This window comes from Varanus komodoensis, unplaced genomic scaffold (genome assembly GCF_004798865.1).
Source record: "Varanus komodoensis strain SLA01 unplaced genomic scaffold, ASM479886v1 scaffold61, whole genome shotgun sequence".
NCBI classification, from domain to species: domain Eukaryota; kingdom Metazoa; phylum Chordata; class Lepidosauria; order Squamata; family Varanidae; genus Varanus; species Varanus komodoensis.
The window spans coordinates 1,036,467-1,097,414 of NW_025336236.1; the positions used below are offsets into that span (position 1 = coordinate 1,036,467).

At 41.3% G+C, this 60,948-nt stretch overlaps 1 protein-coding gene and 1 long non-coding RNA gene across 9 annotated transcripts in view; one reads left to right on the plus strand and one right to left on the minus strand.

Annotated features, from left to right (window-relative positions):
* The window catches only part of LOC123033323, a 7,650-nt gene extending 7,264 nt beyond the window's left edge, over nucleotides 1–386 (plus strand). Inside the window, exon 4 of the long non-coding RNA XR_006416604.1 lies at nucleotides 1–386. This exon is cut by the window's left edge and continues 2,380 nt beyond it. This is a non-coding gene — a long non-coding RNA (uncharacterized LOC123033323).
* Nucleotides 387–15,349: 14,963 nt separating this feature from the next.
* On the minus strand, nucleotides 15,350–56,230 carry IRF2 (interferon regulatory factor 2). 8 transcript variants are annotated; one of them, XM_044449905.1, is made up of 10 exons: nucleotides 55,967–56,230; nucleotides 38,700–38,871; nucleotides 29,968–30,062; nucleotides 28,975–29,074; nucleotides 26,855–27,031; nucleotides 25,443–25,489; nucleotides 24,287–24,401; nucleotides 23,132–23,296; nucleotides 19,509–19,555; nucleotides 15,350–16,703 (listed from the first exon to the last, which is right to left on the minus strand). In XM_044449905.1, the coding sequence occupies exons 3-10, from the start codon at nucleotides 30,052–30,054 to the stop codon at nucleotides 16,386–16,388; spliced, it is 1,056 nt and encodes a 351-aa protein (XP_044305840.1). In that variant the 5' UTR covers nucleotides 30,055–30,062; nucleotides 38,700–38,871; nucleotides 55,967–56,230; the 3' UTR covers nucleotides 15,350–16,385. The 8 variants fall into 8 exon arrangements, with proteins under 8 accessions (XP_044305840.1, XP_044305838.1, XP_044305839.1 ...); XM_044449903.1 differs by lacking the exon at nucleotides 38,700–38,871 and adding an exon at nucleotides 55,405–55,743; XM_044449904.1 differs by lacking the exon at nucleotides 38,700–38,871 and having other exon boundaries at nucleotides 55,962–56,230.
* Nucleotides 56,231–60,948: the final 4,718 nt, after the last annotated feature.

A 60,948-nucleotide genomic window follows, 5' to 3' on the forward strand; every position in this document is an offset into this window, starting at 1 on the left:
CTGCTACTGTGCAAAGAATCCAGACAGGGCTTCAGCCCTCCTCCTGGCCAGCAGGGGCAAAAGAGTTAGATTGCTGAAATCTGCCAGTTAAATGCTCTGGAGAGTGAAGGGGGTACCGAGGCAAACCTAGCCTCTGCACTCTGGTCACGTTCAATTAGAATTCCCATAAACCCCTGAGTGTGGAGGGATATGGGCAGCCCCAAGGGACTGTGCCCTTAGTAAATGTGCACAGGTCTCCCTCAAAGGTGATTAAAAGGGGGGAAATGATGCTAATTTTGTGCAAATATTCCCAAAGGTGAAAATGAACATGTATCTTAAAGAAGAATATGAACAAATCTTCCCAAACATGGAAAAAATCTACAAAATAAACTCTGCTTCACAAATGACTATGTTTGTGTTCAACAGTGGAGTGTTGGCATAGACTGCTGAGGTTTTGCCACAAAGGCCCATGGGAAATGTGCTAGGACCTTATGGGATGACTGAAGGAGTCATGACATGTCACAGAGCTCCCAACTGTCTGTGGGTAATAATGTGGGGTAGCAAGTCTATTTTCAGGGTGGTTTATTATGGCTGAACAGCTCCTTCTGTTTTCCACCCACAGTCCAAGCTTTGGCTTGACCTAGAAAGCCTGGTCACAAATCGAACCACATGGCTTGCTGTCCCCTTTCTAGAGACTCATTCTTGAAAGGGAAAGGTGCGGTCCCAAAACCACGAGGCAAAACAAACTTTGCATCAAGAACTAGATTAAGGACATCACTGATTTCATGCAGGCCATAGTGCACTCAGGTAATTCAGAAATGTAAATCATTTGGCATGGACATCCTGTAGGTTACGCCCTTAATAAAAACATTCAACTGCCATAACAGCCAGCTTGCGTATTCCAGGTCTTTCTCTTTTTTGTTTATTTATTAACTACATGGGTTGTGCATGACTTTGATGGCTGACTGACTAGAAAAATGCAGACTGAGAGGTTTTACCATAACAAACTGCCATTCCCAATAGGCTAAAAGACTTGGCTGAACATTTTGATCTAGAGCATAACAGAAGTGAATGTAAAATGCATCTATTATTGATTGATTGAATTTGTTCAAAAGCTGTGTGTTAGCAACATTCTCTATATAATATCATTGCAATATAATCTATTGCAAATGCTTAATATAGTTTTCCCAGGTTTGCTCCCTACTCTTGATGCAATTCATGAGGAGTATTTATATTATATTTTAGTGCATGTGCTGTCGTCATATTCAAAGACTGATGGAAAATTATAACAAAGGACAATGCTCCTTATATTTCAAGACTGAGCCTTTCTGCATGAGGCATTTATCATGCAATCAACATTCCCTATTTGAGCTTGTTAACAGGTTCCTTAGCTGCTGTTATGACCCTCCAGATTTCCTTTTGTGTCTAGCCAGTGCTTTTGGCATCTTTTTTAGAACAGAGAAAATGTAGCATTTATTTGTGAAAGCAAAAGAACGTGCATATGGAAATTCAAACCTAAATTAGGAATGCTAAGAGGGGAACACACTGTCTGACCAAGATAAAATAAAGAGAAGATGGAAAGAATATATGAATGAATTATACGGAAGAGATAACAAGATAACAGACTCTTTGAAGAAGAATCCTATGAGGAAGAGCAATATTAGAAAGTGAAGTGAAAGCTGCTTTGACAACACTTGGGAGGAATAAAACACCTGGAACAGATAGGATACCAACAGGGCTACACTATTCCAAGCTGCAGATACTGAGTCAGTCCAAATTCTAGCAAGAATATGCCAAAAAATAAGAAAAAAACAGTGGCTCACAGAGTGCAGACATGCAATATACATTCCAGTCCGCAAGAAAGGAAATCCAAAGGAGTGCGGCATCCAGAAGACCATTGCATTAATTTCCCATCCAAGCAAAGTGATGCTCAAGGCAGTGCAACAAAGAAGCCATGGCATGTATTTCCAATTAGCTGCTCAGGACATGCTGGCACGCGCAGCAATGCAGAGGTGTTCATTCAGGCCATGCTGGTTCTGTTCACAGTGTCTCTGGTATTTTCAGGCAGCCGTGGCAGGGAAGCAGGGGGCGAATCCGTACACTTCCATCAGTACACTTAATTTATCATACAACTGCATCTAGAAATTGCATGGTTATGTAATTTTGTTATGTTTTATTGCTGCCTCATTCTAGATTGTATTTTATTCTATTTATTATTTTTATTCACTGCCCATAGAACTTTGGGCAGTGAATTGAAACTGGAATTCTTGGGCAGCATTGAAACTGAATGAATGAATGAATAAAATTTCTACTATTAAAACAACAAATCGTAGAAGGCAAACTGCTTTCCAAGGGAATATTTTCATTATGTTTTCCCATTTACAGTCATGTTGGCTTTAGTGTATTTATTATATGGGAAGAAGGCCTTTCTTCCATCATGAAGTGAAAGCAGCATGCTTTCCCCAAGGGCCTCCTCATCCATGCCCTGTCTAAACTTGGATTGGATGCAACCTCAACAAGTTCAGGGTCAAGTGGTGCTCCACTGATACAACTCTCAACCATGTGCTATGACTGAGATGCAGGGCTCAGCCAAACAATCTCGGGCAGTGATCGTGTGCTCCAGCAGGGCTATTATCACTTGGGTAATGAACGTGCAGGTGCTAGCTATGCCAGGGAGAGATAACAGTGCCACACCAGAGGGCATGAATAGTTTTCCTTGCATGCATGGCATTTCTACTTTCTTTCCAGATCAGCAAAGCACTCTGCTAATTGTCGATGGGGAAACAATGCAGAGTTATAACCCAGCAACAAACCATGGGTTCAAACACTGGTTTGTTTCTCCTTCAACAAATCAGACAGCTGGATTCACAAGGCATGGAAACAACCCAGGAAGATGATGTCCCTGAGTTGTTTGGCAATCCAGAAAGAAAACAGAAGTGGAGACATGCAGGAGTTAGTTTGTTAATTTGCTCCGGTGCAGCCATGGCTAACCATGGGCTCTTTAGCCTCTAGTTAACCCCTAGGTACAATCTGGGTCAGTGTGCGTCTACAAAGATGTTTTGCACAGGCAGTGAGCACCACATTTAATAATAATTCCGAGCACAGACGAATACTTGACCTGATTGACTTGCGTCTGTGGTAACAAAGAGCAACTTTGTCTTCTGAGGGTTGTGCAGCCACTAGGTGTCAGCATTGTTTAAGCCTCCTTTCAGGTTCTTAAGCGTAAGAAGCACCACTGTGTGTTTATCCATGGACAAATTGACCAGGATACCCACCTCCCCAATGAGCACTTGTATTTTGCCATTTTGATTCTCTATGCAAAACTTGTATGTTGTGGAATTAAACATCCCCCCCCACAAACAAAAGGATTCTCGCTGTTCTCCCTCCCCTCTCCACCTACCTACAACTTTGAAAAATGGTTATAAGGAGATCATTATTCTATAGGATTCCAAAGAAAGAAGTGGCTATTTCAGAATGCAAAAGAAAAAGAAAGAAAAAAGAAAGAGATGTTTGTATATGGTACAGATATGTGGGGGGAGGGGACTCCTGCAATTAAATTTGCCTCTTAATTATTGAGATAATCTTAGTGCAGGCAACTAGGAATAAGAAAGAAGGGTCACATTTCAGAAGTTTGGTTTCCCGCAAAGGCCACTGACAAGTTTGTGTGTTACGAACTGTAGCAAAGCAATCCTCTGTATGCATAGTTTGTAGTAAGATGGACTGCATTCCGTGAGGTTAATTGCTAAGTCGCTATGAATTCCTTAAATAATCATTGCAACTTACAGATCCAGAGTCTATGGATCAAGAGATGAAGAGACCAAGAGAAACCAAATTTGGATAGATTGAGCACCTTTGCATATATCTGGTTATTTTTCGTTATTTACTATGCATCTGTGTGAGGAGGGGAAAGTTGCTATGCACTGCAAGGAATTCACCTACCTCTCCAAGAGGAATTTCTGCCCAACCTTTGACTTGCTTTATACACACATCTTTGTTGCTGTAAGTCGAGGTGTTTGAAACTTGTTTTTCCAGAAATCATGCAGAATTTGGTAGAGGGTGCAACTATGCATAAAGGATTAAATGACATTAGAAAGAAGCTAAAATAGGTGAAGGGAGAATTTTTACAGCATTCTTTAAAAAATATATTTTAAAGCCTTCAGTATCTCTTAGAGCTGAATCCTACCATGTTCTAACAGACTGAAGTTTGCATGTTTAGGAGTACACCCTGATAGATATGTATTGTTATTCAGATAATGCATTATTTCAGATTCTTTCTTCTCCATATGAAAATGGGCATGGGTTGAACTGATCTTTGTCCTTGAAATGCAGAATGTTGTTCTGAATGTGTGCAGTGATTTGAACAAGGGTTAAGGTGCACCAAAGTTTTCTATGACTTATGATGACCCTGTTAAAGAAAGCTCTCCAAAACATCCTGTTCTTGACTACCCTGCTCAGCTCTTGCAAAATCAAAGCTTTGGCTTCCTTTAAGGAATCAATCCATCTCTTATTTGGTCTTCCTCATCTTCTTCAGCTTTTCCTAGAAGTATTGTCCTCTCTGGTGAGGCTTGCCTTCTCAAGATGTGCCCAAAGTACCACAACTGCAGATTCATCAGCTTTGCTTCCAGTGCAAGTTCTGGCTTAATTTAACCTAAGACAGACTTGTTCTCTTGTTGTCAGTTCAAGATAGTCACTCAGGTCTCCTCTAGCACTCTGTCTCAAGGAAATTTATTTTCTTCATATTGGCTTTCTTCATTGTCCAGCTTTCACATCTATACATAGTAATTGGAAATACAGTCATGTTGATGATCTTGGTCTTGGTCTCCAGCAAAGCATCCTTACACTGGATCATTTCTAGTGCCTTCATTGCTGTTTCTTCCAGTTTCAGATACAGTCTCCTGAATTGATGGCTGAGCCAAGATATACAAACTATGTCACAATTTCAATTTCTTCATTGTTGACATTAAAGTTGTGTAATTCTGCTGTACTCAAGATTGTTGTTTTCGTAACATTCAGCTGCAAACCTCTTCTTTCACTTTCATCAGGACTTTTTTCAATTAGGTGCTGCTTAGCAGTAATATGGTAATCATCTGGCAGTAATATGGTATCATCTGCATATCTTGAATTATTGGTGTGTCTTCTGAGAGTTTTCACTCCTTCTTCCTCTGATCCTAATCCAACTTTCATTATGATAGGTGTTCTTTCATTTTCTCATGAACTACAGTAGAGATGTATTTTCCCCAATTGCCCTGATCCATGTATTATAATATGCAAAAGATGTCAAATTCATACCAACCCGCCTCATAATCTTCATAGGAAGGCAACTTGCTGTGTACTTAGGTACACTGTATGCCTACAAATCCTTTTGAACCATGAGAAAAAGAACTGTGGAAAGAATAATACAAGGAATAATAATATTAATCATCATCATCTACCTGTCCCTTATTTCCCTTAATGTACTTTTTTCATTTTATGTGCAGATCAAGTGATGGGGAAAAGAAATGTCAGCTATGCGTTTCATAAATGAAGTAATACACATGGCCATGCAATGTCCACTAGGTCTAAAAGGATGGGGAGTGGGCATTACAAACCACTAACAAACCTTTCTCTAAACAGTTTGACTGTTCCCCTTTTATCAGCATGACAACCCAATGGGTTAGACTAGGCTGAGCTGGTGACCCAACTCGTCCAATGACCTTCACAGTGATTTACTTCCTTAAGAGTAAGTATATGTGACACTTTTTTAATAAGGAATGCTGGTAAATTAAGCGCATATTTTAAATGCAGATCTGCCTTGCATTCAAAGGACACCCTATCGGCATTTCTGCTGTTTCCTCACCTCCTCAGTGTGCTTGGCTGGCATCCTAGCAACTGCTTTATAAGTGAATGGCTGTTGTCATGGCTGCTGAGAAGAAGGAGAAAGCAACCCACAGGGTGGTGTTTACATGGCAGTGAGAGGATACCTTCTTAAGTTTCACAGGCTCCTTACCTAGTCTTCTCTGTACTGCGATGCAAGCAAATTATGTGGTACAGTAAGAAGAACTTGGAAGCAAGCACATGTACACCCAGTTTTCCAGCCCTGTGAGAGACATCTTAAGATCTTTAGAGCATAAACCTCTGCATTGTCCTACAATTTACATTATGCCACTTACCTACCTGCTTGTTAGGCAGCTTTAAGGAATTTCCTGGGACATACTTTAAACCTGATGGGAAAAACTTCACCTGTCGACACATCTGGGAAAGATGTGGCTTTTAAAACCACAGCAGCTTAACCAGAAGGAAAAAGGAGAAGTGTACAGGAGAATATATCATTTTATGATTCAGGTCTGAGAGATCTGAAGAACCTCCTTGTTCCACCTATTGAGACTGTCTTCAGAGACCTTCCTCTGTGTCCCAGCATCCCCCAAAATTTGCATAGTTGGGACCAGAGAGAACCTTTTCTGTAGCTATGGCACTCTCTGCTGAGTGAAGCTCATAGGATGCCCTTCCTTGATAGGAAAGTTGTTTTATTCGGTGAGTTTTACTGTATTTGGAGTTTGAATATCCTTGTGTTAGATTGTAAGAGATGTTAAATTATTCTTGTCCACTATTTCAAGCTCTTTTGAGGAAAAGTAGGTTATAAAGGTGTTAAACACATCCATGTGGTTGATTTTACCTCTTGGTTTTCTGGCATGCCCTTCTAACGTAAGAGTTATAGCTGGGTGTGTTGAAAACAATCTGCTGTAACCTTTGAACTGTTTCAGTGCAAGTGATTTATTTTCGAACTGGCCTGTTTCCACAATTCAATATTTGAAGAGTTTGCATCATAGTTGCTATTTGTTTGCACAAAGCACCGGAGTTATAAAAGAAATGGGAGGTAAATATTGAAAGTCATGGTCGAGTTTGCTCATTTGTTCTTATACAAAATGCTGCAATCTCTGGCTAGAATTATACATGCTTTCTGTTATGGATACCACCCAAGAGCCACAGAGTTTTTGCTATCAGTGGAGTATGGCAGAATCACTCTAGACCAGCTGCCTCCAACCAGGTGCCCTCCAGATTTATTGGACTACAATTTCTATCCTTTCTAAACCAACACAGCTGGGGGCACCAAGTTGAGTAAGACTGGTTTAGATTTAGTTTAAAACACTACATTGTTCTTACATTGTCTGAAAACTAGCTGCCTTCATAAGCTAAAGTTCTCATTTCAATGTGCCCAGTAGGAAGGATGAGTATGGAGCAAGGGTTCAGACATAACATGAAACCAGTTTTGTTTATTTAAAGCCAGTGAGTTGTCATGGTCAGAATACTAGACTGAGACTTAAGGACATCTAGGTTAAAGTCTCCACTCATGTCATGAAGCTCACTAGATGAGTTTGGACCAGTCACTGATTCCCGGTGTAGCCTGCCCCACCAGGTTGCTGTGAGGATAAAATGGGAAATAAGAAGAAGCTTATGTAAGCCACCCTGACTTCTTTGTAGGAGAAAAAATGAGATTTAAATGCAATAAATAAATGAACAGCCTTCCCCAAACTGGTGCTCTTGAAATGTTTTGGACTCCAGCACCCATAACCTCACCCACCTGGCCAATAGCCAGGAATGTTGGGAGTTTTAGTTCAAACATCCAAAGAGCACCAAGCTGGGAAGCCTTTTTTTCCTTCTATTTTTAGTGGTTTTGTTCAGATGTAACATTAAATCCTCTGAGTGACTCTGTTCAAGCCTGGGGCCCAAACATGAACTCCCGATTTCTGATTTAAAGTATTTTAACAGGTCAGGATCAGAAGCCACATTTTAATGCTGATTCTTTCACCACACTTTAATGTTGGTTCTTTATAGTTGTGAGCCTCCCAGAGGTGCTGTGACACAATCAGGTGGCATATAAATAAATAAATTCAATCAATCAATCAATCAATCAATCAATCAATCTGTTGGTTCTTTCACTAACTAACCAGTTTTTTCCTTGGATATGATGGGGGCAACTTGAAAGGGATTCTTCCAAAGGGGAAGCAGCTTATTCATGCAGCATTCAACTGATTTAGCACAGTATCTGAAGCTACCCCTGCCCATAAACTATGAGTCTGAAATGGATGGTTTGAAGTTGGTTTGTAACAGCTGTCTCATGGTACACTGACAAGGGTCACTGTTCTGCCCCAAGGAGTTCCATAAAAACACAGAGTTGAGAAAAAGACCTTAATCCCATTGTTCCTTTGCAAGTCTATGACAATCCCTTACCTTTTAAAGTGCTAAATTTCAAAAAAATTCAATGAATAGAAGAGGATTGTCGGGAGTGGAATAGCTCTGCACAAGAAGCTAAGTGTAAGGAAGGAGAGGCAAGTAGTAGAAATGAAAGTAAAACCTTTTGAGCAGAATACTTCAAAAGCCTTTGGATCTTTTTGTGTATAGCCTGAGGTTTATTATAGTTTTCTTTGTCTGGAGGAGAAAATCTATAATGGCAGCAGACTGTAAAAGAGACCCAGTTTGGGAATATTTTAATAAGATCTATCTTCAAAAGACTTGGCATCTCAAACATCTCCCCACCCCCACTCACCCAACCCTCAGCACCCAAACCTGGAGACTCGCAAGCCTCCGGTCCAGAAGCAAGACAAAACGGTGCTGATCCAAAGGGTGGGGAGCCACACGTTGCATTTTCTCTAGACCACTGTTTTGGCATTCTAAATTTAGCACTGGGGGTAGAGGCGGGGAGAAGGAGACTGGGACACCCACTGCAATCCGCTCCGTCCTCTTCTTGTGCCCTGCACATTTCCTGCTTTCCCTTTCCAGGTCACTTTCTGTGCCAGCTGCAAGGGGGATGCTCAGACTTTGGGGTGCTTGCTCCGCAGACTCCGATAGCCTTCCAAATGCCTTGAGAGGGTGGCACACAAGATTTACTTTTGTTTGTGCAAATGATACTGGAAATTTTAAACTCATTTTATATGGTCTATATAATCGTTGAAATCCCCATATCTAAAATATTATATGTATTCATTCAACACTTTTGTTGTGTGCGTGTGAATTAATCTAAGTTGTGTAGATTTTGAAGACTAAACTAAAAAGCTACCATTCCTTGGAAATAAGAATACAACTATTTCCCTGTTCCTTCAATGTATTCTGCCATTAGATTTATTTTAATTCATTAATGTGGTCTATTTTTAAGTGCAACTGAAGCTCCAAATATCAGATAAAGAAAATGCGTACATTGAATATTAATCATCCTGAACTAAAGCTTAATGTGTGCACTTAACTCATATGTATGTTTCTCCTTTTACTTTTACTTCAATACTGTTCCTCTGCATGTGACATTTCTCTCTCTATTGAAGTGAATGGAGAATCCTTCATGAGCATCCATAAGGAATTACTGGATTGGGACGCATGAGTGTGTTTTCTCCCTGCATAAGGCAATTGTCTACCTTATTTTTTAAAGAATTGTTCTATAGCTCTGAGATCATTCGGGGGGGGGGGTATACAGTTACCATGGCAAGGCAACCCCCTGAATTGTTACTATGGCAACTTGCAGCAGAGACTAGCTGAGCAAGTTGCGTAAACTGAAAGTGCAAACGTATATTGACAAAGTCGGTTTTTTTCAGATGTGTGCTTGAATTATCTATAAACAGATTATTCTCTTTGGCAAGGTTTTGCAATATAATGCTTGCATATCTTTAATTAGCCATGTTTTGAATTGCACTTGCTTTTTGGTAGTTCAGTGTATATTTTTAAAAACACAGCTCATGTTACAAATGAATCCATGCACATTAATATCTTGTATCAAAAGCTGTTTGCCAAATACAGTTAAAATGTGTTCATTTATTCATAAGACTGCAACTTAAAAGGAAAGAAAAGGCTCACACCTCAGCAACAAGCAATGCAGCCCTGCAGAAATATAGCAGGTGAAGCTTTTCCTATCGCTTCACATTTATGTTGGCAATTTTAATTATTCCAAATTAAGGGAATATTTAAGTGTAAGTGAACATGCTCTCATGGTAGTAATTGTTCCTGAAATTAATGCATTACGTATATACTTAAATTTACAGGGGAAAAAACAATTCCAATAAGCAATTAGCTGCTGGTGACTAAAAACAATTGCGACTGTGGATTGGCACCTAAGAATGTGGGTTTCTTCTAAACTAAGCTTTTATTGTGAATCACCCTGCTTCATTCACAGACTGTTACAGGCTATCCAGATGTTGTCTTCCAATGGTAATGGCCCTGTGATTTACCAGTGTGTCTTTCATTGTTTTTTATCCAAAAGATCTGGTAATGAAGGCAACATGGAATAACTGTACACTGGCTACAGTTATGTTCCAGCATTCAAGAACTGAGAATGGGTTGAGTGTTGAATTGTGGGCTGTCATTCAAACATTATCGTTTTGTTAATGTTCCAAGGATTCCGAGTTATCATTTTGTCAGAACCCAGCCAAGTAAGAAAACTGTGCTGAACAATGCATGCTTCACAAACCAGAAACTATGTATTCTCTTTATTGGTTATTTCTGATTAAAAAAGCTATGGCTTCTTCGTGCAACTGGGTTCAGACAGCACAACAACCCATATGCAAGCCATACTCAACCCGTGTTGGGTTATCACCTTGTCTGAATCCAATGTCTTTTGTTTTTTGGCAGTGCTGGAAGCTGTCACCTCCTTGGCATTTCCCCATATCTGATTCCTAGAAGATCTCAGTGTTCCTAAATTCGGCAAACATGTTTCCACCTCTGATGAAAAATGTGACTGTGTGCTTTTTATTATAGAATCGGTATTGACTAGCATATATACTAATACACTTTTCATTTAGGGCAAGTCAACACATTTGATCTATGAGCTGCAGTTTTACACAAAGCTAGACAGTCCACAGAGTCATAAACCATATAATCTGTGCTGCAATAGGATCTCTTAGCTATTCAAAGATTTCAGTATAATGGTTCTAAAGTTCAAAGGCAATTACAATGTGCTTGTTTTGTAATTCAGTGCCTTATATGAGCTTTTATGTGTAGCTAATGAATAGTGATATTTAAGTTCAAAGTCTACAGATTGCTGGGTACACATTAGTAATTATCATTCTTTTTGCACTTACAGGCCCATAGTAAACGTAAACTGAATATGCAAGAAAAAGAATAGCATTGTTTTGATGCCTAATATATGTGATCATAAACACCCCTGGTGCAGATGAATTTTGATTAGTTGCTGCTTCACACTGCCGTCTATATACTTAATTGCTAACATTCTGTTTTAATATTAGTGTTTCAAATCTTGCTGTACATGGGGACAAAGGCAGGAAGATCAAGGCTATCAACCTTTTTCACTAGTCCTTTCATCTGTACTTTTAACAGCAGCCTAAAACATAGAAATTAGAAGGTGAAGCTTCTGCCACCGTGTATCTCCAAGCCAAGAAAAATAATTTGTTTAACTACTTCGCAACTTGTTGAAATGGGACAGTCTCTTTACATAAAAATATGTGGAGGGGAGGTATTAAAATGCTTCTAATTCAATTTTATTATTTAATTTTAATTATTAAGTATTTTGGGCAAAATTGACACTTAGGAGTTTGACTTAACATAATGAAATTCATGGGCTTTTATGTGGCCATTTGAAGGAGATCACATACCTAACCCACACTGGGAGCAGTGGCAAAATAAATGTGAAACTCAACTTATATTCAATCGAACAGGTCTTGAATTCAAAAGCAGCTGCTGCAGGTGGTTTGGAACATTTCTCTGACTGGTTGCTTCATATTGATCAGGGTCACACGATGCAACAACCCATCTTGGGTACCTAGCCACAATGGGTTGTTGTGTTGTGCCATCCAAACCCAGAACTCTTCTTGGCAACCCATGGCTTGTTCTAATGCTATTCAATCCACAATGGGTTGTCTTGCTGTCTGAATCCAGGAAAGCAATTTTCATCATGGGTTGTGAGGATTCTCTGGCAAGCCAGTCAGCAAGAATAGCAACCCGCCTCATCCATACCACTGCCAGTGACTGCCCCTCCACCCATACCTAAGCAGTGCTTTGGCATATCTGACATTGGGAACAGCAATAACCACACAAGAAGTGTTCCTCAAGGACAGGGAGTTGATATCCTCTCTTTCTGAAGTAGCTGCAGACATGAAAAGCTGGAGGAAATTTAGAAGTGTCCATTCAACAGTTAACATTGAGAGGATTATATTGGGAAAATGCATTGGTAAATTGAGAGATTTGGTGAACCTTTCTTGCTCCCCCCCCCCCCCATTACTAGTGCTTTTCAGTTGATAACTTGGCTGCTGGACCCTGGCAACTGTGTAAATAGCCTAGATGCGGTCTCACTATGTCAGTTTCTGTGTTACCTGCTCCACTTTCCCTTGCTCTTTGTCAGCTGAAATGTACAAAGAAATTGTCCTCATACCAAACAGACATAAATGTACACTTGTGAAAAACTAAAAAATAATTATAATCATAATGAATTATGAATATGGTCACACAGGGGCTGAAAAATTAAGGACTCCAATTGCAATGCTTTTGAGGCTCAGAAGAAGAATGGTGATGCCAATCAAAAAAGGGTAGTGATCGGAGCAGGAAAGGGGACAGGTTCGGCCATGAACACTGCAATATTGCAGCTGAAGCATGGAGGGGAAAAAAGAGGGAGAACATGCCCCATTAAATTTGATTGCTTTTTGGGTATACTGTGGGATGTTCCACAAGCAACCTGCACTGCAGAGCTTTTTTGCAGTTTGAGTTAGCATGATGTATGAACCCACCTGTTGTTTGGATTGTAACAGGCCCACCTTATTGTTATTTGGTGAACATCATAAATCTATCAACCAGCTGAATAGCCATTTCCCTGTTCCTTTGAATCCTCTCTCTCTCTCTCTCTCTCTCTCAGTTTATCTGTTGAGGCCAGATTGTTATTTGCCTTCTCAAATTTGACTGGTGGGGACAGCTGGGAGATCCCAGGAAACCAAGCGGTCTCCTACTTTGTTCCATCACTCTCATTTAGTGAAACTCTCATTTATATTAATTCTTTCTCCAGCAAGTTTTTGATTAGCCCTTGTTTAGATTGTTCTGCTTCTTTCCGGCTCCCTTTTCTATTCCTTGGCTTTGTATTTTTAGTGATTACTTTTTGCAGAATGTATGCATGTTTAGTGAAAGCTTTACTTTACTGCTGTATTTGTGTATTGGCATTATGTTTTATTTTGTGGCTACCTCCATATCAATCCAATAGGAAGGATCCTATAGAAGAATAACTGGCAAGTCTAGTGTGGCAGAAGTTTTAAATTGTTATAAAAGCTTGTTTTATCTTTGTTTTTCCCTCCAAATTTTCCCTGCCCTCACAAATACTTTTCAGGGACCATACTTCCCTAAACTGTTTTAGTTTCTTGTTTGTTTCAAAATAGCAGGTATGGAACAGATGCCCTGTTAATAAAGTTGAAATTGTCCCTGTTGTACGAAGTGTGATATTAGTTTATATTAGTGTGTGTGAACAAGATGGTGTTAATGTGGGTGGCCACTTAAATATTATGGGCCACAGCAGAACAATCTGTTAATAATTTGTGTATTTTAGAAGTGAATTCTCTTCTTGTATTTATTAATATAGGTATATATAGCTATACAGACAGTACTTTTCATTTTGTTTTGTTTTGTTCTAGGAAGGCACATGCACTCCGAGACATGGGAAACAAGTCATCCGGTGGTTCTACACCACTCAAAAGGAATGTGCAAATGTTGCATTCTAAGCAACAGCAGTTTATGGGGCCCAGTCATTTCAGGTGATATAAAAGGGTTAAATGCTGCACTGCACTCTAAAAATGCTCTATTAAATGAGAAAAACAACACATACTTGGAAAAATCTGTTATCAGTAACAGACAGGAGTGTGCCACATACATATTTACTCGTGGTTTCCTAGTTGTGCTCTGGAGCTGTACTATATGATAAACCTCCAAGAAACTTTCAAAATAAGAGAATAATGTTCTCCTGCTCCTTGAAAACATAAAAAAATGCATCAAAGCTTTTGTCAAAGAAAAAGGATCACCAACAGTGCACAAATGTACAGTTATTAAGTTTCTAACTAAAAAAAGATGCACTGCAGCAGTATAAGATGGGAAAGAGAGCTGAACCAGGTCAGGCTGGGCAGAAGTTAACTCTCTGTTTTATACATACAGTGTGTGTTTTTGCCATTTAAATTCTGATTTTATCCCAGTTTAAATACATACTTTTTAAGGTCTTCTGCTATGAAGCTAACCATTCCATAAGCTAGCTATGAAATTACTCTCTCTTCGCTTTATAGGTGTCTTTAAAATGTTGCTGTTTTCTCTGGATATTGAATCTCCCCTGCTGGAGCACCATGGTCATGATCCAAACTGGCACTGCATGTGCTTACACTGGTGTTTGGCCCTGAGATCCTGGAATGAAGCAAAATATTTGGCTGTGTTTGCATGCCAAGATAAGCCAGCGTTGCTGGGAATTCTGGCTAACTGAACCAGCATGCAACTGGTTCACATACTTCTACTTGATTCCTCTTTATTTAATTTCTATACCATCCATGAACTAGGGCAGGCTCTTGTCAACGGGAATGGCTTAGAAACCATGGCATGTGAGTCTGACCTGTTATGAGGGACACCTGAGACCTGGTTCAGATGGTAAACAAACCAAGAGGGGTTCCCTGCTTTGTTTGGTCATTCTCATAGTCCAGCTGTGTCACATGGGAACAATATGCACCAGCAATGCTCTGGCTGGTTCACAGCAAAGCAGAATTCCTAGAAACTCTGGCTTGTCCTTGGCACATGGACAAGCAAATGTAAAGGATGATCACTACTGGTTGTAACAGAAAGATCATGCTTTGTGATCTATGGGGGATGGCTCTATAGGTTGCAACTTCAGTGCTCATAATGCCCCCAACATCCAATAAGAGCAGAAGAAGCAGAATGTATCGCTGCCTCCCTACACGTCCCACTCAGCATATTAGCGACATGGTCATATTTGGAGAAGGAGAGGAGGAGGCTAAGAAAACACAGGATACCTCCCATCTGGGCATCTGCATCCTTCTTCCCTCTCCACCCCTTTTACTCCTCTTCGAGGCTGAGTTGCTAGCATGGTTACTTCTGCCCTGTGTGTTGGGAGGGGTGGGCGCAGAGCACAGACTCAGAGCCCTGAAGCTGGTGCTTTGTTCCTGAGCTTGAATCTGGGAATCCAAAGTATCCTTTGGCCACACACCTTAAGCACTGTGAAACTCCATCAGTTTTAGTGATGAACATGCTTAACTCTCCGGTTGAGATGACTGGGTTTCAAGTATGGTGCACATTGGTTGAATCGTGCCTGTTGTTTTAGAAGAGGGTTTTACTGCTTCCTTCTGCCACCACGTGAGACTCACTCAAGTCTCAATGCCCCTCAATGCATTGCATTTTATCAAATCCCATAAATACAGACAAGGTGTTTGTTTAAAAACTTAACTATATATAATATTTATTATCAATCCACAGGATAGTTTGATTGCTACATAAATTTCATTAAAAGCTATTTCATCTTTACAAATTGTAAAAACAAAGAGAAAAAAGAAAATGTGCCACAAAGATGTAATAGTTGCTGACAACCAAGACACCGAATTGTAAAATTATAAATTTGCTGTAGAAAAGATAAAAAACCTGAAACAATTATATTCACTTTAGAATTTTACTTAGAATAAAATATTCCACTGTATAAAAAAATAAAAAAGCTTACTCTGGCTAGAATTAGAGTATCTTTTTTCCTCTTTAAACTTGGGAATTTGCATAATATATCTGTAATAGATTTTCTTCTATTGTACCACACAGCTTTCAAGCATAGCAGATTAGACACGTATAAGACAAGCACTCTTGAAAACAATCTGTGAAATGTACATGGGAAGAGTTTACCTTCCTATTCAATTCATTTTTCCATAGTCCAAGGCAAGGCCACATTAGCTGGATGAGCCTTGGAAAAAAACAGCATGGGGAGCAGGAGGAAGGGCCTTAAGTGTGCCATTAATTAGAGCGAGATAATGAAGGCCTTTTTTGCAAGTGCTTTTTTTAATAAGGTGCGAAAGCAGACTGCAATATTGCTAGTACTGCGCTATGTACATATTCACAAAAGGTTCAGAAAAAAATCCAGCTAGTTCACATTTTCTCTTCCATTCCAAGGTTTTCAGTTGCGTTACGGCCTCAACTACAAGAAGTGCAGCAACTCCATGGGGGGGCTGTTGGTCCTCTTGGTGAAGGTCTGGAACATGCCAATGTGGGCCTTCTGTCTTGGGCTGTAACCTTGGAATTCCAAACTTGATTCATGTCTACATTCTGATGGCTGGAGTCCTGAGTTTAAAATGCTCCAGTACTGGAGTTAGACACAGTCACAATCTGTTTTATCAAGGCTTTTTCCTTAGCTTTGTTGAATGTACATTAGTTGTGCTCCTCAAAGCCACAACACAAGATCTGTCAAGAACATACCAGCTCACGGCTTAGCTGCTTTTGACCCTCGACTGAGTAATATCTGATGTTTTCTTGATGACACTTGCCCGGTTCTCATGATCTGGCGGCCTGCTGCTGTAACTGGTGGAAGCTGAACAAACAATTTGCTGGAGAGGGAACTCTGAGAAAGAAGGCCACGTGTTGTAAGGCAGAGGGCAGCTTTCTTCCTTGATGGTGACTTGGAGGTCAGGTTTATTAGAAGTCACAAAGCTAGCCATGCCAGGAAGTGGGTAAGGGGGGTTCCTTGTTCCCAAGTTGCTATAGTATTGCTTGCCGCCAATGTTTTCCTTCTGCCACTGAAGCTGACCCTGTAGAGAAGAGACCTTCAGTTTATCAATTCTGCTAACATCACCAATAGGACAGCTTCCAATAAGAGCACTGTCTGCCACTGTAGAAGTCCTCTGTTGCAGAGGAGACACTATGATCAAATGGCTCTCGTCATACTGGTAAAGGGGGAGAAAAGATAAAGGGGACTCCCGATGGTGGCGTTTAGGGCACAGGGTTCCATTTCTCCTTAAGCAGTTGTGCTTCATATTACAATCCATTTCTTTTGCTCCATAGATAATGGCACTTACTGATTCTCCCATTATCTGTGTAGCTTCTCTCCTTTAGATTTTGTTTTGGTCATGCCAGAATGTGGTAACAAGGTTATGTATATACCCTACTGCAAGGCATTTCCCAAACAAGCAGTGGAAGAAAAGTGACACATGTGCCAACCCCTGAGCTTGACCTACACACATTCCAGGGAACATGAATGATATTAAGCATGAACAGAGTCTCCTAATGCGTTCGGCATTCTCAGCTGCCCACCATTCCCAATTGCACATCAGGCATGTCTTCGGCCAAATACACAGAGGTCAGAGAGTGGGGCTGGTGCACAGGTCAGTGTCATGGACAGGATTAGCATGGGGCCAAGAACCTCTGGATCTGGCCTGCCAAAGGTCTGCATGCGGTCCCTGAATAGAACTGATTTTCCCTCCTTGTCCCTGTGCTGCACGTGAAGCGACAAAGGAGAAATTTAGAAGCCTAATTGCAGCACTGGGGAGGCATGCTGGGCTGCTGCCCAACCCTTCCAGCCCCCAGGAAAAATCATCACTCCCCCACTGCCACCAATGATGGCTTCTCAGAAGCTTGACTGTGTGGGGGAGAAGTTGTGTGTGTGTGAATGGAGTCTGGATAATCCTGTTCAGGCTACATGACGCAGTGGGTGGCCAAATGCAGCCCCTGAGGCGTTTGTCCCAAAGAAATTCAGTCTGGAAATGGTCCTCCATTGCTGGGCTTGCAGATGCAATCCATCCCCCACCACGAATTGATTCAGTATAGACATAGTGAGAGAGAACATTCTGGCCAGACCCACTAAGGCAGGACACTTCAAGACGAACTTTGTGAGCACATTCAGGGACAATGCAATCCAACCACTGTTAACTCCTTCTATACCCATATTAGCAAATCTGGGTGTATTCTAACCACATGTCAATCTGGAAAATGTGGAGGCTGTGGAAGTGGGGAGAGAAGTGAAAGGCAGTCTCCTAGATAACCTACATTGTAAGGAGTATGGCTTAACCCTTTCCAAATGAGATCATTCAGAATCAAAAGTGCTTAACTTTGATTGGACTGCATCCTCAATTTATTGACAGGCTGAAACTGCCATTCTTTTGACTGAGTTAAAAAGAAATCACGAACAAAAACTACTGTGAAAAAATGTTTTTTTTTTCCTCCTAACTTTTCTCTCATGAACTGAACAGGCCAAGCAGAAATACTTCTCATCTTACAGGTATCACATGTGTAAGCAGCTTTCCATCATGGTTAGGAGAACTTCCTGCCATTGTGTTCAACCACATATGAACTCAGGAAATCCAAAAGTGGCAGCTTGTGACCAAGATATGACAAGCTGTAACTAATGCATTCCCAGTGTAGCTTTTATACACTTGCACAAATGTTAAGCACAGCTGCTTGTTCATAAAATCTCCCAACAGTATGTTTTAATGTCTCCAGAAAGGCTTCACCTCTAGTTTTCACAGGTCAAAACAGTACCACAAATTCTTACCTGACATATTAGCTTAAATTGCAGCAATATCATAGCTGCTGAAGTGTGAGGGGAAGCAAGCTGAAGTGGAAAATATGCATTGCACCAATGTAGTTTGTGCTGATTATTAGCTACTTCTGGTGCAGTGCTTCTCGCAGTGGCTATTCTGGGTCATAAAAGCAACGTAAAAAGCTACACAAGGAGAAAAGAAAGGGCAGGCGGGCTTGACTTCTTCTGGCCTCGCTGGAGTTGTACAAGATGCCCTGGGCAGCACGGCTCACTCTCGCTGAAGTCAGGGATCAGCACCAGGCCTGAATATTAATACTGGGACAAGTGCCTCCCATGCATTGCCACCAGGGCCTCCTCGGCAGATTCCATCAGCCTGGTCTGTGAACTAGCTAAGCTGGACTTGGGAGCCATTATAATGTGACATAACTGTAGCTGAAAAGATATTCTGTGAGGCCGGAGCTTCACAAGAGCCCACGGTAAGTTCTCAATTTCACTTCTGAAATGGAAAAGCAACCGTTGCCAAAGCTACAGCCAAGTTCCCCAGGGAGTTTCTGAGTATGAATGCTGCCTGCTGTCCTGGAGATGAAACATGAATATGCCTTGTCACGGCTGTATTTTTAGTATCGCTGGATTGGTTCAGCATTGCAAGCTGCAACAAAATGCTTACTCGTCAGCTGAAGCAGAATATGTATTTATTTACTTTATACATGGATCTGCAATGGTTAAGTAGCCCTGACTGGCCCTTATGTCCCCTGAGGAATCTTGGTGCTTGGCATACAATGTGCCACACAATCTATTTGGCCGTAAGGAATGCTGAACATTGCTGCAGGTCTGAAGCCATACAGAAGCAATTTTCAGTAGCAACATTTCAAATATTTAAGGGCACAATCCTGTTCAGGGAAAAGAAATGAGACAGAAAAAAAAAAATGTCCTACAACTCCCAGCATCCCCCAATCTAAGCAAGCAAGCAAAGCAACCAGATAAATAAACAAAGGCATCTACACTTTGAAATAATCAAAGTAATAAACTGAAGCATACTTGTGGGTATCTGCAAAACAGTTTATGGTCCTTTGCTTACCTGTGCATTTTCTTCATCACTTGGGATACTATCTGTTGTTTCACTTTCTGTTGGACACAATGAGATAATGGTATGAAAAATGGAAAATGTAAGACCTTGCTTGTCAGAGTAACCAGGAATCCACTATATAAAGCAACAGGCTGGGTTCAGAAGTAGTCATACGTAAATCTACTGAAATCTGTGAGATGTAAGTTAGTCATGACTAATTTATTTCACATTGATTTCAGTGGGTATACTGCAAGCATGACCAAATGTGGATCCAGCACAATTTTTGTTTATAAGGAGGATGGAGTCTGTTTCCCTGGATCTAGACAGATTCCAAGTCAACATTATGAAGTTTATGTCAAACCAGACTATTCAGTGACCAGGTTTGCACCATCGGCTTCTTTCACTTCCCCAATTGTGCAAACTCAGCCACTGTGAAACTAACTGGACAATGAAATGCCACAAGGCTGCCAGCTGGATATTGTCACACAACTAAAAACTGAGGACCAGATTATACTAAACTTAGAAGCTGCTAGAGAAAAGAGGATGTAGCACTGTTTCAGTTTGAGGGTTAGAATGGGGAAATCGGTCCTATTTGTCAGCCTGCTTCAGGGTCAACGGTCTTTTTTCAATAATGTCAGAAGCACCAGTCATAATCACATGGCGGAGTCTTTGCACATTCCCATGCTGTACCACCAAGCAGAGCTATCAGCACCCACACCCAGGAAGCGATAAAACTCATTCCATTTGGTAAGGTTTATCTAAATTTTCAGGTTCAAGGCGTTATTTTTAACCACATTTTCATTCTGCTACAATGTCCTCTCCCAGAACCAAGCACTGCCATCACAGCACTTCGAGGTTTCTTCGCCACCTGGATTGGGTTTTATGTAGGATACTGCATGCAAGCCCAAGAGGCCAGATCAGCAGCACAGCTGTGAGGCTAGGGTAATAACCTCTTCTTCTAAAGCACTGTCCCCTCTGTTCCCACTCAGCACAAACCAAGTTGTTTTGTTTCCGTACATACAGAAATGTATATTCCAACTTCCTAAAAAAAAACAAACAAAAAACCCCCTACTTGCAGCTTCTCATAACAAGCCACTCATACAAGTATCTTGATCCTACCACCCTGCACTTTACAGCTAAGCTGTACCTGTGGTTTCCAGATGCAAAACAGGGATTCTCACATTCCTGCCATCACAGCCCCAGTACAGTCTGAGGAACCGTCACTGGAGGAGGAAATCAGGAATGTCTAGGTGCATGTACAGAAACCACCAAATTGAATTGTGCAACCATTTTCCTCTCATTACTTTTGGTGCCCTAGACTGAAACCCTTGAAAGTTGCATGGCGCAAAGGCACTTGCATTTAGGAAGACTTCCTCAGGATATGTGCTGTTCAGGGTTCCTCATGCAAGGTACAGAAAATGGCATTAGCTTTAAGCAGGGCTTCTCATGGTCAGTCAACAAAGGCTTCTGTATCCTATACTTTTTTTTTCCAAAGCTGTCAGCTGACGCTCCTTAAGTTTTTCCTCCAGAAAATGTCCCCCACATTCCTCCTCCATGCTTAAAAAGCATCTTGCCATATGGGGTGGGGTGGAGGGACCGGGACAGGTGCAGGAAAGAAAATCTGGATGAATGACTACATGAGATCACTGAAACTGCACCCCATGTATTGGGGACACGTCCTCCCTCCATATTACTTCTGTCCTTTCCAAAATGAATCCATGAATCTTCCTAGCTGATGGAATACACACTGCAAGCTAAGCATCATTGGTTCTTTTCAGGTTCTGGGGAGTTGTGCTGATTTGGGCCTGGGAACCTGACAAGTTTTGGATGGGGTTGGACCTGCTTATTAAGAATTGGTTTAGCAGCCTGCGTGTTCCTGGATCCATCAACTCATCACAGAGGCTAGGAGTGTTATCAGTCGGTTTAGGCTGGTTCATCAGCTTGGGCTGTTGCTGGTAATTTGCCCTAATAACATCAAGATCTAAATATACTTCTTTATATTTCTATTACTATTTCACATACTTCTTGCTTGTGTTCATAAAGCTTATGTGTTGCAGTGATTAGAATTGTTTCAATGTCTGTATCAATTAATGTATTGATTTTATTTATTAATAATTGCTAAAATGCATTTAATTGGACTTTAATGCATATCATTGTGTATTTTAAAGCTTTTGTTTTTCGTGCAAACTGGTCAAGATATTTTAGAATATGGGCTGCATTATATATATCTATTCAATAAACAAACAGAAATAACCTTGAACCAATCCAAAATGCTGCCACCAAAGTTGTGACTGGGGTCACACATACAATGAGTGTGCATCCAAGATAACAGAGATGGGCAACATGCAAAGCCTGAGCTCATCATGGTTCTCTGACCTGCTCTTTAAAGTTTCATTTGCTTGATGCATGTTCCCGAATATGACCATCTTTCCTTTCCCATGAATACAGATAAGTGAGCACTTTCAACTGCAAAAAATCCAAGTGCATACCCAAAACATTCACTTTCTTCATTTAGCAAAGCTTGAAAAATGGGATTTTTTTTGCATAGGTTCACAAGGGCATATACACAAACATTTCCTTTGAAATGTTTCTACATTCTACATAATGTCTCTATGTATAACATTAAGGGTTATACATAGAACTTCTCTGAGTGTTTTGTGAGAAGAAACAAAATTCTTATTTATTCCTAAAGAATACATTGTCTTCACTGCAATCAATGTTTTGGATCCAATTGAAAGTGTTGGTTTGGGCCTTTAAGAACTTAAATCCTCTTTTCCAAACCTGGCATCCACTGGGTATACAAGGACTCCAAGCCCCATTCTCCCTAGTCAGCAGGCTACTCATCAGGCTGTCTGGGATGATGGGAACTGTAATTCCAACAAATCTAGAGGGCACCAGTTTGGAAGTGTTGCCCTGAACCGATTGATACTAGATCATACTAAGAATCGAACCCACCCATATGCACCTATCTAATCAGAAATTAGATAGTAATGCAGAAGATAGGTCTCCATGGGTTTAGACTTCAGCTCCCAGCATTCCTGAGCCTGCTGCCTGGGGCTTCTGGGAGTTGAAGTTCCAAATACTATAGCTTGACCTCTCTCTTCTGCCCATCCCTGACTTAAAATAGCATCAGAGCCACCTCCTTAGGAGGACATGTGGGTTTTCTGTAGAACATTTGGTATGGCCCCAGAAGGACAACAAACAGTGTACCTGGCTGATATTTTGCTATTCGATAATATTGATAAATCCCACAGAAAGGTAGGGATTTTTTTCATAAATAAATACATAAATAAATACACCTAATAATTTCGCTCTTTCCATTTAGACTTTGTCCTGTTTAGGGATTATCTGCCTAATGATTTTTCTATACACAGTCAGATACGCTAGATATATTTGCAAGGAAATAGTCAATGTTAGTTCCCTGTTTCGTTTACCACAGTATGCCACAACAGGGTATGTTCTTTTGTTTCACAGAAAAAAATGCATATGCTAGGAAAAACCTTTCCCCAAAGGCACTCACAGAATCTCTGCCAATTTTCCTAAAAACAGAAAAGAAAAGCACCAACCAAAAGTTCAAACATGGTAGCAACTTAAACTGATTCCTCAAGCTGTTATGCCAGTAGAAGCCTGCTTACCTACGTAGGAAGAAACAGGGGAGATCTGTAGTGGATATAGTTGACTCATACTACTGGGCTGGTCATCACATTCTGTTGTCACCTCTACCACCTGACAAACATCTGGAGGATTGGGAACAATCATATGATCTTCAGGACCAACCTCAAAGTGTGTATCTCCTACAACTTTTGTAAGAACAAGAGAGCATAATGATGATTATATGTGGTTGTATCAATCAAACGCATATATTACAGTCAAGGGGGAAAAAAACTGTCACGGACCATAACATTTCCTAAAACAGAGAGGGAAATAGACCTAACATTGGTGCGTTAATTAGAGGAATCAACATAAACCCCATCTAACTGCAATCAGAAACCAAGGTTTAGAAACCTGGTTAAGAAGGAACCTGGTTAGCATTCACTATGGTGCAGAGCAGCAGTGGACGATTTGTAACCCTCCAGATATTTTGGCCTACAACTCGCATGATCCCTCTGGCTAGGGCTGAGGGGGACTTTATACATCTTTTATTGTTCAACATGAAGCCTATTTAATTTCATTTGCCATTCATAGGACATGGAGTTACTCAGATATCCACATTTCAAATAATGTCATTTTTTTTGGGACACCCTGTATATTAGGCCATTTAACGAACGGAAAAAAATCTATCCAACCTGAAAAAATCCTTCATAAAAGTATTAATTAATGTGGGCATTTTTGTGTATGATTAGAAATCTATCTCTTTTCTTAGTTTAAAAAAAGAAGAGTTTTAGCTACATATGAAGCCATAAATTTTTTCCATCTCATCTCTCTCCTTATAATCTGGTATCTATCCTAGCTGAAGAGTGCTGGCAAAGCTCCTATTTTGACTTTGTCACTTTTATTGGTGACAAAGGGCTGGATCCAGCTATACATATGGATGAAGCATGCCCACTGAAATCATAATTAACTTGTCCCACTGATTTCAGTGAGTCTATCAAGGCCAACGCCACCAAAAGAGCAACTCTGGTGCTCTTCTTTGTGCCTGCTCCAAGTAGCTTTTACAAGGGTTCTTAATTACACCAGAAAATTATCCTTGTTGCTATTCTAATTCTGTCGCATTACTGCCATTATAGTGAAACTGAACTTTGTGAGCCAAAACTACCAGGCAGGAAAAGGAACGTGCTGGAACTACTTACCTACAATGTTTATTGTACTGTCAACTTCAGTTTTTATTGTGGAAGATAAGCAGTAATCGGAAAACCCCTGACTTGTTCCATTACTCAGTTCATAAGATGATTCCTCTGGCTCTTGCTGGAAAGGAAACACCAGGTGTCAGGACTATGCAGGAGAGGAGAGATGTGGACACACACTCTCCTCTCCTCCTGTAGCTCCCCTCTAGCGACGCCCTCCCTCACCATACCCAATCTTCTCAGCCATGCTGGAGTAGCTAGACTAAAGCAAGGGAATGTTTCAAGGTTTCCAAGTTCAGAACTGCAACAGCAACTGTGCTTTTACATAGATCCTGCTTGTATACACAAAAGCAATGTGTGGGATATATAAAGTTCTTTCCAAGAAATGTTAATGCGTGGTTTGTAATGAAAAATTTATATTATGGGTTACAAGGATGAGGTGCTACCTCAAACATTTATTCTTATAAAATATTCATCACAGCTCTCCAAGTTAAGTGAAGTGCACAGAGCAGAGAATGCGTGATACAGGTCGCAGTGTTTCCCAGTCAGTGTGTAAGATTTTTTTTTCTATCTAAACATGCACAGGAGTGTGCCCTGACACTGTTTTCTATTCCTTACGTCTGTGACCATGAGCTTGACAAGGTGTAGGCAAAGCCTGCTGAAATTTTGGAAGTAAGATTTTCAGTCGTCGGTGGGGTCCCTGGTGGACTCAGTGTCTTGCACTGTTCCTTGCTCAGAATTATGCAGGAAAATGGCAAAACATATTATGCAACATAAGATAAATTAAGCAAATTTGTTCCACAGTGCTGCCGATGCTAGGCCACATGCCAAGCCCACAGAGTTATCCTTTACAGAGTTGTCTCAACTCTACACACAATTTCTTTTGGTGCCATATAAGAGTTACAACAGCAGAATGACATCATCAGTGATAATGCAGCAGAGAAATCAGCAGCGGAGAAATGAGCCACCATCTACACCAAGTAGCAAATTGGGACAGGGAAGGATGCAATGATGCCTGGCTACTAGTGGGCTTTATGTTGTGCTAATGGAAACTAGCCTTTGTACAGCATCAATAACACTTAGAATCATAGAATGATAACCCTATGGTAGGATCAAGATATCATAATCAGAAGTTGTCATGTCAACGAAATGAAAAAAATACCTTAATTTGTTTCACTTTGTCTTCTTTGTCTGGTTTGGGTTTCTTTCCTGTAGAAATACAGTGAAAGCTTTTTTGCAACCATTTCCTAATAGACTGTACAGTTTTCCTTGCCTCCAACACACTCTCAAGCCTCTCCAAAGATCAGAAAGCCTCTGAACATAACATTGCTCATAATAGTCAGTTTGGTGGCATTTCAGAAGAACCCAGGCTGAAATTAAGGGATGCTGCACAGCAGCCATGGTTGCAGTTGGCTCTGCAAGGTAACCATCGTGACTGAACTAAACTAGGCATACAGGCTGCAAGCAGCTGTTGCACAAGCCACATGGCCATCACACAGTTCCTTTTTCTCCCTCTTTCTGGGAATGTTTAGCAAAGCATCTTGTGTGATGCTGCATCATTGCACTGTGCTTCTCCTTGACTCTGCCCCACATCACTGACGCAAACAAAACACTGTACACTCGACTCCTGTTCCTCTTGCCCAGCACTGTCAACTGCAACTAGCAGATGTTCTATGGGATCCCAGGCAGAAGTCTTTACACATGCACTGGGTTCAGACAACACAATAATCTTCACTCAGGTTGAGTATGGCTTGAGTGTGGGTTGCCAAACTGTGGCTTGTTGATAAAGCACGAGTTACCATATTGTCTAAACCCGGTTGTGCTAACAGTCTCTGGCTTGAAAATCGCAACAAACAAACAAAACCAAACATGAATAAAACCCATCATTTCGTCTTTGGGTCATGAATTGTAGGTTCTTGCCCAATGGCTTATCTTCTTTGGGTTTCGACAACATGACAACAGTAACTCACAGTTCAATGGGGTTAGAGAAAGGGGTAAGCAACTCTGTTGGGACTGTGGGCACAATTGACAATTTGAGAAATTGTTCCTTGGTTTTCTTACAAAATGGGTGTCATGGGAGATGCCGCAAAGGACAGGTCACCTGCCCAAAGGACTCAGTACAAAGCAGGGGTGGGGTCTGAGTCTTAACATGCCAAACAACTCTTTTGAATCCACAGTTTTCAGCACAACAGATTCCCATTGCCCAACAATCCTCACTTCAGAAGAAAACATGCCGATTTAAAAAATAAGCCAGAGGATAGGACACCTTGCCAAGTGCCAAGAACGCTCTCTGGGGACGCACTGATGTCTGTGAGCCTCGTGTTGTCTACCCAGGACTACAGCCATGTGCAACCGCCTCTTGTCTCAGAGTGGAACTGAAGGCCTGACACAAGCAGTGAGCATTCTGCAGACGTGACACCCCCGCCGCACAGGAAACAGTTGCCTATTCATCTGTATCTAAATGGCCTTTACACAATACGACAAGCATTGCACGACCGCCACGGTTCTGTTTTCCAAGACATCAGTCTGCATTCTCAAGGCACCCGGGAGGCCCACCACGTTCCGTTCAAGTACCTTTCTTAGAAGGCCTCTCGGATAAGGGTAGCATCCGGTATACTCTGAAGGCATTGTTGCCTTTTTTTATGCTCTTGTCTTTGACTTCTTCTATATCAGGTAAGGAGTTCATAGCACATCGGAAATTTGCCTTCCATGTCTTTGGATCTGCTTTATCAACTCCCGGCTGGTACTTTCCTGATAAAGAAGAATAAAAAGCATTTGTTAAACTGGAATTTGACTTTAAGTTGAGGAGAATGGTCTGGCAACAACAGTTCAGCATTGGCTTAATTTCAGTGAGAGGAAGGAAAGGCAGTGAAACGTGCCAGCAAAAGGCAAAAACTTGAAAAGAGGAATGTGGAAGAGTGCTGGTGGGGGGCAGCGGGGGCACCTGGCCACAGCTGAATGATGCTGCTGGCCTAATTGACCAAACATGTTCCTCCATAAAACTGACTAAAACGTCGATGTTACTCATTTACAAAGAAACTTCCAGTTATTTATTTTGGACATTACAAAACAGATTTTTCCCATATGCAAGACTGCCTGGAGAAACTTAAGTATGAACTGGGTCGTGCATTAGGCAAGCAAATAACCAAGATCAAGTGAGGATATCACAGCCCTGGGCCCAAGTTGTGACTCAGAGAAGGACGAGCCAGATGGCTCCAGGGCCACAGTACCACCAGCTGGTGAACAGAACCACAGTCCTGACATTGAGCTTGAGGTTGCTCATCAGAGGTCCGCAGAACCCGAGGCTGATGGGCTGGAGACAATAAGCCTGAGTCAAAATCCTTACTGATGGCTCCTCATGCAGCCGATGCAGCAGAAGAACTGAGTACCTCCCACACTACTATACCTGCCCAATAATGCAGGGGGAATTCCAGGCAGAAAGCTACCAAAGAGTTAATAAGTCAGGGAGTCAGGGAGCAGGCCCTTTAAGACTCACATTCAAGCAAGTGGGGTAGAGCTTGAAAAGAGTGGACTGAAGGAAAAGACACTTTAGGTCTCAGGGCACCTCCAGCTTTTGTTGGCATAACTTGCTTGCAGTATCCAATGATATTTTGACATTAATGGCAATGATGCCATGCAAACATAAAGGGCGTCTGCCCATTAAATCGTACATGCCCAAGCTTCGCCCATGGGTGCCTATTTTACATGAATCAGAACAGAAGAAAGCGGAAATTTCCAGCCCCAATTTCAGCACAATTCTAGCTTTCCCCTGACCAATGCTGAGTGAGCCTTTAGGGCATGTGCTCTGAACATTACCAGCATGCTCAAAACCTCCTGCTTTGTTCCAGCACAGCAAGCATGGCCATGGTTGTCTTTTTGTTCTTTTTCTTCCTTTTTAAGGTAGAAACAAAAAGCATCATATTTTTGCTCTTTAGATTTTCTTTTAAAAATACAATTTTCTGACCTCCCTAGAGGCCAGATGGACTGTGTGAAGTGAGTCAAATTCTAGGATTTAGGGTGCCATATCAGTGATGTCACAACCTAGATCAGGGGGCCTAGGGGAACTTTTTCAACAGGGGGCCAGTTGAAAGGGGGCGGCGACGGGCGCAGGCCAGTGAGGTGGGGGTGCCCGCGGGCATGCATGGGGCAGCGGCGGTTTGCTCACTTGGAGATGTCCAAGCAATTCCACAACCATCTCTGAGCGAGCAAGCTGCCACCTCGCTGCCCTCTGAGGAGGACTGGATAAATGGGCATGGTGGGTCGAATCCAGCCCACAGGCCGTAGTTTGAGGACCCATGACCTAGATTCTTTCATATCAAGCCTTCTTAAAATTAGCTCAAGAGGTTCTAAACGGCGTGGGAATGATGTTCTCAGGAATGTGCTTAACTTTAGACCATGTCTAGCTTTTTAGATCCATGACATCAGCAATGAACACCTTTGTTATGCCTGTGACCCTGTTGTAGTCCCAGGGCCTTGCTATTCATTGAATGAGAAGGCAACGGGATGCATGCGTTGCTCTGTCTCCTCTGAGGGATGATGAAACTGAGGAAGCCCTTTTAGCTGCAGAAGCCCCATGTGCCCACCGCACCACATTTTGGGCATTATTCAGCCTAATTATGTGGGAAAGCAAAACAAATTATTATATTGAAAATAAATTCCACCAAAAAATGCCCAAATGAATGAGCTGCTCTTACCTGTGTGAATGGCCCAGTTCCTAAATAAAGGGGCATCTTTTTCAACATCCCACCCATGGCGTGCAGCATGCATCCAAGGAATCTGAAAAATCTTTTTTTCCTGGAAAAGAGAGCAAAAGAATCACCAACAATGATTAACTTTGCCTTAAATTTTCTTATTTTATAAAAGAGACTGCAGTTGTACCATCTGCATATATTTATACCACTTGCTTACTTTCTGGATCAATTAGTATTTCTCCACAGAAATATCTAGGAGTTCATAGGGGCTGATGTTCTTGAGATTATGCAATATAGTGTAAACTTGAAAATACTTAGGTGTTCCCTTATGGTTCACAAACCTGTTACAAGTTTCCAAAAAGGCATAGCTTATGCTGCAGTATGAATTTAATAAACATTCCAGCTAAGGTATTATTGAATGGGTTGTGATTTCAAGCAAACATTTTGAATTTCAGTGGCCTCTTCTAAACATTTCAAACATCTATGCTGCCTAGAGTGGACCTCTTGGAGGCAGAAATGTGCATGCCTGGAAAATAGGCATATCTTTCTCTGAGCCTTCTGAGCAGGTTGGCCTATAAAAGAATTTAACCATATCTTGGTTATTGGCAACTCATGACATGTAGATATGGGATGAGATTAAGAAACATGACTGGTCAGTTCACTATTTTCCAGAAAGCCATGAATACCAAACGCTATGGTTTGCTACACATGCAGTGCCAAACCAGAGTTTGGTATTGCAGTATGAAACTGGCACTCATTTATTTCCTCCATTCTCCCCTTGGAAACTCATGATGATTCCTTCCTGGTGTACAGCAAACCAAAAGTTACAGCCGAAGCAACAAAAAAAAAAATATCGGTTGACCCTCTCAAGATTGTATACAAGCATTTGATCAGTGTGAACACAAGATTGGTTCGCATAGCATCGAAGCAATAAACATTTTAAAAATTGTCTGTCTCATTTGGTTATGGCTATCTAAAAATACAGACATGGCTTACCTCATTTAGCCACTTCAGGCCTGGTATTTTGTTTGAATTTATTTGTTCCTCTAGCCATGGCCGCATCCGCATTCTTTCCACGGGCATTGTTTCCTCTGCAAGAAGAGGAAGCATGGATACATTATTTTGAACACCAGATAAGTTTCCTTTTTGTAATACACAAAAGAGACATTCATTATTTTTTTAACTAGTAATGTGTAAATGTTAGGGCAAATCATCTGATGGCTTTGGGCAACAGAGGTTCTACTCATTCACAGAATGGGCCCAACAAGAATGTGACCTTACCCACTTGGCTGACTTTCATTCTAGGGAAAGAACTAGGATTGCATAATAAGGTTTGATCACTGTCCATTGGCAGAGCTTTCCAACAGTTTACCTTATAATTCACCTGACGACAGCTCTTAAATGTTTCACCTGAAGAATGCACCCATGTCTAAGGCAAGCACTTTTTCAGTCTCACTGAATTCCCTGGAAGGTATTAAACAGGTGCTCAACTCAGAAAACACTTAGATACTGGTGGTCTGTGCATGTTTACTTGGATAAGTCTCTTTAAATGCAGAGTGACTTAGGAGTAAATGTGTAATCCTATTCATTCTTAAATGAAGACAATCCGCTGGATTCTGTGGAAGTCACTTCTCAGTAAACCTAGACCGTATGAGCTTCTTCTAAACTTTCAACTTTGACTAGATTATACTCATCTTTTTATTTGCTTTATGGAAGACTGTAATCACGCATTAGAGACCATACACTATTAACAGTGGCCTGTGAGTAAATAGTCCCATGCTGTAAATGAACCTGAAATGCAATATGTTAATAAAATGAAGCCAGTGTAATTTTGGATATCATATACTGTGTGTGATCATAAATCAGGAACATCCTCAATGGATGTTGTCATGCTTCAAGAAGGTAGAATGGTATGCTGTGCTGAATACAGAAGTGACTTCAGGCTGGGATCAACAAATACAGGTATGCTTCTGGTAGGTAACATTGCAAGAGCCAGGTCAGTCTCCTGAGGAGAAATCTTTGGCCTAAAGATGCCAAACATAAGCCAACCAATGCAGCATTGTTCTGAAAATAAACTATCCGAAAAGCTATTCTCCAGGTGGTTCCTTATTTGCTTTTTAAAAAAGCTATTGCTTTAAAATGACTTTGCATAAGAGCCTTTGAGGGGGTGGATGGATTGTTTGTCAGAACAAAAGCAGCAGTAAAGCTTGTACAAAACAACTAACAACTTACGCTAACAGTGTCTCATTTTACACCTAATATCTACCTAAATATATTTACTAGACAGCTTTTCATTTCCTGGTGCACACGAAGGTACGGTATGTGCATCATGTAGTTTTATGAACAACACTACAAATGTGACTGTCGACTGTCAGTGGACATGAAGGTTTAGTTGGAAATAGATTTACAGTATTAAAACAGAAAGAGGAGAAGGAAGTAAGGATTCCTAGTTGGTTATGCAGGACATGAGACCTTATATAGACATGGTCAAATTGAATGCCTCATTGGCAGAAGGTAGCAAAAAATTTTTTGTTTCCATAAATCAAATTTCTGGTCTCCATACATCAAAAGAAGACTCAGATCAGAATGGATATTCCCCTAAAAATATGGGGGACTTAAGGAGCTGCAGCTCATCACTGGGAGACTGTTTTCAGTATATTTCTGTGACAAACGTGGACAAGCACCCTTTGAACTTTGTCGATGTACCCCATGAATGCACTGGCATTTAATTATTAATTTTTCAGATACATGGATACCCTATGCATATTTCCGTCTGCACCTCTATGAAGAACTCGCCACCTTACATATATGAACCTGGACAACTAGAATGGCATTATTTGAGCATACCTAGATAATAAACATTTATAACCCCATAGATTTGTTGCTTTAAAAGGGCAAAGAGCAAAATAGATTCTTAGGTCGGGTATTCTCTTGGTTTGCAAATATGAAATTCCACTCTGATAGACCACAAGCTTATCTAAAGACACATGAAAATAGTCCATCACTTGTAGCACTGCATCATACACAGAGTCCTGTCCTGCCTCCACCTCTGCTTTTAAACTGATACTCCCAGTTATGCCTGAACTCAGGTGAACCATTATTACCCTCAACCAAATTTCTCCAATCTGGCACTGCCCAGATGTTTTGGACTTGCATACTTCAGTCAGGAATTCTGGATGCTGTAGTCTAAAATATCTGGGGGGGGCACCATATCAGGGAATATTATTTTAGACTATCGTTTGTTCAAAAAAGGGAAACTATATATAGCTGGGTTTTATGATCCTGATATGCTTTTATTCATCTTTTATTTTTGTGTGCGTCTCTTAATGGACATGTTTTAATTTATGAGTTTTAATTATAACTTTTGTCCTTTTTTCCTAGTTTATTTAGTTATATCCCATCTTTCTTTTCCTGCAAAGAACCCAATCCTCTATTCCACTTTATTTTCAGAACCCTGTGAGGTTGGTTTAGATGAAAACCAGTAACTGGCCCAAAATCACCCAGTGAGCTTCATAATGGAGCAGAGACTAGAACCTAGATAACATGTTTATTTCTAGATATCATTGGATTAAATTTGTTGGAGTAGTTGCACTTTCTATGGGATACATGGTAGTAAATGGGAGACATAAAGCCTTGGATTTCTGAATCTCAGTTTGGGCTTCGTACTTGAGTTAATGTAGATAGCTTCTGAATCAGCCGAAATAGAACTGGGCTATTTTCCAAAGTGCCACATCAGATGTTGTTGTTTAAGTGTTTGGTGTGCATTTAATATTGCAAGTAACCATCAAAACTTTCAGCTGCCTGTGCTAATTGTGGATTCAATGAGAAGTCATGAGGCCTATTCCTTATGTGTGCATAACAAAAATGTGAAAAGGGAAGGTGAGCCAGCCCCAGTGTCTCCGTGCATGTTTCCACTGCTCAATCTTTGTGGTAACTTTGAATGAATCCATGGAAGCGCTCAGTGTCATTGAAAATTCTGGATTTCCAGTGTTCGTCATGGCATGGAAAGTCTCCACAGGTACACAGAAACATAGAAAACAGAGCAAGTCAGAAAGGGTCTCCCGGGCCATCTAGTCTGACCTCCGGCACCAGCTGGCTCCGCTCACGACATGCCCACCATGTGGACGTCCAGCCTATCCTTGAACACCCGCACCGATGGGGCCTCAACCACCTCCCGGGGAAGCCCATTCCACACCCCCGGGGTCCTGACTGTCAGGAAGTGCTTCCTGGCATCCAAATGGAACCTTGGCTCCCTGAGCTTTGCTCCGTTGGAGCGCGTTCTGCCTGAGCTTCTCCCCTTCAGAAAGTCATCCTTCACAACTGAAATGTGTTAAAAAGAAGGCAAGGTTACAGTGCTCCCAACATGTGTTTATTACACACACACACAAGGAACACCTGAGGGTTCAAATGCATATTCAAGGGTCAAAATATTCTTGTATTCCTTGTTCCTTAAAATAGGGCTTCGTACTGCTTTACATTCTGGCCTGGTTCCAGCTAGAGTTCTCTGAATCCTATAATTAGAGTACAGATTCATCTGAGCAATTCTGGCTGCTCACACATAAGGCAAGCTCTAGTGTTATGAAATGAATGCAAATTTGTAGATGAATGCTTCATCAAGAAACAGAGCTTTGCCATTTGATTTCATAATCCATTTTCCCAGGTGTAGATTTTGTGAAATCATTAGAACTATTTTCTTCAGGAAGTTTTTCCATTAGGTAAACTGAAGCTCGTACCACAGCTGTGAGGTTCCCTATTATCTGGCCTCTTTGATACCCATGAACTAGCCAACTGATCATTGTCTTTGGCATGCAAGGGACACGGCCAAGGGCTCAATCAAATGAGAGTCATTCAGGGGGCAGAGAAACAAGTGGATGGCTGGATGGAGAGCTCTTGTGAACAATCCTGACACTGAATCAAAGATAAGAGCTAGCTGGTAAGACAGGTTGGCTGTTGGGTTTTCTATTTATATAGCACAGAGACAGATTGGGTTTCATGTTCTCTCAAGAAATGAAAGATCACAGGAGCGGGTTTAAACCCTGGATAGTCTGCAGTTCTAGGAAAGGCAGAAGTACATAGGTACTTCCTGAGGCTGCTTGGGGTTTTCTTTGTGCTACAAATCTTCCTTGGCGAACAAAATTAAAGGGGCTAATATTGTGTCTGCTTCTTAGAATCAACCCTACTTAGCTTAGTTTTAACCCAGCATGACAGTAGGCAACATCCACAGGTGTGGCAAAGCTGAAGACAATGAGGTTCTTTTGGAGCGAAGTCTAGCATAGTAGTTCAGGGGAGATTTCCCCAAGAAGAAGCTTCTGCTGTTGACCTCAGTGAGATTTCCCGATTAAGAGTGAGGGATGGAGAGGCGGACTCCTTCAGAGACTGCTGCCCTCCACCTCCATCGCCTACTTTTGTCTCCATATCTGTGGAACAGCCTTCAGTATTTTTGAAGCTTCTTCAAAATCTGTACCTGGGAAAAATCGATGTACAAAATTAAATGGCAAGGTGCAGTTTCACAGTGGCAAACTGCAAATTCACCCTTATACCTGAAAATGTTTGACTGTTAAGAGCTGGTGCAAAGGTTACAAAAGGGCTTGATACAATGAACTTTCTTGTTTCCTAGTGGTACACCCCTCTATTCCGGGGAGAGAAATTCAGGCAGAAGACTGTGATGTGTTAACTGTGTATAAGCTGTGTCTTCCATCGCAGCAACAACTTCTGTGATTACCACAGCTGCAAGGATTGCTGCCACAGCTCTACAAGTTCTTAATCTAGCTGTATAAATGGAGATTTCAGGTTATTCTTTCATTACATCATTGCAAATAAATCACTCAATGATTAACTTCCATTTTACACCAATTTGTAAATAAAAATATTAGCAAAGAATATCTATAACCTCATTAAATGCATACCAAATCACCTCCATCAGAAAATAAGATTTGTATTAATCAGGAATATTCGGGTTTCAATATTTATTTATTTATTACATTTATTTACTGCCCCATGGCCCAGAGGACTCTCTGGGTGTTTTACAATAAAATACTATTGTACCAACAGAGCATTAATAAAATAAATAATAAAACAGTAAGTTGCTATAATAATAAGAAGAAGATATAATATTTATTATTAATTTATAATATTTATGTATTTATATATTATTGTTATCTATATTTACAATATAATTACTATTTATATATTTATATTATTATTATTTACAATATAAAACTGAAGGACTCATTTTTTCAATAAAAGGAGTTATTTAATAACAATTCTTCACTCTTACCATGCTACTTTAACCAAGGGACCATATCCCACACCTTAATGGTTACTTCTTGGGGATTATTTCACTTCTATCTATATTGTATTGCCATATGAGTGGCTACAGTAACTAGCATTATTTCTACTTCATCAGTTGAAACAATATATTTAATATATCCAAATTAAATTAGGAATGCATCTGAAGAGAGGTCAGCAACTACACTTTTCATAATTTCATCCTTTATTATCCTCCAAAAGTTACTATTGGGAAGGCAGGACAACGCCCCCCCCCCCCCAATGAAACAATATTTGCTCCACTGGAACCACATCTCCAGCAGCTGCTAGGTGCAAGTTCTTATCAGAAAATTATCAAAGTCTCTATGCATATATGGTTTTCTGCACATAGCTTTGCACACAAATGGACTCACAGGGACAGTAAGGGTTAACAGAGTCCCTTTCTAATGCATGAACCGGAATTAGATGTGCAATAGTAAGCCTGTTTTAGGGAGGATGTGTTTTGGGGTGATGACCAAAGGTGTTTAAAGTGGGGTGAGTTGATTTTTAAAAGGCTCTGGTCTAATCAAGTATATATATTTACCAAATGTGACTCCTATACTCCCAAACACCTTTCTGACAAGTTTTAGTTTGCTTATTATTATTATTATTATTATTATTATTATTATTATTATTATTACATTTCTATGCCGCCCCTTGCCGAAACCTCGGGGCGGCTTACAACATGATAAAATACATTGAAATACAATAGTACATAATAAATTACCATTAAATATAACAATACAAAAAATACATTGATTTACAAATACAAAATTAAAATTATCAGTATAAAATAAAAATATAGGAGGAGAAAGAGAAGATCGGATCTTACCAGAAGGCATCAGTTACTTTTTTTAAAAGGTCAAACGCCCTGAAAGTGGTTAGAAAAACTGAAGGTTAACTACCCCTCAAGAGAAATGAAAAAATTTACAAAGTTAACATGGATGATGGAAGGGAAAGAAATGTCATTTAGTTACTACAGTGGGTTCTGCTTAAACTATTTTTCCAGGTGCTGACAAAAATTGACACTAAGCAAAATACCCAATCTAGTTTCATTTCTAATTTCTTCTCTAAGTTGGTTTTAGTTTCTGTGTTGTTTCTGATTCTGAGAAAATGCACAGGCCCTGAAATTGCAGTTTCTGAATTACATCAGTGTTTCTAGCAAACAAAGGTGGTCTTGAGATTTAAAAATAATTGCTTAGAGAAGGATGGGAGCAACTGTGGATTTTCTGCAGTGATAGATCAGCTCCATCCCTGTACCTTTTCATTTTACTTAAGTGCATGCTGTTCTTCCAGGAAGAGGAATACCTGCTTTCCCACTTACATATATTCATGCTAATTTTGGGGGGGGGGGGGAGCCTTTGAATGCCAACTTTGACTGAGGCCAGTACTTTGATGTCAACTCTGATGCAGGGAAATTCCTGATCTAGAATTTACTAGCAAATTTGATTTTATTCCTTGTGAACACAAGAGTTTCTCTCCCACTGCAAGTGTTTAGTTAGGATAACATAGCTGGAAAGATAGTATCGCTCATCACAGATGTTATAAATCGTGCACTCTCTCTGATCTTCAGTTATTTAGTTTTGTACTCTGCATTGAAGGTCATGGAAATACTGCAGTGCATTTCAATGCCCTTTTGGACCCACGTGTTTCCATTATACTTCTCTATACCCATGCACATATATTTGCCAACCGATAATCACACTTTATCTATCTGAAACCTATGGGCAGGTCTACAAAAACGTGTGCAATGCAATGTTAAATTTTAAGGTGCTTTTGCCATTTACAAAAAGCTGACATAAAAGTAATAAAGGTTTTGCCCATTTGTGGATTTTTTTTACCCCTCCACCCCCAAACCAGCACTCTTAGCGTTTGTTGTTTCCCTGTTTTATCTTGCATTGATATTGCTGTCTGCATACATTTTATTTACAATGGAGCTATACTTCCTGAAGCACCAGATTGGCAGCTTGCTCCTATGTTGAGATGCAAGAATAAGCAAAGCATGTATATGTTGATTCGGAGAGATTAGAAGGAAGACTTCTGAGGCAGTTTTTACTATGTCTGTTTCTACATTTGTGTGTTGGGTTTTCTTTTGTTTTTGTTGGGATTGTACAGAGGCACTATCTAGAACTAAACTATCTATTTACACATCCCTATTTATCCTTCCCTGCTACATGCATCAGTTTGTGAAGGTGTTTGCTCACTGCTGAGTCATTGGAGGAAAGGTTGATGAAAGCCAACAAATGACTGGAGATCATCTCATACTGTGTTCAGTTTTGACCTGTGTGCATGTGGGAGGGGGCACTTAAAGGAAATCAGCAGGCATGCTACATCCTTGTCTTTGGACAATGTGGATGACTCCTGGCTTAGGTTCTTATATTTTCATACACTAGCTTGAGGCACCAGCTGCTTTGTGGGGTGGGATAGCTCCCTGCAATTCAGCATCTGTAAGCAAATGACACAGAGATCTTCCTGAAGTTTCTTGCCCATCGTTACTTTTGCATCCTGTGCGTTCTTCAAGGCTCAGGAGAGCATGCATGAGGTTTTCAATCCACCTTATAGTGGTGTGGCTATTCCACATGCAGCAATGCCGGTGGCCCAGGAACAATGCCAAGAGCTGAGATCTGCAGGTTGTGCCACCCTCACGGTGCCCCAGCACACTGTCAGCAGAAAGCAGCCAAGAGGCGTCAGCTGGGGACAGGGGTTTGGCTTTCCTGCAACCCAGAAACTAGGGATGATAGGCTCAGGTACACCTGCCCCTTCCATCCTCCTGTAGACTGTGAACAAAATCAGTCTTCAGGAAAATAGTGTGAGGTCAACATTCTCCAAGCCCAATTGCTCCTGTAATAGGCTTCTTAAAACTGTATGAATAAATGCCTGCCCACAGTTCAATGTGCATGTGTATGGACAGCGAGGTGGAATTACTGAAATGCAAGCCCATCCCTTCCTCCAAGGCCCAGGGCAATCCCTCTGTCTGGGCAAGGTTCTTCCCAGTACCAGCTGAGGGGCTACAGCCACTTTCCCCAGAGTTGGCTCCGTGCAGTTAGGTGCATCTTTCCAAATATGGAGACCCTGGAGAGGCAGCAGGCCCCACCACATGGAGTCCTGGGGCAGGGGACGTTGGATAGACTTGGGTCTTAATGTTGAAAAGCTGCAGGACTGAGCTGCAGCCTCATACTGCTGAGAAACCTGCACATGGCTTGTATTTAAGCTCCTCACCCAACTGTAATTGCTTGCAAGATGGCTACATAAGATGTAGTTGTTTAAAGTTCAGCAGCAACAGAAACCCACAGCTTCCCCCTTCCTTTGCCTTTGTGCTGTGCTCTAAGAAGGTCACTTAAGGTGGGAGAAACTTTTTGAACTGACTTCCCTGTACCTTCTGAAGTTACTGTGTTTTCGGCTGATACCGCAGCATACCACACCTGCAGGTGAATGTGCAGCAATCTTCACACCATGTGTTTAAAGATAGTCACATTTCTGCCTTGAGGAAGGAATCTCTCCGAAGCACATGAAAGGCAGTGACTACAATCAATGGCTTGTCTCAGCTGATAGAGACCGGGAGATCTTCTAGCTGCCACAGGATCCTTCTCTTCCCTGAAATTCATGCCAGGAGGTGGGGAAAACAATTATTTTCCTTTTCTTGGATGCAATAGTAGTTGCAATGCCAGGATTTGACATCGCCTATGCTTTCCCTCCCCTGACAAAAACCATAACCTCCATGAGAAAGGCTAATTAGAACCTTTCTCCCTGACATTTCAGCTTGGTTTAGGGATGCGGAAAAACAGAACCCCCGTGTATTGGGGTTTAGTGGGTTAGAAAATCAACAATGCTCAGACTCCAAGGTTTTCCAGGTTCCAACTTGAAGTTCAGACTCTCTCACTCTTATTTTCAATTGCAAATCTGTTTATTTTTCATTCAAATGGGGAAATTGTGCATTTTGGTCTACCTTCTTTTAAAAAGTGCACATACAAAGGCTCACTTCCCCTGCATAAAGTGTGCATGTTTGATTTTTGAAAATCTGAGTTAAAAATGAAACTCTCATAAATTCCTACTCAAGACCCTTTTCTCTCCTCTGGAGACTTGTGCTACCCCCTTTCAAATGTCCTGAGTGCACTTTTCCTGCTCTCCAGAAAACCTGTGCCACATGAATAGCTTAAATGCCTTTAAAAGTTCCTGTAGGAAGAAGTCTATCTGTACATGATTTCCAGACTTCAAGATCTGTCCGCTGCCATTGATCACCTGACAGCGTGTTATCCCATTTGCACCTGTGGGATGGAGATGAAGCAGATCCCCAAGCCAGCCTATTAGGTTGTGTTGTGGGTGCAAAAGGACAGTGCCAAATGCTACTGACTTTTTGGAACTTGTTACCTGCCTTCTTGGAGCAGGGAGAAAGACTTTGCTGCAGCCACCCTGTTGGCCAGCTTGTGGAGACCCTTTTCAGGCAGTACATATGAAGGCAAAGATACCACATTATTTCCATGTTGTGGGAGGCGGTTGATTTATACTGGTTACCCAGGTGTGAGTGCAAAGGCACTCACCGGCCAGGAGGTAGATGGGTTGCCATGAAGGCACAGGAAAATTTTCCTTACGGAAGCATTCTGGCTGCCTGGCTATTAACCTTTGGGATTTGTAACTTGCATGTGGATGTTCCAGGTGCTGATGAGCAGCAACAGGAGGGGAGTTTTGCTCATGTCCTATTGCGGGCTTCCTTGTAGGCACATGGTGTGCTACTGTGGGATGGTGGACAACCTGGACTTTTGGTTTAGTTGAGCACAGCTCCTCTTATGATGTTGTGAATTCATGTTTTATGGGAATGGATGGCTTCTTAATGGAAGCAAAGTTCAATATGTTTTGCTCATGCAAACCAGCCTGTATTTTGTGGCAAGAAATCTGGCATGGAGACCAAACCTTTAATGAAGCAATATATTGTGTAATAAGCTTTTCTACATAATCCCATTTCTTTGGAGAACAAGCAGAACTTCTGGGTCTACCAGCTAAATTCTATTCCTTTCTTTATTCTACTTGCTTAATCCTGTTGCAACTCTGTTTGCATGGGTGAGGGCCGCTTCTTCCATTACAAGTATGTCTTGAATTACACCTCAATGCAAAGGACCTTGAAAATTAATAAAAGATTATCGGTACAAAAGCACGGTCTCAAATAATAGAGCCTCTGAAGTCTAGCACACCTACAAAGTCATGCCAGAAAGCCGTTGTTGTGCTTAGCCTCTTGAAGAAGGGAAGGACAACAGTCAGGAGATGGTTAACCAGACTAGAAGGCAGAGAACTGACCTACTGCTCCAAATAATAAAGTGCAGGGGGCTTTTTACCTTCCCTGTTGCCATCAAGGGGTACAATCCTATTTTAGGGTTTCTTTTGTATATATTAAAGCATACAGTGGAGCCTTGGGGTGCTTTTTCTTTTGCAATTTTCTGTGGTTTTCAAAGGTGCTCCCAATGCCTTAATTAATTCAACTTTCCACATGCAGCCTCTCTTGTGTACTGATGGTACTGCACAATACCATTCTCTTGCAATGGGGGACCAGTCCATCTAACTATTCTGGCCTAGAGAGTGGGAATCAAGCTGTGCTTAATGCAGGGAGAACCTTCTCATAGGTATCTGCCTTTCTTTTCAGCATTAAAAGCTGCTGGTTCTGGAGAAAGTGTCCAATGCAGCATCTACTGCTACAGCGCTGCACTGTAATAAACAACTTGCAGTGCTCTGGAAGATGCTATTCCTGTTGTGGAAATGGGTTGTCACTTGGATTCTTGCATGGGTGTAACTGCTGCAAGTGGCAAATTGCAAGGCGGGAATAATTCTATTCAGGGAGGCTGACTGGGAGCTTTCTGCCTTAAAAGCATACCAACAGCGAACTTATGCAACCATACATGATGGTAACCCATAGTTTAGTTCTAAGTGCATAAGGAGCAGAACTTTGGGTTTGTGCACTTTGTGCCTCCAGCACAACTCCATCTACTTAAAGTAGCTGAAGTTTCCCCTCCCTTCAAACCAGGAGAATTTGCTTAGTTCACTATTAAAAACCCAGTTCAGCAGCTGATCAAGCAAGAGTCAAAAGCCAGCACGAATACATTTGCGGTACATGGGAAGAACAACAAAGATGGAGCAAGGAGTTAGTCCTAAACCCTAAGAACAGCCACCTGCGAGTGGCTCTTAGTAGCCACCCAATTTCCTGAGGACTTCAGAGGAGGTTCTCTTCCAAATCTACATTTGTCTTAGGTCACAAGTTACAAGAAACGGGACCTTCTCAACAGTGGTTCCCTCTTGAATATTCGTCTCCTTGATCAACGCTACCAGACTCAATTTCCAAAAACCAGTTCAACTGTTTTTATCCCAAAAGAAATTTAGAGGATAAGGCAGCGGGCTGCTTTTAACGGAACTGGTTATATTTTATTTGCTGCCATGTGCAGTATCTTAGTGGACTGGAGGCTATACACATTCCCTAGATGAGGCGCCAATGTTCCTTCCACTCCACTGAATTCCTGGCCCCTGCTGCTACCAGCGTTGATTGGTATTGCTTCCTTCTGCACTGCTCATGGTTGCACAGAAGAGGCAGTGCCTACAGAGGAAAGGAGGGGGCTAAAGAGATCCTGCAGCAGCCAGAGTCACTGCTGTTGCATTGTTGTTAGTTGCACAGGAGCAGCAATGTCCATCAGAGTCATTGCTGCTTCCACACCATTAATTGCAGTGCAAAAGCAGGGATGCTAGCCAGGTTGCTGGAAGGGGAAATAAGCTAAAACCTCCTCTTCCATCCATCCAAGGACCCAGAAATAATTGGCACTGCTGCTTCCATACTGCTAATGGCAGTGTGGTTTAACGTGTGTATGTGCACGTGTGAGACTCACCAGGTTCCCGGTGTTGCCTGTAACCAGATGGTTCTAATGGGTTTTAAGTACTGATTTGTTCCTTGTATTTATTTATTTTGTTAACATTCTTATCTTGCAAACTGCCATTGAGGATCACTTTGGCAATATAGTACCAGTACATGTACAAAATAGACCCTCTATGGAAGCTGCCAGTGGCAAACTGCACCTATTCAACCTTTGTCTGTTCTGTCATAAATGTGGGCTCTTTTCCAAGACTGCTTTAAGGTTGGGAGATGGGGAAAGGAAATCTGGGAAGGCATTAGCAGTACCTTATGACCTATCCCATCCCACTTACATGGGTAACTGGCCGCAATTGGAGCAAAGATTTATTAATTAACTAGTTACTATGGGCCTGGACACTTATTTTTAACTATTTTAAGTTTTGCCAGCAAAAGTATTTTGTTATACTGAGAAGTCATTTAGGTGAAATCCTATGCAAGCTTAGACAGAAAAATGTCCTTCAACACCTGGTATTTTTTTTCAGTCAAAATATGCATGGGATTGCACCTTTAATTGCCTTAAGAAACTGATTTTGAAATCTTCCTATAAATCTAGATGGAAAATACACCACTCAGCTCCTCTGGAAATTATTTTGACATTTTTGCTAATGTAAGCTTCATCTAACTTGATGCAGCTGGTGAAGATGGGGAAAGGAGAAAGGGCTACACCCAAGAAAGAGTCCAAGCATGCACAGAGATTAAATAGATGTCATTTGCATGTTTTCCTAATTTAGACAAACCTCCAGAGCTCTGTTTCCTCATTAAATAAGAATCAAGTTTTTTTGCTCTGGCACTTACATTAGCATTGCAGAGGCAATGAAGCCAAGCAACTGAGCTACACTTCATGCACTCTGTGTGCCAAGAGCACTGAAGTCAGTTCTTGTGAGTAGTTCTAAAGGAAAAAGAACATGGCTCCATCAACTCCCGATTCTCCTCTGCTTCCTTTCCCAGTTGAACGAGGGAAAGAGCAGTCTTCACAAAGAACATGAAACTTGCATTCCACCAAAATTTAACAGATGATAAAACAAAATTCCAGGAAGCTGAAGGATTCTCCCAACTTTCTTTGCACAAAGTACTTAAGAAGTTCAGAGTTCCACATGCGTACAATCTGTCAAAGAACACATGGAAACCCACACGTGCTAACCTGTGCTCTGCAATGTAGTCATCCTATCTAACCAAGATCTACATAGCTTCAAAGGTGAGCAAATCAAGGTTGCAATATAAAATAACAAACATCCAGTCTGTTCTATGCAATAGGTAACAGATAAGAGATATCCGTTATTTGTGGTGCTCTGTAGATTGTTTGGATTACAACTCCCAGCATTCCTACTGATGGGCCATGCTGGCTGGAACTGATGGGAGCTGAAATCCGAAACATCTGGAGAACTCTTGGTTATGGAAGACTATGTTATGTTCCGAATGATCCTTAGAAATTGAACCAATTTTCACATGCATACACACTACTCTGCATACGATTTTCCATGTCTACCACACCACTTTTCTTCAGCTCTATATACTTAGGGTATATTTTTGAGTGCTATAAAAAGGATCAGACAGCTGAACCTTTTGCCAGCTTTCTTATAATACTGGATGCAAGCTGCAAAGCTGAAGCATTCCAGTGCTTACTCGAACATGGTTTTTAGAAGATCTGGGACACATATGAATAAGCAGGCTTACTCCACCCAGTCTGCAGGAACAAAGCGAACAAAGAACAAACATGTTGCCTTTAACGCCTTCCCTAAGTGATACTGTTCACAATCTCAAATGTGCAGGGCACAGTGCTAATTTCTTAGGAAATGCAACTTCCCAGTCACGTCAGTGAATGGAGAGGTTCAACCAAAAGGATAACTGAGGGGAAAAATCCCTTTGTTATTGCAGAGTCAAGGTGAAATGCCCAGGCTTGTGCCAAATACTGTTGGGCCACTAGCCAAGGAACCTCATGCTTTCCAAGACACTTCCCAAAGTCAGGAAGCACTTGCATGTACAATGCAAATACAGTCCACAAACCTCTGCTATTGCTGACTTTTCTCTATCCAGCAGTGTGTGTATGCTGGTGGGAGCAAAAGAGAAAAACAGTTGCCTATCTATCATCTCAGCTCTTTCCTATTGCTTTCCACTAGTGGGTGATGTACACAAAGCTCATCAAGAATCCAGCTGAAGATACCTGCAAAAGTATGTGGGAAACCACTGGCTGTTGCCAGGATCCCCTGGCTAATCTTACAGTGGATGATCAGTTATTTACACCTACACTGTGACAACATTCATGAAAAAATGACAGATCTCCTTAAAAAGGCAACAAATGGTTAAAAGGTCTTACATTTGCATGTATTAAAAAGTATTTATATAATAATTTATTATATTATTATTCCTTTCAGTGTTGGGCTCTAGGGGTGCTTCTAGAAGACTCCTAGTGTTATCGAGAAGGGATTGTACATCAATTCCAGCTTTTTCCTTACCAGATTTTCCATGTGAAGGGAAGAGATGGAAGAGGAGGTGGGAAAAAAATGGGAGAGCTGTAAATGGAAAGGAACAATATCTAGATTCCCCCCATAGACTTCCATGAATGAGGCAGGAGATGATAGTTCCACAAAAACCTTGCCTAAAAGTATCCCTGGAATGCTAATAGAAGGCATCACAGAAAGCCAAACCCACCCAGAAGAAAATCTGAGTTATATACATTTTCAACATGCTAAAAGACTAGACCTTATCCTTAAAGGGCACTTTTTAATGAATATCACTTAAATTAGACATGCATTGAAAACAAGAATTAAGGTAAGTGAGTCCATTTCTTTGAAAAAAACACTGAAATTTTGAGATATTGTTTGGAGTTACATCCAATCATTTCAGGAGAACAAGTTAATTTAAAGTTCAAACAAATATTTTCATGAGGCAAACTGAACTAACACACAACAGCTTGACTGGTTATATATAATGTACACCACAGACAGAGTTGTTCTCAGGGAGTTACTTTTCACAATATTTGTACATATATTCCACTACAAAGTACACCCATACCATGTCATTATGAAGCATTCACATATTTTTCACAAGCTGTTTTACTCTTTAAAACACTGAGACAAGAGACCATGAATAATGAATCTTTAAAAGAAAACGTCATATACCCTAGTAACCAGTGCTATAAAAGAACAAGAATATGTTGTTTCTAGATAGCAACCTGAACAGTAACATAATTTCAGTGACGTAGACCTGTTGAACGCAGAAGCGTAAGACTCTCAGTGAACTGGGGTTCAAGCTTCAGAAGACGTGATTATACTTGCCATGCATACGCTTTTCTTTTTGAAAATCTGTCCCTGTAACCAGAAGCAATGGCTATTTGCACAGTGCAACAAAAGCATTTGATAATATTTGATTAAAGAGTTTGTTTTATTATCTGGGTGTGTGCTAGTGTGCTAAGATGGGTTTCATCTCTAAGTTGAAACCCACCAACTGCCACCATGAATGGACTATGGACATCTCCAACTTCAGGCCACCTGTGCTTATGATGGAACACAAAACTCCAAATCTCTTTAAATACTTGAGTTCCCCACCTCCCTCTTCACCTTAAAGGACCTGGGGTTTTCACAAGTATAGAAGTTTCATTGTTGAATATTTCTATATTTGTTTGTATGGTATGTGTTACTCAAGTCTTGCAGTAAAGCTGAGTTTCAGAGGTGAATAATCTGAACCACCCCTACAACATAATAATGAATACCTATATTTGCAATTATTAAAAATTAGATATGAGGAAGAAACTGCCATTACTTATTACAAAGAAATATTTTAGTACTTTTAAAACTCTACCTAGAATTTTATTTTATGTTTAAAGCCATTTCTGCCATAGTGACAAACATTTTGCTCTTGCACTGATCAGTTCAAATCACTGGGATATTAAGTGGAAATAGCTTCTATTTATTGGTGCTTGTTAGCCAAATCAAAGATTTACATAAAATAAAGCACAGGTTATTAATACTCATCCGTAGCATCAGCAGGGATGTATGGTACTAGTAATCTTGCTCTAATAATCAGTTCTACCAACTATTACAGAATGAGGGAAAGCATTTTGCCCAAAGATTTATACAGCAATCTATACACTGTTTACCTTGGAGTTCTTGCATATGTAATTTTCATATTAATGCAGAATCCATTAAGATAATTGAGGACACTGGATTCTTTCTTTCTTTCTTTTTGGATCACAGCCATGCATTTTCATCTTTAACAGTTTTGTCAACTAGGCAGACACAATATTTTTACTATTATTATTCATAGTAAGGAGGATCAAGGAGCTCATAGAGGCTTATAAGGTTTTACAATGCAAGGGTAATATCCTGGAAGAGCTTACAGTAATATCACAGTCAAAGGAAGAACAATTTCAGCCTCCCCACTAGCAAAATTGACAGAACTGAAAATTCTTTCCAGACCCCAACTATTCCAGGCATCAGAAAAGCCTATACATAGTTAGTCAAGTATTTTGAGAAGCACACAAGTCACCAGTCTCTAGTTGTGGCTGCCTCTCACATTGCAAAGGAAAAGGATATTTTTCTGGCTGTCCCTATGCTAGTAACATGCATCACTCAATAAACAAAATAGAAGGGAAGTCGCTTGCACCATCTTGAAATTTACTGTGCTAATAAAGCAGGTTTAGGATGGGATGAGTCAACTGCCCAACTGTTCTGCCACAGCTTTGTAAGAGAAGCACAACATCAGGCGACTAGGCATCTCAAGGTGTTTTGGCTACAGTTCCCACTTGCCCCAGCCATATGGCCAGTCCTCAGTGCAAAGCATCTGAAGGCACCAGGTTGTCTACCCTTGCACAGGGCCAACATAGTAGCAATGTTAAAAAGGCACAATCAGAAGATAAACCTATGTAATTATTTGCTTAGGTTTGAAATATGTACACTCACGCTTCAGTTTACCGTTTAAATATTAATATATTAATACCCACTGAAAAGCTGAAAGGGGCCTAGATTAGCACATCACTTTGTCCCAGATGTGGTCTATGGATATACACATTTGTCCAAACAAAATGCCTGAAAGTCATCTGCCACTTAAGCCAATGAAGTCGCATAAAACTGCAATAATGTCCATAAATGGTCAATCTAGTGCTCCTGATGTAGCAACTAGTGCAAGATACCAAAGGGCTATCATGTCAGAACTAGGAGACTCAGATCCTGTGAACTGCCAGATGGGTTCAGACAATTACAGGGAAAAGAGGTCACAGTGGTTTCGTTCCTCTGCTCCTGGCACACTGGGTGCATAGCATGTCATCTGAACCCTACCACAAGCCAATCCACTGCTATCTACTTCACCTTGTCTGGATGACATGAGAAGCTGCAGGTCAGGCTGGTAATGAGGCAGGTCACCTAGAACATGTGGGTGTGGGTACAAGGGATAAGCCATCACAGATTCTTTTCCTGTTGATTGTCTGAACCCAGCTAATGGTTGGGTTCAGATGCAGTACCACACCATGGTTTTGTGCTACATGAGTGTTTAAGAAGCTGCAGTCTTGCACATTTCTTCCTTCTCTCATGTATGATTTTCTTCCTTCTCTCCAGTTCTGAGGTGAACCATAGCTTACTATTTCACCTGAACTGGTAAGGCATGGCTTTGGTGTGTTTATAAACCAAGACTGCATGGTTTGCTTTAAACCAGGAATGTAGGGAAAGAATAATCAAAGACAAGGGGAGGAATAAACACATATATACAAGGCTCCTTGAAAGTGTCCCCTTGAAGCACCAAACTATAATTTTGACAAGGAACTGTTTTAGTTGACACAAGATATTTGGGAGTTAGGTTTGCCAAGGAACTTCAGGCTGCAATCCACAAAATCAGAATCAGCCCCACTGATTTCAATGACACTACGGAGAGAAATAGGTTGCTTGTAATCACAAACTTTTTAAAGTATTAAAGTATTACAGTAGGAGCGGCATCACCCAATGGCACTGCCAGTTGTGCGGCAGGAAAAGGACAAAAGACCAGTACTGTACATTACAAAATCAGCCCTGAAAGCTTAATCTCACACTGCATAAACAAACATTTGCAACTGCCAAGGGGAATTTTGCTTGATGAGGTGAGACTTCCTTGTGATTCAGCAGCTGCTCTATGAGTACAGTTTATTCTATTGTTGTAAGGATTTCTTTTCCTTCTTTCCTCTTGCCTTGTAATTTGTTGGTGGGGAGGATTTCTGTGTGTACAGTTCACCTCACTTTGATGGGAGCGGGGGGGGGGGGAGGTGGCTGTTCAGACAAGAACAGCTACAGACTCACTCATTAAGGATTCCAATGGTGCAGCTGGGAGCCGCTCACTCCTTCCTTTCAGTCAATTGCTCTTTGGTGAAAACATAATATCCAGTCCCTCTAATTAATCACAAATGTAACATTTTGAGCATACATGTATTATGCAAATTGCTAATGCAGCCACTAGCACAGAGGTTGTATACAAGCAACCACTACTAACACCTGCCTCTTGGGTGAGAAACGGCAATTGAAAAGAATGACTTATGAAACATGGCAATCTGAAAGTATACAACTGGAGAAGTATAAAAGACAAACAAACCACTAGAAAGTGAGCTGACATCTAAATGAAGTGACAATTGGGGGGTTGTGCATAATTGGAAGATTTTACCACAGTCTTTCCCAACCAGGTCCTTTTAGATGTTTTAGGTGCCAATTCCCAGTATTTCTTATCATTGGCCATGCGAGTTGAGGCTGATAGCAGTTGAAGACCACAATATCTGGAAGTTAGCAGGTCGCACAAGGCTTGCCAGAAGGCAAATTGCCTTTGCAAAACAGATGGTGTACAAAAAATAGTTTGCCATCCTGCATGGACATCTACCATTCAAACAACAGGATAAAAACAAAGCCCACTGGGCTTGCACAAAAGCTTTGGCATGCCTAAACTATCTTTCTGGACCCAACCAATTAAGTTGCCTTTTCTGAACACAACTCATACAACCCAGAATGCAACAGGAAGCCCTGTACCTTATCCCTATTTATGGCAAACAAATAATCCCATAATAAAACTCATGAGGAGGTTTTTTTAAACCACTGTTCCATACTGTATTAGCAGGCACTGTTGGAAAAAAAAAGAAGAAAGCACCCATTGATGCTGGGAGTACGTTACTATAAAGAACATCAACAATATGTTTGGAGCACAGTTTGTTCTTGTTTAACTCTAGAAGAATGACTCATACGTGTCAATTAGTGTCTCAGGCTGTGCTTTTGAATGTACTTGTGCCAGTAAAGCAGAACAGACATCAATGCAGTTTTTTGGCTGCAAGTGTTTCTAAAATTGCAGTTAGGCAGGCTAATACACAAAGTATCCCATCAGGCAAACTCTTATGGTAAGGAAAAGGATTTGTACAGGTGAAGAGACCTAGGGAGAGCAGTATTTCTGCTGCTGATTGCTCATGGTGAACAGGCTTGAGAAACGCTTTGAATTCAATCCTATGCACTCCAATTTGAGAATGCTTTCCACTAAATCCAACCTCAAGGGATTCCAAATCTTTTGGTGCAATTGGCGCAATTGAAATTGTGCTACAGTGTCATGGACAGTTTCACAAAATGACTGCCATGCAGGACTTAGTGGTCACAAAACTTATCTCCCAGAGGGCAAACTGGAGATCCCGCCCCCCCCAAAAAAAGATGTTTGCCCAAGAAGCTATATATAAGGCAGAGGTGTGGTCTGATGTTCAAAGCACAGCATAACTCTGTTCAACACGAATAAAAACACTGCTGGAGGGAGTACTTTGCTTTTTAGCATGGCAACCTCCCAGTTAAATAGTAGTAATTTTAAATAACCTTTTAAAAAATACAAATTGGGAAAGGCAGGGAGCCTGGTAGGCATGAAGCGTGTCTAGGAACACCCCCGCACTGGAGGCCCCAGATTTGCTTCTTATTCTACACAGGATCAGCTTGTGTGAGTACACCCTTAACAAAGAATATACTTTAATTCCACTGCATGTCCTTCTTCCATGCAAGGACCATTTCCTCAAAATTTGCCATCTTGCTAATGCAAACTGAAGCAATAACTGTTGTTTTCAGTCCACTGCACTCAATTCCAGATTACTTCATGGCACAAATGATCCTGAAGTCTGACTCGGAACAAAAACCTGCTCAGCCATTATATCCAAAGAACTCGCAACCTGGTATGAGTCCCAAGCTCTTCTCTACCTTGCAGATTCCCCTTCTCACCTTATAGAGAAGGTAGCCAATGAACTGAAACACCCTGCATGTAACCATAGTCTCTCCTCAGCATGAATGGAGTTTTAATCAGATGAACTTAGAAATGCCATGTTAAAATAAACATGGAAAAGCCTTATTTCCTCACTGCTTTCTCCCCAAAATACGGGATTTATCTCAAGGGTTGCTCTTGGGGGCCAACTAAACATTTGTGGTTGCCAACGCTTGCCCCTCTTCTTAGGGATGGGGGGCTTGTTATTGACCACATATTCTATTTCCAAAATGAAGGACCAGTTCAGGAGCAATCCCAGTTCTCTTCTCTAGCTCCGAATGCAGCATGGAAACACCTAGCATCTTCCCTTTCCTCAAGCTACAACTTGAAAGGGGACCACAATTATCCACACAGTTCTGCTTCTGAAGCTGTTTGATCACGCAGGACAGTGCAACTCCTGGAAGTACTTCCTGCCCAGCTTTCCCTAGCTTGATGCCATCCTAGGCACAAAGCAAACCTTCCTGCTGCGCAAGGGCTGGAATTTATGTGGTGCTGGCCAGCTTTTACTGGGGTTGGTTATCAGTGTGAGACAGTTACCTTTCACTGAAGCATTGTGTGCCTATTCTGCAACATAGTCATTGTCTAAGAAGTCAGCAAGTAGCACATTCCAAGGACTAATTTAAGCCAGCTAAAAAGGCCAGAGAATTTAACTAAATGGGTTTAAATAAGAGGCGGACACTTCAGGAAGACCTTCTCAACCAAAAAGGAAAGTATGATAGGAAAGATGTACATATATGTGCAGATGTTTCATGTACATAATATTTCATGTAGAGTCATAATTTACATCTTAAGCCATTTATAATACTTGTTTTATTATGATTTAATGTATTTTAGAAAGATTTATGTGGAAAAGTATCTTAAATGTTAGCTTTGAAGGAAAATATTCACTGTGTTAATGTGTTTTTTCTGTTTTATATTGTACTTCACCCAGAAAGCCCTATGGGCAAATGGTGCACTTATAAATGTATAATAGTAATACTAATACAGAATAAGTTACTCATTTTTGCTGCTGTTATTTTCATAAATGGCTGTGTGTTGCAGGAGAACTCAAGTGTCCATCTCCTTGTTGTTGCCAATGGCTAGCAGAGATAGGATTGCATTTTGCAAAAGAACCATGTTCAAATGAGTATCAGTTGCAGCATTTATACAGAACCATGGGGATCTCAGGGCAATGTTTTGAGACCACAAAACACACAGTTTGCACATACCTTGAACTAATTTGCTAAACTACTCTTGGCCCAGAACCTAATTTACAGCAATTGTAATGTGATTGGTGTCTGGACAGAGCATAAGCTGAAAGGCACTTTCTAGGGAAGACTGAGATACAAATATAATAAAGCCCTATCCAACAGCTCTTCATTACAAAGAAAAATAGACTTAAATCATATAGCCTGGAATCACAGAACCTGAAGGACTGTCAGTTTCTACAGTCAAAAAAATTATAAAGCTGGCATAATCACAATAAAATGCAAAACATAAAGCACTTATTGCAATAGCAATGGTTACAGTTGTTGTGGTTAATGGAATGCTGATAGTTTTTCTTGATGTGATTTCCAGATCATATCCTGTTTCACTGTTTCATGAAATCCAAATTAAAACCAAGACATTCCTCCAATGAAACAAGCCTTCTTATTCATGGCAGGCAGCTAAAATTATACTCCCGCCTCCAATATACCTCTCCCTAACCACTCATTTTCCATTGTGAGTCTTTCCAGAAACTCACTTGTGTGGGGAACTGGGACAGATTGTAGCTCAGCAGCAGAGTGCTTGTTCTGCAAGTAGGAAGTCGGCCATTCATTCCCTGGCATTTCCCAAGTTGGGCAGAAATTCCTGCATGAAATTCTGGTAAGCTTCTACCAGACCATGTCAACAATATTAGGCAAGAATATTGGCCAAGGGTTTGATGCAGTATAAGGCAAATTCATGTATCTGTACTCAAGCAAGGGCTTGTTTGTTTTTGATCCCCAAAAGAACTGTAATAAGAAACCTGTGCAACTTTTTTGTGCAGTTTTCATTGTAAAGCCAAATCTACAAATTATGAGGATGGTGCAACTTGGTGAAATGTTTCAGTCTTTATTACAGAAAACAACTTATCCATGAATCTCAACAACAAACTGAGGTACCACTTGCCAAATGTGGCAAGGTAAATTTAGCTGCTCCTTCTCATTAAAACAAACAAAGAAACAAACAAAAACCCCCTGCAGTAGACAACCTCCATGTTGTCCTGTTTGTTTGGGGAACCTTGTCCTTTGTGTTATACCCCTGACAAGTAACTGAAATCATGATCAGAGCCCTTTTCCAGGTGCTGTTGCCTGCAGGAAGCTACTGCAGAGAAGGGCTTTTTTATGGTGGTGTCCTGATTTGGTCTATTTGCTTATTTATTTAAATACCTGTCTGTCAACCAGAAAACAGTACTCAAGGGAGTTAGCAACAATTAAAGCCAACATTTTAGGTAACAAATACATTTATAAGTGTGAAACTCTTCCCAGTGTGAGATCAATTTGATATCAAAGACTGGGCTCAGAGCTCATGATAATCCTAAGGTCTTCTGCTCCTCTGACCTCAGTATCTTTTAGGCCCCTTAGCAATGGAATAATACTAAAGTCACACTGAAGGTTCAAAGCTGTGCATTCCATTTATTCCTAGAACACTGAACCTTGTAAGCACAGGCCATGCCACTGGTAGCTGAAAGCCTGTGCTTAGAAGTCTCACTTCATGGATGTCATGTGATAGAGCTAAGATGCATAGGCACATATGGCTCTTATAAAATTAAATGCTATATCCTCAGATTCAAACACTACAATATCAGTTTACATTTTCTTCTCCCAAAGGAACCCCTCAGGCCTTATGCCAACCTTCCTTAATCTGGTGCCTTCCTGAGGGCTGGACTATAACCTATATCATCCCCAGCTACACGCCTATTGACCATGCTGGTTGCCTTACTGCACCTTGAAACAGTGTTGTCAATGTCTAGAAAAAGCTGTAGAAGCAGGGAAGATGTACTGAAGAAAACTATCAGTCAGGAGGTTGGTCTTTGCCTTGCCCCATGCCTAGATCTGTTTATTTATTTCACTTATACATTATTTCAAGGAATTCAGCATCTCTCTCAATGGGCTCCCAGTCAGTCTTGCATCAAAGCACTGAGTAAGTGATTTACTTAGATTTAGCAATGAGCACCATTGCTATGAGGAATATTGGGAATGGTAAGCCCCTTTCCTATTAAATGTGATGAGAAAAAAGTAAGAGGACCAGATTGAACTTTTCTTGTAATGGTCATACTTTCCTCAAATTAAGATTGCCAGGCTGCCTAAATGCAAAGAATACTTCTTATCTGAATGTAATTTACGACAGTTTCAAGGTGGAGGAAAGTAAAATATAATAAACTCAGGGAACAAACACCCAGATCTCAAAAAATGCTTAGGAAATATTTACCCCAAAGAGGACCAAAGAAATACTGACCCCAAATCTTCTTTACACTGAAGGATTTTGGCTCAGTGTAATTTAGTTGTGCTTAAATCCCACTGAAGTGAACGAAACTTTTAAGATGCACAGAACTCAGGACAGATTGATAAAAGATCTGCCTGCTGCATAAAAAGCAATGTGCACTTTGTTCATGGTATACCTCAAGCTTGCACATGACTGCCTGCATGCATGTCACTGGTAGTTAAAAGGGTGGGAAAAGTGGCTATCAGAGGTAGTCAGAATCAGTCCTTACCATGAGCAAAACAAGAGCCAAGGTGAAAGCTTCTATAAATTAGTCCATCATAAAAGAGCTTAATCTTTTCCAACATGGCATCATAACCTTTGAAACAATCCTTTCTTCTCTAAGGTACATTCTCTAAGTATATACTCCTGGACTAGAGATAACAAAACAAAACAAAGAAAACAGGTCTGCAGCCAATCGTAAGACTGTTAATTGGGGGGGGGGTTGTATTTTTACTACTATTATTATAGCGTAGCACACAGGTTTGTTAGCAGTGGTTTTGTTTGTATTAGATATTTCCTTATGTTAAGAGGTACGTAAGTGTTATAAAAATAAGGCACGCAAGAATTATAAATAAATCTACAGATAAAAATGTTCCGGAACAAGAAACAGTCCTCTACAAAATCGGCTTCCAACCCATTCAGCGGGCCTTCGTTCCGAGAAAAAAGCAATGACATCTGGCAGCCCTTCCACCCTTTTGCGGCAAGCGACAAGCTTCACGTTCGCCAGCCCCGACTTCCTGGATCAAACTGTAGCTGGGCATCCCCTCCACCTGCCCGCCCTCGCTCGCAGCGAGCAGCTCAAGTATCCAGTCGCGCGTTCTATGGCCGAGAATCCGCAAGCCGATTGGCCAAGCGAACGCGCCACGTCACGGCTTGACCCGGCTGCCGAGGAAAAGGAAGTGACCGAGGCAGGCTTGTGTAACAGCCCAGTTCGCGGGGTATCAAGGCGGGGAGCGCAAACACAGTGACCCCCCCCCCGCTCCCTGGTTTTCTAAAACACCAGTTGCTGCCCAGGGGCGAGTGGCAACCCCCCCCCCCCCAACCAAGTCCACCCTCCTCACGAGTCGTTGCCTTATTCTGCCTCGTACAGGCTCCGGGGAGGGGCCGATTAGGTCTTGATGGCAGCCGCGAGGCCTCTGCAAGAGAGGTAAAATCAGCGGCGGTAAACGACGCCCCACGGTTCTAAGCGCACATGCATCTGCGCCCAAGCACCCCCTTTTCCCGATCTGCTCAGCGAACACGAGAAAAAAAAAAAAAGGCACACGATTCGGAGCCGGCTGCAAGGCCTGGGGAATTGCTTGGGGCACTCGGCGCAGCCCCTTCCACCATCACGCTGGGCCTTATCCCGCCATGGCTGGGTTCAAAGTCCTGGGTGGGGTAGGAGAGGCGCAGTTCCCGGTTTCGTACACATGACCTCTTGCGGTGAACTAAAATTGGAAAAAAGGGGGGGGGGGCTCCTATCCCCACTCGCTCACCGACTTTCCATCCACACCCGCGAAGAAGCTGATGATCGCTGCGAGAAATAACCTTACCGCCAGCAGATCCCGGGATCGAAAACAACAAGTGTCCAGCTCAGCAACTCCATTAGCTAGCTCTCTTTTCGTAACCTCCGCGAGAGTTAAAGTTGCTTCTTTCAGATTTCCCCGGTGGGATCTTTCTTGGCTCTGTTACCTTCTGATCGTTATTATTATGTTCTCCTAAATCCAACGGATCTGCTACCCCATCAAAGCTAAAGGACTGGTGGCGGTGGAGAAACATAATCGCTCCTCGCCTTTGTTTCTGCTCCTGACATTTTTCATCATCCCGCACCCCTCGTATGTTTCGGAGCCGGAGAAAGAGACTCATCCTTCCAGCCGATCCCTTTCCTGCCTCTGCAAATCCAAAAGTGAAATTAAAAGCCCTGCTTTCACTTGCCAGCAGCTGCGCCTAAAATCATATGACCCGTAACAGCCCCGGCCTTTTAATGTTTTTTGTTTGTTTTTAATTATTTCTGGAAGCGATAGAGTCAAGCATTTGCAGACTGCCAAAACAAAAATAAATAAAAATTAATGGAAACGCTTATGCTAAAAAAGTGAAATTTCGTTTTTACCTTACCAATAATTTGTTTCGCGGTATTTATGTAATTCCTCAAGGTTATCACGGTTGCCAAGAGACGCAAAATGGAAAGGAAAACAGGCGACTTAATACAATCTCAGGAGCAAAACTAAAAGTTATTCCTCCTCTGGTTTTGGCGGAGATTAGTCCAGATCGAAAGCAAAACAAGGCGAGAAGCCGCACGGAGCCGAATCTTGGAAATCCCCCCTCCCCTCCTTCCTTGCCTCCTTCCTTCCTTCCTTCTCCCTCCCTCCCTCCTCCACCTCTCCCAGGCCTGTTTGTGCGGAGAGCGAGCGAGGGGGAGGAGGGGGCTAGAAGGAGAGAGAGGTGCGGAAGTTTGCCGCAGCCGCTCATTGGCAGGCGCAGCCGCTTTCATCATTTCTCAGAAAAGTCGATTTCATTTTCACTTCCCTCCAGCCACAGCGACAGCAGCGCGCGGCGAGTGTGTGTTTGGGGGGGCGAATGGGGGGGGGGGAGAGGCGGAAATAGAGGTTTCGGTTCCTTGGTCAGGAAAACCAGAGCTCGGGAGCAAGCAACTGAATTCCCATTTCAACCACAACGCCATCACCGCCGCCTCTCTCTCCCTCCGCCTTTTTTTTTTTTTTTTTTGCAGCCTTTCTCCACGACGGATGCTGTATGCTGGGGTTGGAATGGTGCCTGGCTGAACATCTTTGCGAAAAGAGGTTTTTAGGAGAAGTGAGACATTTGTACGCCTTTGCAGTTTCGGAAAGGGGGAAACGTCTTCAGGCCCTCGGCTTCAGAAACAACCAGAATGCTTCCTGCACAGCGGCCATGCATGAATCATAACGATATGGCTTCCCTCCCGCCTGGCCTCCCTCCGTGTCCAGAGGGTCGGTTTGTTTCAGGAAAAGAGGACTAGTTATTATGGGAGTGGGGACGGGCAAGCACGTGGCACGGGTTTTCTCATTCATGCTGCAGGCTTATACAGTAAACTCTTAATCGGGAGTAAGTCCCAGTGGGTGTAGTCCTCTTTTGGGTCTTTTGAATAAGCATCCATAGGACTGCAGTATTTCCCAAGATTTTTAAAAGCAGAGTACACTGCAGTGATGCAGTTATTGATATTATTAATGGTTTGAAAGCTTGAGGCTGCTCAGTGAGATTTAATTTACCTTTTTAAAACTTTGAATTCAAGACTCTTAGGATGATCCTCTCGACTTTGAAAGATGTGCCTTGTGTGTCATGGTGTACATAGTTGCTCCTCAAGAAGCAGGAACAGGTTTCCCTTTTGTGTGTTGGCTTTCTTTTCACAGCCTTTGGATCCAGGTTTGGGACTTAAGTGATTCCTACCCCACATAACCTGAATGTACATAACAGTTTTCCCCTTTCCTGCAGGCAGCGTTGTATCTGTGTTGTCAGGCACAAAGTTGTCCAAGCTATTCCTTATAAAAATGGACCTTCCATGACTCCCCAGCATGTATCCACAAGCCTGCTGTCACCCCAGGCTGTGGGTGGGCTATTTATTCCCAAGAATAACTCTCCAAACCGGGAGAATGTACATTAAAAATGCAAATGCAGTTGAATGTAGGCCAAAAAATCTCAACTTCACATATATGCTCAAGGGATCTGAGCTATCTGTGACAGTGCAAGCAAGAGATCTTGGAGAGCTCATTGAAAATATTCACTCAGGGTGCAGTTGCTGTGAAGAAGGCAAACAGCATGTTAAGCATAATTAGAAAAGGAAGCAAAAACTGCCAGTATCATGCTACCTTTCTGCAAATCTATGATCTATTGCACTTAGAATACTATGTACAGTTCTGGTCACTGCACTTAAAAAATGGGTGTTTTACATTTGGAAAAAGTGCAGAAAAGGGCAACTACAATGATAACAGGTTGGAGCTGGAGCAACTCTAATATAGAAAAAGGAGTGAAGAGGATATGATACAGATATGCAGTATTATGCATAGTATGGAGAAAGCAGAGAGGGAGACATTTTTCTCCCACTCTCTTAATACTAAGGCCCAGGGTCATCCCAGGAAGCTGATTTGTCAGAGATTCAAGACAGATAAAAGGAAGCACTTCACACAGCACAGTTAAAGTGTGGAATTCACTTATATGAGAAGTGATGGCACAAATTTGGATGACTTTAGAAGAGGATTGGACAAATTCATGGAGGAGAGGGCTGTCAACAGTTACTGGTCTAGATGGCTTCCTGCCACTTCCAGTTGCGGAGGCAGGATGCTTGTGTGCACCAGTTGCGGAGGATACTGCTGCACTTCTGTCCTACTTGGGGGGGTGGTTATGGGCAACTGGTTGGTCCCTGTGTGAACAGAATGCTGGACTAAGTGGATCCTTGCTCTGATCCAGCATGGCTCTTGCTATGTGCTTAAAATTGTGGTGACCTGGGAGAGAACAAGCTTGTGGGTACTTCTAGGGGAGGTGCAGATGGGTTTGTGTGGGAATGCATGGCCTGGTAGTGATGCTGCAGAGCTGGAAAGAAAGTGCAGGGCAAGGAATGTTCTACTGCAGTTGTTCCCAGTCAAGTACCCTCTGGTTGTTTTGGACAATGATTCTCAGGATCCTCCTCCAGGCCCCCCCCCTTTAATTTTTTTTTTTAAATACAGAAAAAAACCCACAAATACAAACATCACAATATTAGTATGACACAAAAACCCCCAACTAATGAATAAAAGAGGAAATAATACAGTGCCCCCACCACCCAGGCGAACTATAATACCTCCATTTTAATTCATATAACAATGATATATAATACACTTCAATTATATCCACATCCCCTCCAAAAATTCATATAATCTTGATTAGGCTTACAACCTTTACCTTCTATCAATACTGCTTTTACAAAATCTTCCCAAATTTCATTATATTTATTTGCTTTTATTAACACTTTTAAAATTTTTATTTCTGTTGTCAGTTTATCATTAATTACCATATTTCATTATACCATTCATGCCTTTGCATAACCCAATTCTGTTTCCAGTATTTGACTATCACTAACTTAGCTGCTATTATCAAACTTAGGATCAATTCTTTCTTAATTTCATTTATATCTTGTTTTTCAAACAACAGCAATAACACAACTCTCAGTAACATTTCTAAATCTATATCTAAAATTTCTCTAATTTTGTGAAATACCATAATACAAATCTTTTCCATATTATCACAATCCTACCACATATGTTTATAAGTCCCCGTATCTTTCCCACATCTCCAACATATATTAGAGTATTTATCATGAATTTGATAAATAAAAGAATAAAAATGAAATAAGTAAATTATGGGTGGAGAAAATAATTGATTTGTTTGTGGAAAGATTTATGTTCTGGTACTGGAGGAAATCCTGGCCTGAGTGTATGCTCAATAGTACCTTCCTCCTCAAAGCAATGCCTGTGTTTCCATGTCTTTGTGTTGCACCTGGCTTTATTTGACAGACCTTGAAGTTCTAGTGAACAGTGAAGTGGATCTTGAAAACTTAAGCTCTCACCTGTTTGTTCCTGAGATCTGTTGTTTAGGCCTTGGGGCAAATGTGTCAAGCTGAGTCTTTTGGGTGTTTGGGTATTAACCCCTCCACACATGTCTGTTCATCATTAATATGAACTAGATCTAGGAATGAGTGAATTCCTCTTGAGATTATACAGCACCGAAATGAAAAGCAACAATTAACTAGAAAAGAAGGGGTTCTGTCATCGTGACAATATACAAGAAATATTACATACTGTGTAAGTCTGAGTTTGCTTCTATAGGAGCATGATTCTTGCACATTTGGAAATTGAGCAGCAGATTCTGTACAAGAGCTAGTGTGGCATGCTGATTGCTAATTACGTTCAGGCAGCAATTCAGTATGGTATTACACCCACAGAAGTCTTACTGAATGCAGTGGGATTTCCTTCTGGGTAGACCTGTGTAGGAGTGTAGCATCATCTGCTTGGTGAGCAATTTTGCTAATATGCACCATCGGCACATCAGGGTAGAATGTCGACATAAGCCACATTCCCTGCTCAAGTGCAATGTTGCATTTCAAGGTGTTATAGAGCATAATTTGGCTTGTGATATACTCTGTACCAAAGGAAGTTTTGCTGTTCTCACCAGCATCAATTTAGCTCAACACTGGATGAGAAGATAGCTAAGCATTAGTGTCCAAATGGGAGCATGTTGGTTTTCTGGATTTTTTCTTTAGGATGGTAGGGTGTCAGGAAATGCTTGGAAAATCTCAAAGCCAACTACAGCTTAGGTCAAATGGAAAGAGCATCTGAGTGGGTATATCTGAGATATACCAGGTGCTGTTTCTGCTACTACTCACCTCCCTGTACTGATTCTAAGCCTGCTATTTTGTCATCTCCCTACTTTCTTCCCCATTTCAGCACCAACAGGAATCTGTACCTTTATTCCAAAACATTAGAACAAATAATCAAAACCAGCAGGATTGTGATGTTACTGTTCGTCGGCTGAGTGTACTGCTGCCATCTTTGGCTGGAAGCCCCAAGAATCTCTCATTTCCCCCTTTGTTTTTGCTCCTCTTTCTCACCACCACAGTGATTTCTATGGCAATTTGGAGGGTTCAGGCTAGGTGGTTGCCCCGTGCTGTGAAATGGGCCCTAGCGGATGAACTAGTCATTATGGCTGCTGGTGCTGGGCCTACAAATTAAACTATTTGGCTGGGAGAAGCCAGTGGCCCATATGAGTTCTGTATTAGGGGGCAGATCAGTGGAAGTGGAGCCAAGGCGTCATGAGAGAAGGAGCAGTCATTAAATCCTCAACAGTCGGTATTAGCACTGCCACATGCTGGGTGTCAGGCAGACTCTAGAGTTCTTCCTCTCCATGCAAAGTCCCTGGAGCAGGAGAGGTCCATACATGTGCTCTTAAGAATCTGAGCATGGTAACTCACCAGCAATCAACCACCATGGAGAAACAAGCAGTGGTTCAGCAAAACAAAACAAAAAATACATATTTTAACATGTACAGCAGGCAGGGGAGTCTGGACAGTAATGGTGGAAGGGTCCTTAAAG

Bases quoted from the DNA above. Each gene is read 5' to 3' on its own strand.
- IRF2 (XM_044449900.1), bottom strand. From the start codon at position 54,177: ATGTTGGAAAAGATTAAGCTCTTTTATGATGGACTAATTTATAGAAGC. The intron at 30,063-54,101 runs GTAAGGACTGAT...CTCTTCTTGCAG, and splicing joins TGGCTCTTGTTTTGCTCATG to AGGAAACAATGCCCGTGGAA. The intron at 16,704-19,508 runs GTAAGCAAAGGA...TCTTCTCTACAG, and splicing joins GTGATGAAGAAAATGCACAG to GGTCAGCTTCAGTGGCAGAA.